Here is a 72089-nt window from a genome sequence, read left to right as displayed (position 1 = left end):
TTGCTCAATGTATCAATCTGTTTCGTGAACCGTGTATCAAAACAACACTTGTGCATGTTTAAAATCAAAACTGTTGTCTCATTGTTCTTGGCAACGGTTGGAACCCATATTCAAGTCCTAGGCGTTCTGTATGTGTTCAAGTCTTGATATCTAAGTCCCTAGAGGATAGGGAGGTTAAAGCCTAGGTATCTCTACAGAAACCTAATTCGCTGAAACCTATAGCTCTGATACCAATCTGTCACACCCCGAAATATCAGAGCTGGCATGACTGGACCGGTATCTTCATTGCACAGCGGAAGCAAATAAGCTAAGACTTCTAAAAAATGAACACCGCTAAGTACTCGAATTCCCATGGGTTCTCCTATTCCAACCGTTCCATAGCTTTGAAAATTCAACCTGAGAAAGAACATGCGAAAAAGTCAACATAAAGTTGAGCGAGTTCATAGTTTGTTTTGAAAAAAAGATTTAAAACAAATCTTTTTGATAACCGGTTTAAAAGTTGTTGAGAAAATATAGAAAAATCATTTTCTCGGCATGATATATGAAAGTTGTGAATCTAGCCCAAAAGAGTATTTGTAAGCAGGACCAACACGTCCTCTTACTTGTACATAAGTTGAAAACATTATCAAAGTTTGTAAATACATGTATTATGAGTTTGCGTCAAATGAATATTAAAAACATTTGAAAGTTATAGTGTTGTAAGTTGGTATGTAAAGCGTCTATGAACATGTTGATCATTAATGTTTCGCGAGGACATTAATATATGCGACGACATAGGAGGTACTCAACCCGCGTAGGCAATTTAAGTGTCGAACTCTCGACGCTGGACACAACAGCACTCTAAGTGGTCACCCATGGACCGTGAGTGGGGCTCGCCCGTACCCATTAGATCTAACCTTTGTTCCTTGGTCCTTAAAAGGATTAATGGCACCTCAGTTACAGCCTATGCTCACATGATCTGAGAGTTCATTCCATAACTTAATCATACCCTAGTTTGACATGTATTTTCCCCCGAAAGTTGTAACCCAAAACGTTGAAAGAAAATAGGGGAACATGGTCTCACTGAGTTGTCTCGTTTTTCGTACGCAGGCCAACCCAGTCCCGTTGTTGCAACTAGGACATTCTCGTCACTAGTCATGAAAATCATGCATGTTTGCGAAAATACGCGTTTGTTTTGTAAAACCGGTATGTTTAGTATAAACCTTTTGTAAACATTTCGAGTTCGTTGAAATTCACTTGCAACATGGTTTATAAAGATGTTTTTTCGTTCATCGAAATAGTGTTTTCTTTTGCAAAAACTTGCATGTCTTTCCACCCCTGAAAACATTTATGAAAATGTAAAACAGTAAAAAGTGGGGGTTATGAACTCACCTTGATATTCCTGTGCAAAGCTAGCTTAACGTGATTCCGTGATGTCATTCCAAGAATGTGAACTCGCTAGCGTGCAACTAAAGCATTCCTAATAGGGAATAACTTATCAGTTTCTAATAAAACAACGTAGTTAAACTACGTGTCCGAGCTCTACCGCGTCGTTAATAAAACGACCCTACGAAGGCGTTCTTATTATTGTTTGAAATAATCAACTATGGTTATTTGATCCCGTTTATATTCAGGATAAAACTAAGTTTCGAGATCGACTTAGTTTTCGAGTGATTTAGAATATATATTTTATATGAAATGTATATATTCAAATATACTTACGAAATCGTGTTAGTCGTCGAGAATAAAAAGTGTAGATAATTATGTATATAGTTCGTTGTTATCGAATCGAGTCGGTTAATGATATCGTTTGTTATGAATCTTACGGCAAGGTGTCATACTTCGATTAAAGACGTTTAAAATAAATATAAATAATTATATTTATTTAATAAAAGTATACGAATTTCGTAAACTAGTAGCTCGTGTTTTCTCGAGATGTTATAACTTTGTTTTGGTAACTCATAAAACGTCGCCAAAAGTATAGATATACTTTATGTTTATTTAGCGAAAATACTTCGATAGGCGTCGCTTATACAATATAGATATGTTTGGTATTTCGGATTTTTAACGAAATTCGGGCAGAGTTTCCTCTGTTTTTGGAATAACCCGACAACTCAAGTGTCGACATAGTTTCAAAATTCAACAACAATGCAATGCAATGTAACAATATAACGCTTTTGTCGTGATATAACTATCGCCTAAATATATAATCTTGTAATAAAAGGTCGGTTCAAGCTCGGTTCACGTAACTATAACACTAGACCAACGTATATATGTGAAAGTTTAACGCGTCATTAAAACATTACCGCGTCTCGTATTGACTGAGTTTGACCGCACCAAATCTGACTTTGACCACGGTTGACCGAACTGTTGACTGATTTTGACTTCCGTTGACTGAGTCAACTCGTTGACCAGCTTTGACCAGTCAACCCGTTGTGTTGACTGGGTTGACCCGAACTCTGATTCTGAACCGAAACACCCGAATCACCAAAAACCGAATCTGAAGTGTGAACCAAGGAACCGAGTCCAAAATATACCCCAAACTTCAAACAAGATAACCATCCCCACTACTGAGCGCCGTTGACTGAACCGAGGCTAACCCGAACCATGCTTGAATCTAAACCCGAAACGGAACATCAGCTTTATCATAACATCACCATCATCATCATCATCATCATCATCGGTCTTCAATTTATAAAAAAAAAGTAAACAGAGGAAGGGAAGGGTTACCGTGGAACCCACTGGACCAAGCACGCCGCCGCCGTCGCGGCTCCGCCGCCAACGGCGGTCCGTCGCCGTTCGCCTCCATTGCCGCGCCGCTCCACCTTCTACTCTTCAGATCTCTCTCTCGCTCTGACTTCTCTTACTTCTGGGTCCAAACGTCGCTCACCACCACCCGATGGTGGTCAGCTCTACAACTGACGGGGGGGTTGGGTGTATTTGTGTGTGTGGGCGATGATTTTAGGGGAAAGAGAGGAGTTAGGGGTGATCGTGGCGTAGCCGGAGGTAACCGGTCGCCGGATAAGCGGCTCCAGTCGCCGGATAAGCGACTCCAGTCGCCGGATAAGCGGCTCCAGTCGCCGGAATCGGAGATCGAGAGGTTGGGGAGTGATGTAAAGGGGTGTTGTGTGGATGGAAGAAAGGAATTTAGGGTTTCTTAAAGAAGAATGCAGTGAAGGAGGTGAAATGAGGGGGATGTCTGCTTGTGTGCGTGTATTTTGTTTTGTGAAGTGAGGGTTTTCTCAAGTTATCATACCTTGTCTGTGTGTATATGTTTGCAAAAGGGTCATGTTGAATGAATAATAATAAAAAAAAAAAGAGTTTGGTAGGAGCAAGTTATTGACTACAAGTTTCATGGTACTCCTTCCCGTATAAAAAAAAAATCAAGATATGGTGCATATCTTTTGAACTATTTGTAAGTAAAGGAATTTAGTCAAAATAGTGGGGCCTACTTGTTCATGCATTTGTGTCTTCTTGTGTGTACAAGTGAACGACCAGAAAAGGAAAGAGTGGGATGATGTTTTCACCTAATTCTATCTATTAGCTATTGCCCATGGCAAGCTCAATTTAAAATCCTTATTAATACTGGCCATCATCATATGAGGGTTTTCTTTGATGAAAAGCATAAGCAAAGTATGACATTTGTTTTGTGATAAAAATAATAATACTCATGTGCCTATATTTGTGAACTTATTTGTCTCTGTTGTTTTTTTTATTGTTTATAAAATGAATTTGTAGGTAATATTTGTGTAGGTGTACATATGTAACTTTATGGGCGTATATATACACACACATTGCTTTTTTTTAGTTTTTTTTTTTTTTTTTTTTGCAAACTATGATCGTTGGTAACGGAAATACGCGTTAAAAATCCAAAATTAGTTTGATTCATATATAAATGCTTAAATACATATATTATACATGAAAATAACATGTGAAATGCTTTCCTAGCATCTTGGTTCTTTTATCACCAATGTTCGCATTCTGTAAAGTTGGATAGACGTTAATAGGCATACTAAAGGTCTGTTTAAGTTAATCCGCGTCTTAAAACACTATTTATTATCGTCTTAATCTTTGCTACTTGCGTAATTAGAAGCCATTAATTACCAGTTGTCACATTATAGGACGTGAATTTTCGAGGTGTTACACGAACGCGCCATGTATGTCATTCGGTATGTGCTCTAAGAACTTTCCAAAGGCTTATCAACAAAGTATTGTGATTGACGAGAATGGATATGCACATTATAAAAGATGGTTGACTGGGAATACTGTCCTCAAAGGTGGCGTTGCTCTTGATAACAAGTATGTTGTCCCATACAACCGCACCCTACTGTTACACTTCCAAGCACACATAAATGTAGAGTACTGCGGGTGGAGCATGTTGATAAAGTACCTCTTTAAGTACATATCAAAGGGCTCTGATCGTATTCGTTTTAACATTAGTAAAGGTCCTTCTTCTTCTGGTGATACTGAAGGCGACACTACACTACAAGAAAACTGGGTTTTTAGTACGCGCAAAAGCGTCCTAAAATGCTATTTTATAGGACCTTTCATTTAATAGGACCAACGGTAAAAGCGTTTCATGTAAAGGGGTCGTAATAAGTCCCGGAACTAAAAAAGCGTCCTAACATCTTAAATAAGATTATGAAACCAATTTTATGGTCGCATAATACGTCTTTGAACAACCAAAATAGTGTCCTAATAAAAACATATTAGGACACTTTTACGATGTTCTAACATGTGCTTACATACTTTTAATCTTTTGATACACTTACAGGCGTCCTTAGAAATTAATTGATAGGACCCTTATGATTTAACATTATAGCTAATTTAGTACCACGAAAAGGGTTCTAATATACCAAATAAGATTATGAAACCAATTTTATGGTCACATAAATGAAGCTAATGCAACTCCGGTAAAATGTTGCATTAAGTCTTTAAGTGGCTGCAATAGGGCTAATACAACCTTTTATTAGGGGCTGCATTAGAAGCAGTTGCATTAGACCTAACGCAACCTTTATTTTATAATCAACCTGTTTTCCTTTTTGTAACATGATTGTTTCAACCGCTAAAATTCTTTTAATACGTAATACCATCTCAATTACATCATAACAATAATAACATAATATATGTTCAAACTTTTGAAAAAACAACCATAAATGTAATGTAGGCAATACAAAGTTGTCAATTACAATCATAAAAACTAATGAAAGCCTCCTTCACTTGTCTTTTCTTTCATGTAAAATGTTTATGAAATCTGATCATCTTTTTTAAAACGTCACTCGTAACACGTTGAGCAATGCCTGTGTTAGGTCGGTCCCCATTTACATTTACTTTCAGATGAGCTTTGCTTGAACTTTGGGAGAGGTAACCTGGAAATATGGTGAAGATTAACCATTTGCAAGGTTGAGAGGAATAAAGCACATCCTAGATGTGGAAGTTTCAACACATTTATGTTGTATCTCAAATACTTTAAATGGGTCAAATAATAAAAAAAAACATCTAAATAAAGAAAGGGTCAAACGAGTTGAATTAGGGCTAGCAATAGATAACCTGTAGGTAACCTGCTAAGACACGATAACAGAAAAGTACACCATGTGAATTTTTACGTTTTTGAAAATAATCAAAATTTGAAAGTTAGGATCCATTATTTCTCCTTCTAGGTGCATAAAATATACATCTGTCTTATGTTTAAAATTGGATATAAAGTAGTAAAACGAGTCGTATTCATGTTTAAAATTTTTGGTGTTCGCGTTATTAGATACCTGTTAAACCGGCTAAGACACGATTTGCCAACCCTAAGTTGAATGTGTCCCAAGCCCCAAAGTCTGTATAATGCATATAACCTCCTAAATGGTTGGTTAACTATTTTACTTTAGTAGCCGTAACTAAGGCATACAGTGTTTTTATAATTGACAAAAAGATATGTACTGGTCAACCAAATGAAGCGACAAAAAAGTATTCTTATATAATTACAGGGTAAGGTTCATGCGAGAACCACCTTTATTACGAGAACCGCGAGAACCAATGTGAACACAACCTAAAATAGCTAAAAAAACCTTAAAAAAAACCCTAAAAAAACCTAATCCCCCCCAAGCTAAATGCTAAAAACTAAAACCCCCAAAAAACCTACCCCCCCCCAACCCCACCCCCAAAAACCTAACCCCCCCGCAATAAAAGGTGGTTCCTAACGGATCTTTGTCCTATAATTATATCAGTTCATGCCATCATATTAAACCAAAATGATCTTCATGTTATGTTTATTATGATGGTAAAATCAATGAGTGGCTAGTGTTTTAACCTGTACTACAGGGTGCATCAGCTTTAGATGGAAGTTGGCCATTAACATGATGGCTTTGATGCTTTGGGGTATGGTGGAACCTCATGTGCAGATCCTCTTTAGAGCTTTCTAAAAGAGTATGCAAAAACTTAATTTAATAAGCTAACTAGCACCTGATGCGTTTACAATGAGCTAACAAGAAATTACATAAACCAAACTTTTATCAGTGCCAGTTATATCATGGAACCTGATGCTTTGGTGTATGGCTTAATCCCATGTGTAAGATCCTTTAGGTCATTAACTAATGACTTCTATAAGATGCTGCAAAAATCAACAAATAAACGTCATATAATTTATAAATAATGTAACCAAAACTTAACCTCAACAAAAAATCAAATAGCTTACACAAACAATAATGTGTTATATTGTAGAGTACACCTGTTAATCCGAGTAGGATGTGCAGTGTGGGCTATCACTACCCCCTACACGGAAAGCATAAAGTTTGTATAGAAAAATATAAAAATAATGAAAATGTCTAAAAAATTGTTAAAATTCCAGAAAACATACCTGATTGTATACAGTGTCAGAAAGCACATCTTGAGAAAGCCACTTTTGAATAAGTTGATTAAAAGTATCGCCATATGAATTTAGGCCTCTACCACATTCCTTTTCTTATGAGACCTGCAATAAAACATATAATGTCATGTCATAAACCATTCCTTCTCAGCTGTTATTAGTAACTAAAGTTTTGATGTCACTTGAAAAGTGGCTTTAAGCTTCAATCAGACCATGATGAGTTCCAGTAACACCCACTAAGCTATGAAAATGACTAAAAGCTCTAGCGAGCATCAAGACCTCCTCTAGTATATGATATAAGACTATGGGGTGTGGAGGGGCTTGGGTTGGGGGCATTGCTCGACACATGGATAGGGTGGGATCCACAAGCTAATACTCAAAAACTAGGGGTGTGGTGGGGCGTCGCTTAGCTAGGCGTGGCCGGCCATGTGGAATTTTAAAAAAAAATATAAAAAACCTGCATTGAACCAGCCAACCACAGCCTGCCATGTCACCCAGCCCCCGCCACACGCCAGGCAAAATCTCCACGCCAAGCGGGCATCGCCAACCAAAACGCCAACCCGGGGTGGAGCACCCAGCGTTGTATATATTAACAGTTTAACACCAGATTGAACATAATGTGTAAACTATTAGGCAATGTTTAAGGGATAAAACGGTTAACTTTGTTGTAAGAATTATTGATTTGAACGATTATCATCACAGATTCTGTGAAAATTCATAACATAATTAGTTTATCATGCACTAATCACTCAAATCAACATGTATCAAGCAAAAATTTACACACATCAAGTCCAAACAGAAACCATAACTACAATATCTACTATATTTATTCTGATCATAACAAATATCCATGGAGACTACACATCAAGCATCAATAATCGAACATCAGGGTCACGATTAACAAAATATCATCTCAACTTTTCGATTGGAACAATAAGGTTATGAATTATGAAACCCTAAATTGCAAAATTGAAAATCCTAGGATATTAATACTGTTAAACAAGACGGATAGAATATGAATAAGAGTTGAAGATTGATCGTACTTACTGTGATTGAATGAAGAACGATGATGATTGTGCAGATGATCGCTGAATTGGCTGAACCGGACTTTGGACTTTTGAAGAGGAGGAGAGGCTGGATTGGATTGATTTCAAAATTTAGGGTTTGGACTTTTGAGAGGGTAGTGATATTTTAGTAATATGGATCGATCCGGATGGATTAATTAATGGATTAATGGATACTTTTTTATGATCCAACAAGTGATTTAAATAGATCAGATTGGATTGGATATGGATCAATATCCAATTCATTGTCAGACCTAGCATGGCCGCGTGGGTTGGGGCGGCGGTTCGGATTCAACGTCGGCTGCTTCACCTCGGGCAAGCGTTGGCATGGCGTTGCCCCTTTGGTGTGGGGATTGAGCCCCGTGGTTTTTCTATTCAAACGCTAATGACCCGTATGACCCGTGCTTTTAATTTAATCAACTCATCTTACCCGTGAATAAAAGTTTTAACTTTTTAAGTGACCCGTTTCAACCCCTTATTTATTTTTTTTAACCCGTGAATTTAACCACCTCTAGTGCCGGCCACCAACACCGCCGGCTACCACCACCACCACCACCACTCACCACCACCACCACCACCGTCGGCCACCACCACTACTCACCACCACTACCCACTACCGGCCACCACCACTACTCACCACCACCACCACCGGCCACCACCACCGCCGCCGGCCACCACCATCGGCCACCACCACCACTGTCGGCCACCACCACCGGCCACCAACACCGCCGGCTACTACTACCACCACCACCACTCACCACCACCGCCGGCCACCACCACTACTCACCACCACCACTCACCGACCACCACCACCTCTCACCACCACCACCAACACCACCACCTCTCACCAGCAGCACCACCACCACTCACCGCCCACCACCACCACTCACCGGCCACCACCACCACTCAAATATCATGTGTCCTATTACAGTGTATTATAATAACACCACAATGATTAAGCGTCCTATAAAGGTTAAATTTACAAGACCCAAGTGTCAAATGTCTTTTTAAGTTATATTATAATAAAACTCTAGCGAATAAGCGTCCGATAAAACTTATGTTTTATGACTCAAAGATCAAGTATCCTATTACGGTCTATTGTAATAACACCACAATAATTAAGCGTCCTATAAAGTTTAAAGTTATAAGACCCAAGTGTCAAGTGTCCTATTAAGTTAAGTTCTAATATGACTTCGACTAGAAAGGGTCCTATAACACTGAACATTTATGACTTAACTACAACGTGTCCTATTAAGTTATTTTATAATAGGACCCTAGATGATCAATTGTCCTAATAGAGTACCACATAATGGGACACTAACAATTAAATGTCCTATAAAGTACTTTATTAGGATCTACATTTTAAGTGTCCTATTAAATTATATGATAATAGGACCCCAAAAAATCATCCATCCTATTAAATAGTTTTTTAGGACACCGGTTTAGTGGAATATATTATAAAAGGACCCCAAAAGTTCATTAGTCCTATTAAATAGTTTTTTATGACCCTCTTTTACAAGCGTCCCACAGAAAAGGTCCTAAAAAGCCATTTTTGTTGTAGTGCTACATTTGAGATCAACGAGATTAAGAACTATGTTGATGGAAGATTCATATGTCCACATGAGTCAGCTTGGAGAATTCTTGATTTCCACATTCATCAAAGGAATCCTGCAGTACAGGTTTTAGCTGTTCACTTGCAAGAAATGCAAGGTGTAACTTTCAGGGACAATGAGCAATTAGAAAACATTGTTAGAAACCCGTTATCAAGGCGTACTACATTCACAGAATGGCTTTACAACAACTGCATTGATGAGAGTGGACGACATCTGAATTACGTAGACTTTTTATCAGCGTATAGATGGGATGCCTCAAGTAAGACGTGGATACGTAGAATAACAAATAGAACACCAGCGATTGGGAGACTTATCTACGTACACCCAGCATGTGGTGAAACTTTCTACCTGCGTCTATTGCTGTCACACCAGAAAGGTTGTCGATCCTTCGAGGACATTCGTACAGTTTCTAGAGAGGTATGCTCAACATACCGTACTGCATGCGAAAGGCTTGGATTACTAGGTGATGACAAGGAATGGTCATATACCTTCGTTGAGGCTGCTGCTTGGGCTACTGCTTCTGAGTTACGACACCTATTCATACATATGCTTTTATATTGTGAGGTGTCAAACCCTAAACAATTGTGGGACATGCATTGGCATAGAATGGCTGATGACGTTGTGCATAGACATCATCTCTTAAATGATGATGATAAGATGCAACATGTTTTGTATGAGCTTGAACTATTATTGCGCACTGGATCGTCTTCCTCATTGTCGGAGTTAGGGTTGCCAATGCCAAATCCAACAGTTGTTGCATCAGTGACAAATAAACTACTCATGGAAGAAAGAAATTACGATAGGCAACAACTTGCAATCGAACATATGTCATCACGGTCTGCTCTCAATCCACAACAAAAGAGCATATACGATTATGTTTTGTCTACATTAGAATGAAAGGAGCAAGTAACGGCCTTTGTTTATGGCTATGGTGGAACAGGCAAGACATTCTTATGGACTACTATCATCTCGGCCTTACGCTATGAAGGTAAAATTGTGTTAGCAGTGGCTGCATCTGGTATTGCGTCTTTGTTACTTCCTGCTGGAAGAACAGCTCATTCGCGATTTAAGATATCGCTCAATCTAACAGATCAGTCAACCTGTTACATAAAGAAAAACACTCATCTAGCTCAGCTGCTAACAGAAACAACACTCATAATATGGGACGAAGCACCTATGAATGATCGCAGATGCTTTGAGTCACTTGACAGAACACTTAGATACTTGCTGAATAGACCTCATCAACCTTTCGGAGGTCAATCCATATTACTTGGGGGTGACTTCCGACAAACTTTACCAGTAATACCAAAGGCTTCAAAAAATGTAATTTTATCATCGTCTCTTCCAAGATCATATCTATGGAGACATTTTAAAGTGTACAAATTGACAGAAAACATGCGCTTGCAAAGTACGAATCTAGACGCAAATCACAGAGCCACGATTGCAACGTTCTCATCATGGTTGCTTGCTGTAGGTGACAGGAAATTGGGAACTCCAGACGTTGACGATCCCCAAAACACTAGAAACATCGAGATCCCGTTAGACTATGTCATACCTTATAGTGATAATGCACTTCAAGAGCTTATTCAGTTTATCTATGATGACGCCACTTTACAGAATCCGACAACTGAAATTCTTCACAACAAAGCAATTGTTTGTCCTAAAAATGAAACTGCACAAGAGATTAATAACATGGTTCTTGCATGCAGCCCTAGGAATAGCAAGACATATCTCAGCACTGACACAATAATACCCAACTTAGGAAGCCATGGTGATATTGAAATGCTTTACCCGACAGAGTATTTGAACTTGCTGAATTTTAGTGAACTGCCGCTGTCACGGCCCTAGCCCCGGTTTGACCCGGTCAAGAGCCGCGGGACAGGAACCCCATGGTATTTAATTTAGGCGACATCGGAAGTCTTTAATACAGGATCTTTTAATACTAAAAATGCCCGTTTACTTTATTACATAATTTAGGGATAAAACCCTGTAATTTACAATAAAGTGATTTCACTGGGAAATCTTTATTTTACAAAACATGTTTCTTTATTTATTTATATTGAGCCACTTCCTTAAGCTTGTAGTGCTTCACGGCACTTTTCCTAGATCACATCAGATCACCTGAAACATGTTTGAAAAAGGTTTTGTCAGCGGGGAAATACTGAATGAATCATTCTTTTTGTCTAAAACGATGCATTGTTATAATTTACAGTATTAAGAGCGATTACAATGTTTATATATATCAACCATATACCCACGGTATTTGTCACTCGACCACCTATTGGCTATCTCGTTGTCCAATGGTGTCTGTGACTATGGTCATATCACCCCTTGACTAACCCATTGTCCAATGGTGACGGTTATCAAGTAATGTATATAAAACCCCACATACCATCTGTAATGGAAGACTACAAAGACTTAATCCCTGTAATTATAACTTTGAAAACAAACATGATTTTGAGAGCAAGTTTGGTAAAAAGAGAATGACTCACATTGCAGATTTATGCGGGCAGAGTTTAGTCTACTGATTAGCCTTTTTAACCTAATTTAAATAACAATGCACACGAACTGGGTTAGTAACTAATACAACATTTACGACAACTCACGAGATTAAACCCTCACAATGAATGACAAAGTGCAATACTTAAACATCCATCGAATTAACGACGAATGACAAAGTATAAACTCAATTTGAGCGGCACTTAAACATTCGTTGGATAGTTTCAATCGATTGGACACTGAATCGTAATAGCGATCGAGTTATTACCCTGTTATCGTGGCAACGTGTAGTGATTTGTGTGTGTTTGTAGTATTTGGACGATATCTCAGCGTATAATTGGAATTCCAACGTCGTTCCAACGCCGAAATGCAAGTCCCAACGCCGAAATGCAAGTCCCTAACTAGCTTAGCTGAGTTGACGAAAATGATAATTTCGATTTCTACAGCAAGTTATGTGGATAATCGTAAGCTAGGGTTTACCCCCCTTGAGTTTTAGGGGCCCTGATCCTGATTCTGATTGTTCTGAAAATTTTAGGGGTTATGCAGGATTACTTGGGTTTCTCAATTAGGGTTTCCTTATTGGACAATTAACATAATAAGTAATAATTTTAGTGAGAGTTGTTACATTCTCCCCACCTTAATAAAAATCTCGTCCTCGAGATTTACTGGAATAGATGAGGATATTTTCGTTTCATTTCTGATTCTAACTCCCAAGTGTATTCTGGTCCTCTCTTTGAATCCCACTTGACTTTGACTAATACTAGTCATTTGTGCTTAAGAAACTTGATCTTTCTATCTTCTATTTGCAGTGGTTTCTCCACAAATTTCAACTTTTCATTTACCTCTATATCTTGAAGAGGTACTACCAGGGATTCGTCAGATAGACATTCTTGAGGTTGGATACATGAAATACGTCATGTACTCCAGCTAATTCTTCTGGTAGTTGTAAACGATAGGCAACTGGGCCTATACGTTGGATCACTGGAAATGGTCCTATGTATCTTGGTCTTAGTTTCCCTTTCTTTCCGAACCGTACTACTCCTTTCCAAGGAGAAAGTTTCAAAAGTACCTTATCTCCAACTTGAAACTCCAGTGGCTTGCGGCGATTGTCTGCATAGTTTTTCTGACGATCTCGAGCCGTCTTTAGTCTTTCTTTGATTTGCATTATCTTGTCGGTGGTCTCTTGCATAATCTCAGGACCTGATAACCGACTTTCTCCTATTTCTGCCCAACAAACTGGAGTTCTACACTTGCGTCCATATAGTGCTTCAAATGGGGCAGCTTCAATGCTTGAATGATAACTATTGTTATAGGAGAATTCAATTAAGGGTAGGTGATCGTCCCAATTTCCACCAAAATCTATCACACATGCTCGGAGCATGTCTTCCAGGGTTTGTATCGTCCTCTCACTTTGTCCGTCTGTTTGAGGACGATATGCAGTACTTAAATTTAGTCGGGTTCCCATTCCTGAAAACTAGTCCAGAAATGGGAAGTGAAACGACTATCCCTATCTGATACAATGGAGAGCGGAACTCCATGTAAGGATACTACTTCGTCTACATACAACTTGACTAACCTTTCCATGCTAAAGGTTTCTTTCATGGGTAGGAAATGAACTGATTTGGTTAATCGGTCTACAATTACCCAAATTGCATCATTACCTTTTCTGGTTTTGGGGAACTTAGTAACAAAATCCATTGTTATGAGTTCCCATTTCCATACAGGCATTTCTAACTGTTGTAGTAGTCTCGAAGGTTTCTGATGTTTTGCCTTTACTTGTGAACAAGTAAGACACTTAGATACATATTCAGCTATATCCTTTTTCATTCCTATTCACCAGAAATTATTCCTTAAATCTTGGTACATTTTATTGTTACCAGGATGCATGGTATACCTGGATTTATGGGCTTCTTCTAAAATTTTATTTCTTAATTCTCCTTGTCTAGGTACCCAAATTCTTTTCTTGTGGAATCTCCAAATTCCATCACTTCCTTGCTCTAATTCTTTTATCCGTCCTTTCATTCCTTCAACATCGTCTTCAATTGCTGTTTCTTGAACTTTCTTTAGTTGTTCCATTAAATCTAACTGTAGATTTAATCTAAGGGCACAGACTCGCTTTTGCTTTTCATGATACTTACGACTTAAAGCATCTGCGACTACATTTGCTTTTCCTTCGTGATATTGAATATCACAGTCGTAGTCACTTAGGATTTCCATCCATCTTCTTTGCCTCATATTCAACTCTTTCTGCTCAAATATATATCTTAAACTCTTATGATCTGTATAAACAGTAAACTTACTTTCATACAGATAATGTCTCCAAATCTTAAGGGCAAATATTATGGCTCCTAACTCTAGATCATGAGTTGTATAGTTTTCCTTGTGCTTTTTCAATTGTCTTGAGGCATACGCAATTACCTTCTTGCGTTGCATTAGCACACATCCTAATCCTAATTTTGAAGCATCACAATATACTTCAAAATCTTCCATCCCTTTTGGCAAGGCTAAAATTGGAGCATTTGTTAACTTTTGCTTTAAAATCCTAAAAGCCTCTTCTTGTTTGGGTCCCCATTCAAACTTAACTGCTTTACAGGTTAGCTTAGTTAATGGTACGGCTATTTTAGAAAAATCCTTAATAAATCGTCTATAGTATCCAGCTAAGCCTAGAAAGCTTCTAATTTCCATAGCTATTTGCGGGACCTTCCATTTGGTGATTGCTTCTATTTTAGAAGGATCTATGTGAATACCTTCATGGTTCACCATATGCCCTAAAAATTGCACTTCTTGCAGCCAGAATTTACACTTCGAGAATTTGGCGTAAAGCTTTTCCTTTCTTAAAAAAGTTAAGAGTGCATGCAAGTGCTCACAATGTTCTTCCTGACTTTTGGAATAAATAAGTATATATGTCAATGAACACAATTACGAATTTATCCAAGTATGGTTTACAAATCCGATTCATCATGTCCATGAATGCTGCAGGAGCATTTGTTAGTCCGAAGGGCATGGCTGTAAACTCATAATGACTATACCTAGTTCTGAAAGCAGTTTTAGGTATGTCTTCCTCTTGTACTTTCAACTGATGGTATCCGGAGCATAAGTCTATCTTAGAAAAATACCTAGCTCCCTGGAGTTGATCAAAAAGATCGTCAATCCTAGGTAATGGGTATCGACTCTTAATTGTAACCTTGTTTAATTCCCTATAGTCGGTACACATTCTCATCGATCCATCCTTCTTCTTTAAAAAACAACACTGGAGCTCCCCATGGAGAGGAACTTGGTTGTATAAATCCTTTACTTAGTAATTCATCTAACTGTTTCTTTAATTCTAGCATTTCAGTGGGTGCTAACCGATAGGGTGCCTTGGCTATCGGTATAGTTCCTGGAATTAGATGAATTCTAAATTCTACCTCTCTATCGGGTGGTAATCCTGGTAGGTCTTCTGGAAAGACATCTGGGTATTCTGATACTACTGGGATTTCCTTAAGTTCCTTACTTTTCATGTTAATGATTACTGAAATCGTATACACTACTTCTTGTTTTCTTGAATAACTGGCCAACTTCATTACTGAAATAAATTTTAGTGGCTTTCGAGATTTATCTCCTGTAATTATTACTAATTCTCCTATGGGGGTATGGATTTCTATGGAATTTTTATCACAGAGAATTCTAGCATGGTTGGCTACTAACCAATCCATTCCTAACACGACATCGAATCCGGCTAAATTCATAGGTAACAGGTTTGCAGAAATTTATGGCCTAAAAGTTCTATCTTTCCTTCTCGTAAAACCTTATCTATGTTAACAAAATTTCCATCTGTCGTTTCGACTGTAAAAATCTGCTTAAGATTGGTTAATGGTAAATTAAGAGCTTGGCAGAATGAAGTATTTATAAAACTTTGGTTCGCACCAGAGTCAAATAATACTTTTGCATACACATTGTGTACTAGGAACGTACAAGCTATCACATCTGGAATGAGTTCTGCTTCTTGAGTGGTTAGCTGGAATGCTCTGGCATTCTTTTTAGTAACTCCATCGGCCGTCTTGGCTTTGTTGTCTGTTGGTTTGGCTAACTTAGGGCATTCTGTTTTGAAATGCCAAGCTTCTCCGCAGTTATAGCAGACCCTTGTTTTCTTTCTGCAGTCCTCTTCACGATGTCCTACAACTTTGCAAAAGTTGCAGGTTACATTGCATCTTCCAAAATGTTTCTTTCTGCAAATCCTGCAGAAAGGCAGATTTGAGGATTGCCCTGTTCCTCTTTTCTTAACATTGCTATTATTGCCCATATGAAATCCTTGGGTAATTTTCTGGGCCAATTCCTTCTTCCGATTTTCTTCTCTTGTACGTACCAGCTCGTCAGTCAAAGTGTTAGCTAATTCTACCGCATCGTCAATAGTGCGAGGTCTCACAGCTTTAACGATATTACGGATTTTGCCAATCAATCCCCAAATATAACGGGAAATAAGCACCGGTTCTGGCGAAGCCAGGGTTGGTACCACTCTCGCATATTCGAAGAATGTTGAAGTATATCCTCGACAGTCTACACCCACCATACGATGGCTCAGGAACTTATTTGCCATTTGTTCCTTTTCATACTCGGGACAGAATTTTCTTTCCATTAGCTGCTTAAATTCTTCCCAATTCATGGCATAGGCCATATTTCTTCCTTTGGCTTGAAGTACCGTATTCCACCATTCTAGCGCCCTTCTTTAAAAAGATGCGAAGCATACATAACCTTGTCTTCTTCAGCACATTTACTTATCATAATTACTGCTTCGGTTTTCTCTAACCAACGCAGTGCCGCAGTCGCCCCTTCATTGCCTGCAAATTCAGCTGGTTTACAAGCAAGAAATTCTTTGTAAGTGCTACCAGGCGTTGCAGCTTTTATTTTCTTAGGGAATGGGGCTTGTCGTGGATCATTATCGTGATTAGTATGGTTGCCGCCTCCGTTTATGCTATTACTGCAGTTATCTTCCTGAGCACGTTTACTAGGAATAATTTCTTGAGGTTCAACAGGTTTCTGAGCAGCAGCCAATATTGCTGGAATAGCATTGGTTATCCCTTGAGCAACGATATTTTCGATATCTTGCCTGGTCATAAATTGATTTTCCTGATTTTGCTCAGATTGATACACTTCATTAACTGGTTCATTACCAGCGTTTTCCATCTAATAATTATTATAGGTATAAATTATTAGTATCAAATAATTGATAAAATATAACAAAACAATTGCACATAAGCACACAAATTTTTACAACACACGTATAGCCAAAATTGTCGATTTCTCGACTTCCATTTTTATAGATTATATTAGGCATCCGTACACACTGTTATTTTACAAAAGTTTTATTTTTAAGCTATTTTACAGAGTTATATTTTTATTACTACTGTTATTATACAAACACAGCCTCCCAACCCCACTATTCCTTTGTCAGCTGGCATTTTAGTAGCGACGTTCCCTCTCGTCGTATTTCCAGGAGTTTTGTTCTCCCATTTCCCGGATCCTATTCCCTGTACCAATCAGCTCGTCGCCAAAATGGCGGAGTTCGGCTAGGTTCTCATTACTCATCGGTGGGTTTGGGATAGGTTTTGGGTCGAACTGAGGGAAAAAGGTATAAGGGTTATTAAGGAGGTTTTGAAACTGCCAGTCGTTAGTCCACCATTCGTCCATTTCTCCTAAAGGTTGGGTGTGGATTAGAGGGTCTGGAATAGCTGGTTCCAAATTCATTGGAAGTTGGGTTTCAGTAGGATAAGGGTAGAGGTTGTTGGTGATAGGTCTAATAATATCACAGCTTGCCAGTAGATGATCTAATTCTTCCTGAAATGGAAAGTCTTCAGTTTGCTTAGAACTTTCCCCAGTTTCTATTCTTGTTTGCCTAACATTTTCCCCGATTTCTATCCCTGCTGGCCTAGAACTTTCTCCGATCTCGATCCCTTTTCCTTTATCCATAGGATTTTCGAATTTTGGGAATTTTCCTAGTTGCTGGTTTCCTCCTACGTACTTTCCTCCATCCTACATATCTTCTTCTTTTCTTAGGCTTTGCTTTCTCCGGAGGTGGAGCTTGAAATTCCATAGGTTCCTCCAAATCAGCAATGTAACCAGTAAAGTCATTGGAAACTTCTATTGGTACAGGATAGAGATTGAGATTTTGAAGGGCTTCAGATAGCTCATTCATACTGTTTAGCATATATGCAAAATGCACACAAAATGCTAGGTTAAAATTTTATAACAAAATTTCATAAATAAACAATTAAATATTATTGCGTACCGTGTGATTATTTTAATACAAAGGACAACCAAAAATTAAAACATACTAGATTTTATTGTAACTTATTTATTTACTGGGTAAACTTTTCTTTAGAGCTTCTGGCTTGCAGGTAATATAGGTGCTAATATTGGTTCAAGGTACTGATAGTTTTAAAGATTGGTATTTACTGCTACAGTGGCTAACATATAAAGATCTGCCCATTTTTCATCTAATTTGTCTTCCCAAGGTGGATTATTGCCTATTTTCTGGGTTTCCTGATTAACCTTCTCTTCCTTTGGTTGTGATTTCTTTCCTTTCTCCTGACTTTTCCTAATAATCAAACTTCTTTTACTGGGAGAAAGTGGCTTCTCAAACTGTACTTTACGGACAAATATTCCTTCCCCAGTATCTATGGAGTGTTTGGAGGATGATGATCCCTTATCTTTTGGTGTACTATCTAATTGAGGATAAATGTCCGAAAGTCTTTGTTTACCCATACTGTACACAAATATTCAAATAATAATAATAAAACATATAATCACAAAATGGCAACTAGTAAAATTAAGTATTTTGCTGAATACTTAATTAGCTTAAATCAGTGGCTCTGATACCACCTTTTCCTGTCACGGCCCTAGTCCCGGTTTGACCCGGTCAAGAGCCGCGGGACAGGAACCCCGTGGTATTTAATTAAGGCGACATCGGAAGTCTTTAATATAGGATCTTTTAATACTAAAAATGCTCGTTTACTTTATTACATAATTTAGGGATAAAACCCTGTAATTTACAATAAAGTGATTTCACTGGGAAATCTTTATTTTACAAAACATGTTTCTTTATTTATTTATATTGAGCCACTTCCTTAAGCTTGTAGTGCTTCACGACACTTTTCCTGGATCACATCAGATCACCTGAAACATGTTTGAAAAAGGTTTTGTCAGCGAGGAAATACTGAGTGAATCATTCTTTTTGTCTAAAACGATGCATTGTTATAATTTACAGTATTAAGAGCGATTACAATGTTTATATATATCAACCATATACCCACGGTATTTGTCACTCGACCACCTATTGGCTATCTCGTTGTCCAATGGTGTCTGTGACTATGGTCATATCACCCCTTAGCTAACCCGTTGTCCAATGGTGACGGTTATCAAGTAATGTATAAAAACCCCACATACCGGCTGTAATGGAAGACTACAAAGACTTAATCCCTGTAATTATAACTTTGAAAACAAACATGATTTTGAAAGCAAGTTTGGTAAAAAGAGAATGACTCACATTGCAGATTTATGCGGGCGGAGTTTAGTCTACTGATTAGCCTGTTTAACCTAATTTAAATAACAATGCACATGAACTGGGTTAGTAACTAATACAGCATTTACGACAACTCACGAGATTAAACCCTCACAATGAATGACAAAGTGCAATACTTAAACATCCATCGAATTAACGACGAATGACAAAGTATAAACTCAATTTGAGCGGCACTTAAACATCCGTTGGATAGTTTCAATCGATCGGACATTGAATCGTAATAGCGATCGAGTTATTACCCTGTTATCGTGGCAGCGTGTAGTGATTTGTGTGTGTTTGTAGTATTTGGACGATATCTCAGCGTATAATTGGAATTTGAACGTCGTTCCAACGCCGAAATGCAAGTCCCAAAGCCCTCTATTTATATTGAAAATTTGACCCCCTCGCGTGACGCGAGGGGTCTACGTGGGGGCGTCGCGTGACGCGAGGGGTCACCCTACACCATAGGGTAGCCACGTCCCTAACTAGCTTAGCTGAGTTGACGAAAATGATAATTTCGATTTCTACAGCAAGTTATGTGGATAATCGTAAGCTAGGTTTTACCCCCCCTGAGTTTTAGGGGCCCTGATACTGATTCTGATTGTTCTGAAAATTTTAGGGGTTATGCAGGATTACTTGGGTTTCTCAATTAGGGTTTCCTTATTGGACAATTAACATAATAAGTAATAATTTTAGTGAGAGTTGTTACAGCCGCCACATCAGTTAGAGCTAAAAGTAAATACACCAGTTATGCTAATACGTAACATCAATCAAACAGCTGGTTTGTGCAATGGCACAAGATTAATAATTACACAATTGCTTCCAAGGGTGATTGAGGCACAGATAATGACTGGTACTGCAATTGGCCATCGTGTGAACATACCACGTATAACTCTGACACACACAGACAACGAACTACCTTTCACTTTCAAGAGAACGCAGTTTCTGATTAAACTATGCTACGCCATGACAATTAACAAAAGCCAAGGCCAATCACTTAACAAGATCGGGGTATACCTTCCTGAGCCAGTGTTCGGCCATGGTCAATTATATGTGGCATTATCAAGGGCAACATCCCCAGACTCTATGAAAATACTAACAACCCCAATGAAGGATATGCCATCCAATGTTACGAAGAACATAGTCTACTCTGATTTTCTACATCAGATTGACATTAACCAATCTTAAGGTTGGTTCAGTCATTTGAGACATTTGTCTCTCTTCATAGTCATTCTAATAAGGACCCTTTCAGGTATAAGTTATGTAGTCCTACATAGCTCTTCTGTTCGTACAATAACTCTTACATTTTACATTATCCTATATATTAATAGACGGATGAAATGAACAGTAGCATGGCAAATGAACAGTAGCATGGCAATTTTGTAATTTTCTTGTCTAACAGTTTAAAAGCTGGAAAAGAAAGAGAATACAGTGAGATTCAGAATCTTGGTTGAGACAGAAAGCTGTGCTAGACAGAGAGAAAGGGGGCGATGATGACGAAGGTGAAAGCTGTGTTAGAGAGAGAGAGGGACCGATGATGACGAAGTTTCCGCTGGTGTCCCAACCTGCTCCTCGTCATTAGCACTACTTGACGACGGAGTGTTGATCATTGTGGTGGCGGTAGTCTTTAGTGGCCCAGAGTAGGGTTTGTGACGGAATTATTGTCGTTGCGGCAGTCTTTCGTGGCGGCAAACATGGTTTGTGCCGGAGAGCGATGAGGCGGTGGTCAAGCGGTTACGGTTTCGATTAACTTTTGGTAAGCCTATTTCTATTGCGTGTTCACTATTTTGTTAGATCGGTTGTCCCTGAACCTTAATCCGACGACTAATGTTGATATGCTGAGTAGGTAACGTCCGGTGAGGTTTCGGTGAACGGGTAGACAAAGATTTCGGTAATTATAGAGATAAATAAAGAGAGGGAGACCATCGGTAATTATAGATAGGGAAATAGGTCTTTCATTGTCATTATCGGTGGCTCTTGCGGACGTACGGTGTGCGGTGCCTCTGTTGTTCTCTGATCCTGCCTTTGAATCATTTCGTTTGCAATGTGGTTCTCAGTCTTTAGAGAGAAAAACAAGTGTTGCCCTGCCGTTGCCGGTGGCTTCGGCCGTCTATGGCGGCGACGGACGTACTATGTGCGACGCCTCTGTTGCTTTCTGCCTCTAGCTTTGAATCTTTTCATTTGCGTCGATGTTGGTAACAATCTGACTGTCATGTGGTTCTAGATTTATTCTCAATGAGGCTATGATGATTTTGAGCCTTATGAGTTTCATTTGTTTTTTTAAGGAACGAAGAATGGATATAGTGGACTATTAGGACCAATATTTGTTGGTTTCCAAGTTATTTTGTTGCATGTGTGTTTAATGAATGAACCCTAGCAATTTGAAACCAAATTGAGGCTCATACGGACTAATAAGGGACTGCTTTAAAAGGGGCTGAAATCCAAAGTTTCACATAAAATTGATGATTATGGTTTTGCAAGGATGGTGGATGGTAGGTGTACACCTGCAACCCGTCTTGCAACCATGTTTTTTTTTCCGGAATTCTGAGCCTTTTAAACGTTGACAAGGGAAGCCACACCCACCAGAGATGAGGCTTTGGATGGCTAGGATCTCAAGGATCACTGTTGAAAAAGTTGTGTTCTTAAAGATAGTATAATATAATATAGTTTGGTCTGGTTTCAAGCTTGATTTGTTTTCATCTCTTCCTTTAGTTTGTGATGTGTTGATGGTTTTCATGTTTTGTGGGTTTAGGGGCGTTATGTTGTTGGATCTGTAACTAAGAGAGTGGTGGTGGTGGTGACAAATCTGTGTTGGGTTATCATTTTGGTTGTTGGCTATGATGAGTTCTTAATATTTCCAAAAGATTCATGAGCATGGCATGGCAAGGATGGTGGATGGTAGGCTTAAACCTACAACCAGCCTTGCAGCTATGTTTTTTTTTTTTTTTTTGGAGCTCTGAGCCTCTCAAAGATCGATTTGATCTTAAATATATTTTTTTGTCAGATTATCATACCTAGGCTGACTTCACTGGTAAATTCGTTCCTTCACAATTTCCAAATTAGGGCTATACAACGGATTCGCATGGATAAACGCACCAACGACTGCGGCAATCGGAGGGTTTAGTTGTATATGGGATCGTCAATAGTAAACGGTTGTTTTCGCTTACTAAAGGCAACTGAACTGGGTCAAATGATAGCAGCAAATAGGGGGTCGTTATCATGGGGTAAGCCTACGGTAACGCGCTGTGAAACAAAACGGTTGTTGTGGGGTGGCGAACGACACAACGGTTCCATTTCCAGTTATAATCTTTATGCCTGCACTGTAAGTCTCGGACTAGGATCTACAAACGTTGTATTTGTTTCAGTTAGTTTTGTTGGGATTTGATTTCGATACCTGAAAGCTGTATATTTGAAGACCCGTTATAGATTTACTCAAATATGTTTCTCATCATATGAAATGCAATATAAAATGCGTATTTCTTTTTTCGATGGGTACATGAATGAGTATATCCCAATACTACGGCCTTTGCAGTTAGGTTAAGAGTTTTTTTTGTTCAGATTTTGAAAACAAGACTAAAATATTATAATTATTTGCTCTCTTTTTTTTGTAGATAACTTGAATGATGCTTTCATGCTCACAGCCACATTAGTCCAAAAGGGTGTGAAACACCGCCCAATGGCCATGAGTGGGGCTTGATGGGCGGGCGTTTAGGGCGGGTCACGAGCGTAGGAATGGAGTAGTTAAAAGTGTCATGTGGTATTGCAAATGTGCAGATATCATTTGCTGAATTTTTGTAGATAACTTGAATGAATGTTTTTAACTCTACCATATGTTTTGTAATATGAGGATAATGCAAAGATGTTGATTGTTAAGGTGGGTTTGGTGCTATAAAATCGAAGGTATGATATATGGTAGTTGGTGACAGTGATCCTTTCCTTGAATGTTTTAAAGGTTTTCTTTATGGGGGATATATTTGTTACTTTTGTGGTTCTGATGCACCTAAATCGACAACTCTTGCATAAGAGGTTAGTTTCCCGCCGCAACGCGCGAGCGGGAAAAACCTAGTTAATTTACATTTACCAAAGAGACGAAAAGTATCATGCTTTTAGTTAACCATCCATTATAGGTAGAATTATTAATGAGAAATCACAAGTGTGACATAAAAGTAAACACAACAGAATGATATATGGCATATCTTTTGTCTTCCCAGTTTTTGTAGTAGTAACTCATCTTCAAATCTCTCAAGCTTTTATTAACGTCTACTACTGTCTAAAATCCAGTATAATAAATGCTATAACTTTCCCTTTTTTGCATTGTATTAGTTACTTATTTTCTTTTTTCTACCCGTAAATTAGCATCCAAGACGCAGTTACTATGCCTCCAAAAAGAGTGTCTCAGGTCAAGCCAGAAGACCCACCAGAACCCCTTGAAGTTAGAGTTCTAAAAAGGTGGATCCCCTAATTTAAAAACAAGGAGAAAATCATCGACCTATGTTACCTATTAGTTGATATACATGTAAGTTACTAAACATCAAAGTAAGGTTCCTTCAATAATGTCAATTAACTTACGTTTTTACTAACCAGAAATTAACATCATCTATTATAGGGAGACACAATTGAAGCAGTGGCAGATGTTACCAAAGCAGAATACTTTGACTCACTTATCAATGTACAACATTGTTACACGGTTGACAAGTATGTCTCGTCTCCACAACGCCAATACATGCCATCGGTACCACACATCGCCTCACTGAAAATTGGGAAAAGGGCTACTTTTACACCTTTACTTGACAAAGACATACCCACTTACTATTTTAACTTTGCAACCTATGATGATCTTGCGCCAAGAATGAAGCCACCAAAGCTACTTACAGGTAAAAATATAAAAAAAAGATATAATTAGTAAAGCAATCAATGTTACTTACTAACAAGTTTATTATGAATAACCAGACTACATAGGGCGTGTCGAGGAGGTATCACCCATCATGTTTAGAAGTGGAAAAAAGCTACGAAAGATCATCATTCAAGATGAAAGGTAAAGTATCAAGTTAAATCTGAAAGTAATATCACAACTTTACCAATAAATAGACATTTGTTGTAGGCGCAATGAAATCGAAGTAACACTCTGGGATGAGAAGGCAGACATGATTGAAACAGAGGACATCATTGGCAAAGTATTTGCAATAACTGCTACCATGGTAACTTATTTCAAAAAACTACAACTCGAGTCCACAACATCAACTACAATTGTTATCAATCCACCAATCCCAGATCTTCAGACATACGTGAACAGGTATACAATGAAAGATTGTGCTATGTTGATAAGACATTCAACTCTTTTGATAAGACATTCAACTCTTAAGACTAAATTATTATTTATAAATAAGAAATTAAGAACTTTTCCATTTATATGTTTTTATAGATTTCAAGAATTAGTGCCACTTGCAGAACAACGTGCATCATTAAACCACATCACCATTGTTGAACTGAAGAAGAAAATTTACAACAAGACTGCGGTAAACTAATCTTTTCCTCATGTACTTTATTTATGAATTATGTCCTTTAAGTTTATATAGAATGAGGAAATAGTTTTATGCTGAACTGATTGTTTTACTCCAACCTTGCTTTTAATACCTCTTAGTCATAATGCAGCAACAAGGACACTACACATGCACTACAAGAATAACAGAAATCGATGAGTTACGCACATGGTTTTATGTGAAATGTCCCAAATGTGGCAAAACAACATTTCTGGAAAAAGACCGATACGTTTGCTTGGACGATGATATAGAAGAAGAAGAACCGATTTTCAAGTAAGTCTCACACATAACACGTAGTATGTCATACAAATGAAAAGGCTAATACTCGCATGTTGTCCTACGTCTACAGGTATTGCCTCAACGCAAAAAATAACAGACAACACAGACTCCACAGAGGCAGTCTTCTACAACGAAGCCCTTAATGATATTGTCAAGCTAAGTTGTCGTGACATGGTAATGAATCTGGGAAACAGAAACCCAAAGGTGTTGCCAGACAAAATAACTTTAACAAAGGGGGAACCAAAGCTACTACACATCACGGTGAAAAAAGATAATAGCATTGCCGTGAAGAAAGCAGAAAATCCAAGAACAATCCAACCAGCAACACCAGACCCCAAGAAGCCAGCAACCAAAAGAGCTTTACCACAATTGTCAGGTAAATTGCCATCACCACGTCAACAAATATTATACATAATATCGTTCAGTTGAACTATACATATGATAAATGCCCTAAAATTAAATTAAATTAAAAAAACTGGTAGCGCACTGGTTGGGCTATAAACAGCAAAAACTATACATGATACCGTTCCAACGAACATAAAAATTCAAATTGAATGTTATATTTGATGATTTATGTTTGTATGTTTTTTTATTGGACCCCTTCAATGTTAATTTGGACCCGAAGTTTACAAATAAGATTTTCAAGGGTTTCAATCTGCATTTACAATATGGGCTCTGTTTTTTTATTTTAGTTTTTATTTTTTGGATTTTTAATTATTATGTTTCAACTAATACTAACCAAAAGGGTTTCATTTCATTAATAGACTCTGACAGGATGGCAAAGCTCCAAGCATAACCAACGCATGTAAAAGAACAACAAGCTTTTGGAACAACCTTTTGGAAAACCGAAGACTAAAAAATGACTTTTGCTAACGTACAAAAATACAGGTCCTAAAGTACAGTAATACAAGACCTGCCTTCTATGGGGAAAACAAGACAAGAAGATTGCCTTTTGTAAAAACTTCAGTGTCAACTAACATATGTAGTATAACCCCAGTTTGTAGCTATTAGGTAGTACCTCCTATGGGGAAAATATGTCACAAAGACGGCCTTTTGTAACAACTTTAACGCCGCCTAATGAATTTAATGTAACCCCAGTATGTAGTTTTATAATTCTCTCACTTAAAATCATATAACTATATATAGTGTATGCATTAAGACCGTAAACAACCTAGAGATTGCCGCCGCAACGCGCGGCATCTGGCACCGTCCTAGTATTTAATATTTTGATAAAGCTTTTTTTTTTTTTTTTGAACGGCTTCTAATCTTTCATAAGAAGGCGACTACAAGAAGCCAGCGAGAGACATACGACATCAAAAATCAAAATTCTAAATGGGGATCTATTTTTCATCCATAGGTATCCGAGAGCTTTGATATCTTCTACCGCTTTAGTGACCATAGCCGATTTACTCGTGAAAATCTTTTCATGTCTACTCTTTCAAATAACCCAACAAGCTGTCATTATTATAACACCTTGTAATGCTTTGTTTTTCCACTTCCCAAGTCTCGCGTTGTGGTGAAAACTAAGAAGACCCCGAACTGAAAAAGCAAAAATCAGAGGGATGCCACACTAATTACTGATGTGATTCCAGACAGTAGAGGCGAATTGGCATGAAATAAAGAGATGTTAGCTGGACTCGTCTTGATCGCCACATAGACCGCACACCACCGAACCCATATTCACATTTTTATTCCTTAGCGTCACTAGAGTCAGTATACGATTCATCTCCATCTTCCACATAAAGATATTAATTTTTTTGGGACCCAACCATTCCATTCAATAATGGTTCGATAGACGCTTTTCTTGTTTAACTCCGATGTTTAGCGGTGGGTAACCCGGGACCGGTGAATGGGTTTGGTAAGTGGGACCCACGGGGCCAACCTACTTGACTTGTCATATATTCGTTTCTAGTTTAATACCGACCGTTGTTAATGTGTTATACTTATTTAATTAATTAATGTATCCACTTACCAATTGTAGATTTCTAATTTTAATAGAATTTTTTTTAATGCGGTGGGATTTTAGACAATAAAAAATCTTATATAAAAAATGTTAGTTATTGGTGAATAATTATTATTCATGAATTCATTCTTTTATTTATGTTATTATATCAGTAAACCAACAATAACGCACACTTTTTTAGAGCTTTATAACCACTATGCTAGCATTCCAAACAAACCCGTAAAGAATTACAGATCTAGGATTTTTTGTTTAGCGGGGTATAAAATGTTAGATATTTTAAAGTAATCGGAGGATTAACTTGGTGAACAAAGGAAATTATAATATGCACCGAACAAGTTAGGAGGTGCGGGAGTGCTCGCTTATTCCAATTGTTATAATTCTGAGTGTATGGGCGGAGCCCCGAATGAGGGTTTCAAGGTTGGCGGGGGTCCGGGGGCAGCACCTCTGAGAGTAGGGTCCAAGGGGCGGCAACACCTAGCTGCGTTGAGCTAAAATATAATTTTAAGATGAAAAATAAAGGTAGTTTGAGGCACTTTATTTTAAAAAATAGGGTCCAAGGGACGGCAGCAATTAGCTGGGGCGACAATGAAGCTGCTCATTTAAGTTGGGGATGTAGCCGTTCTTCAATTTGGGACTTTAAAGTTTGCCTTTAACTTATGGGATTAAACATTTTGTTGGGCCACGGGCCTTTTAGCTTTTGACTTTTGAGAAGAGGCCTTTAATATTTTGAGGGGGGGGGGGGGGGGGCTGCTTCGGATTTTTATAGGGGCCTAATACCTTTTTCTTCAACATTTTAGACTAAAAATAGGACCAGACCGAACCGAATCGAACCGGGACTGAACCGGTACCGTTAATGCTAAATATAAGAACCAGAACCGAATCGTATTTTAACGGTTCTGGTTCGGTTCGGAACCGGGTTAAACGGTTCTCGCGTAGACAGTTCTCGCCGGAACTGGTTATCAATTAAATCCAAAAACTAACAACAAAATAAAAACAATTAAAACAATCAAACCGTTTAAAATATATAATTAAGAGTTGCAACATTCGAAATTCAAACCAATCAAAATAAAAGTAGCAACAATAAAATGTTTAAAACCATGAAATGTAAGTATACAATGTAAAAAAAACAAAATTCAACTAAAAAAAGTTTTAGTTAACCATGAGAAAAACTTCATTCAAACATTATACAAAAACTATTTCTATATTCTTTAATCCTAGAAACATTTTTCTAAATATAATATTTAAAGTTTAAATAAAGTAATAGGTTTTTTGAATATGTTATTTAAAGTTTAAACCCAAACCGGTTTTAGCGGTTCTTTAAACAGACCCCCCGGTTATAACCCCGTTTATTCCCAATTTTAAGAACCGGAACCGGACCTGAAATGCAACAATATGGTTCGGATCTAGCGGTTCCAGATCGGTTCCCCGGTTCTAGCGGTTCGGAACTCTAAATTGCTCAGCCCTAATGGAGATGCACAAAAAACCCGGTTCCAAACCCAACTTGGAATATCTTACCCGGAACCGGTACCTACCCTACTCAATCCGCGGGTACATACCAGTTCCAGACCCAGGTGTAGTAGATAAAGGAACAGAACCGGACCCAACCTGGAACCACCGGACCGGTTCCACCTCTACCCAGTCAAAACCCGAACCCGAACAGGCCAACACCCAGTCAAAAACTCGAACATACCCGGAACTGGTTCCTAACCTACTACCCGGTTCTTGACTTTGTTTCACTGAACCCAAACCCCGATCCTACCCAGTTTTAGGCTCTAAAAAATTCGATTTGTGCTTCTCTAGGTACATGCACAAACCCAAGGTGAGTGTGATTTTTTTTTTTTTTTTATTGGATTGAACTGGTGTTTTGTTTGGTTGATAACTTCATTTTGTTAGATTTATTCATATTATCTAAAACTAACAACTAATAAGTTCACATTTAACAACTAAGTAATAAACTAATAACATACTAATGCAAAACATATAATTGAAGAAAACAATTATATCGCAAATTCAAAATCAATACAAAAGAATATGTAATCAGAAGAAAATATAAATGTTCATAAGAAATATAGTCACAAATATACAATCTTAAAAAAATCATATGTTCAAAAACCAAAGACAAACAAAATTATAATTCACACATGATAATTCATTCTTTCAATGTAACTAATTCGAGTATCCTTCCAAACACTTCAAAATATTATTCGCTTAATTGTTTAAAGCTTTACATAACTGGTATAAAATATCATTAGGAGGTAAATAGTTCTATTACGATCTCCCGATCAAAAAGTTCTCGTTCCGCCACTGCCATTGACCAATCCAAATTTCCAAAATGGCCACCTCCCAAGTCTTGGGAGAGACGTTTCACGGACGATGTCGATGTGCATGAGAAGTGTCATCCAATGCAAACATGACACGTGGCGCCTCCCAGAAGTCTCAGACACCTCCTAGACGTCTTCCAGAAGTCTCAGACGTTTCTCAAATGTGAGGAGTTCAGAAGTCTCAAACACTTCCCACGTGTCATGTTTGTATTGGATGACACTTTCCATGCACATGGATTTATGAAACTTATCTCCCAAGACTTGGGAGGTGGCCAATTTGAAAATAAAGCTTGGTCAATGGCTATTTTCGAGATTTTCTCTGTTAAGTAGCTAGCTAGCTAGATGGGAGCCATTCTTGACTATTTAGATGCAATGTTTATCTTGATTTCCTAACTTGAGGACCAGAACGGTTTTCAAAGGTGTATAATGTGGCGGCTAAGAACAAGTACAAAATAGAGGTGTATTAGTGTAGTTGAGTAATATAAGTGATGCAAGGATGATTGACTTTTAAACTTTGGAAGATCAAATACTAGAATTGTATTGGCTATATGTTTTGTTTTCGTTGAGTTACCAGTAATTTTATCGTCGTGCCTACGGGCGGGCGGGTTACCGGGTTTTCCCTGGAATTCGTGGTGGACCCGGGTTACCCTCGGAGTATTCCGTTTGGTCCAGTGCAGTGGCGGACCCAGAAAAAATTTTCAAGGGGTGCGGATAAGGGGTTTAACCAACTTTTCAAGGGTTCAAGGGGTGCGGATAAGGGGTTTAACCAAATTTTCAAGGGGTGCGGGGAGAATTTTACCTTATAAAATACACTAAATTTTTTTTTTCAGGGGGTGCGCCCGCCCACCCTGGACCCTTACTAGGTCCGCCCTTGGTCCAGTGGGTGCTCCGAGAGTGCTCGGGATTGATTCTGTTGACCGTTCAAAAAAAAGGCTTATAAAGTGAGTGGAGGAAGTAGTTAGTTAGTTTCAGCTAAATACGGAAAGCAACTAGACCTATAATACCACAAACCAACTTGCCAAATTTAGAAAGTGAACGAAACTAAAGATCAACTTTCCCTATCATTTGCAATGTTTCTGCACACACAAATACATCTCTCTATATAATATAATATAATATAATATAATATTTCTGACATATCTAAAGCCTATATTTCAGGGAAAATCACCAAAATAACCACTTTGACCAAAGAAATTATCAAAGTAGACATGAATTTTGTTAACCCGAGTGTGACACGTGGCTAAATGGCGCAAGAGAATATGGTGGCGTAGGAGAAAGGTTTGTAGCTTGATAATGGCACAGGAGAGTGTGGCGTGGCACAGAGCGTGGCGCATGGGAGTGTTTGGCGCAGCACAGTGTGTGGCGCATGATTGAGGAAAACGACATAGGAGAAGTGCACCTGTTGCGCATGCGCCATAAGGTGCAAGAGAGTGGTCAATTGCCATTTTGGTAATTTAAAAAAGTCAAAGTTTAAAATGTTAACTAAGGTGGTGATTTTTCCCTATATTTCTGCCTAAATATAGAGAATACTTTCTCGCTAACTGCATGATCTCTTACACGATTAGGTGCATATATATTCGCAGTAAAAGATTACTTGAAAAAAAAAACTCAATTTGATGGTGCAAACTGACCCTTGGAAATTCATCATTCATAGCATAAGCAGGAGTATGTAGTTCTATCGAGTGCCAAATTAAAACTTATATTTTCACTTGGATCAAAGTTTGTATATGCTAATCATTTTAGAGGGTGTTTGGGGTTGAGTTTTGAAAATACTGTAACAAAACGTGATGTTGAAAGATAGTGTTTGGATTTGATTGGGGGGGGGGGGGTCACTAGTGACCATTTTTCCATCACTCACAATATCCAATCATGTTCCGCCATGTCAGCAACCATTTTTACATCACTCACAACCTTTTTTAGTGAGGGTGGTCATCACTCACCACCACACCCAACAATTTCCCCCCAACCAACAATTACACTCACAAATAAAACCATCACGCGTTGTAAAAATAACGAAATCATGTTTTCGTTAATATATAACGCGTTATATATGGAGGTGGGGGTGGGATTTCGTTATTTCCACGCGTTATTTTGATCTATCACTCGTTATATTATGACCACCCCGCCTGGCCTTATGTTGCTTGATATCACAATAATCAGATAATCAACTATTTGAGTGTTTGGTAAATATATATTTAAAAAAACAAGTGAAAATCCTTTTCTAAACGTAAATAATCAATTTTTGGAAAACTGCGTTTTGTTGCAGTAGGGGGGAGCTGCTTTTGGAAAACTGCGTTTTGTAACTTTCTAAACGCAAATAATCAATTTTTTTAATTTTTTTACCCAAACACTCAAAACTGATTATTTACGATTTCAAAACTCAATAATATAAAAATCTCCTTCAAAACTCAACATCAAACACCCTCCTAATGTTTGTTTTGTGTTTCTACTCTAATGAATAAAATACAGAATTATATATGGTCATCTTTTTATATGTGTTTAATTTGGTCTCATCTCAAACTGCAACTGTTGTCACAATTATAATGTGTTTAATTATTTCTATCGTAGGTCACCAGAATAGGACGATTTAAGCAGATGTAGTAGGGGTCACTGTACATGCCATCAATTTTTAAGGCCTAACTTTTTTTGTTCTTCATTGGCACACATCAACAATACGTTAGATCTTTTTAAGTAGCGTGTGAGTTTGAATCAGTTATGTAAAGATAAATTATACATTATTTTTTAATCACTTACAATAATCTACATAATATTTAGATTTTCTTCATTGGCATAGATCAACTTTTTAATCACTTACAATAATCTACATAATATTTAGATTTTCTTCATTGGCATAGATCAACATGTTAGACTTTTTATAAGATTATTTATTAATACACAATTTTAATTACTTTCAATAAACTTCATAATATTGATAATTTTTTTTTCACATATCACTAAACTTCTCGCATCCAGTATTAAAACAACCTTAGGTCGAAGAAGATTGCATAATAAACATATAATATAGTAGTTTTATATATAAAATTGGTTATACATATAATATACAACTTTTTAAATCCATAAAACACTTAAAAATTAAGCATATACAATTATACACCATATTTCTTTTACTTTCATCATGGATTTCGTACGCCAAATTAACTCTTTTAAATCCAAAACATTTAGAGAATGGAAAACAAAATCTAAATCGAAAGCCATTGTCAAATCAATTCATGTGGAGATTAATAATAGGAAAACTAGTTTGTAAATATTCAATTAACACAATAGGCGACTTTGGAGAGCAGATTTTGAGGTTTTCGGAGAGTTTTAGCTGGCGGGAATCATCCGGTTGAAGCTTGGAGCGTGGAGGTGAAGATTGTTCGGGTTTTATCTCCCGGTTTTCTTTAATTTCGTGTTTTCAATATTTTCCGACGAATTCTTGTTTTGAATTAGATTTGTTTGCTATAGACAACATGTTTCTTGGCTAAACCCTAGATACTACCAAGATAAGATGATAGTTTGATTAAAGTTTGGATCTTTTAACGGTTTTTATTGTTTGATTATGGATTGATATTTGCAAGTAAAGTGTTCTAGTATTTCTGATTTGGTGTGTGTGCGTATTTACTTTTGGTTGTTGATTATTTACTGTTTCACATAGATTTTGGTGAATGTCTTTCACATAATAAATTTGTGTTGATTATTTGCATCTTTGCGAGTTCGGGTGATCTTTGGGTAAATCGGCCGATAGCCTTAGAAACAGTAATTATAATACAATTAGAATTAAATATTCTGCTTAACTTGTCGCTGAGAGGCTCGAGTTAGTTATTAGGTCTCATTGCAATATATAGCTAAGATAGATCTTGAGAGAAGTCGGTTTTAGTTCCCTAATTGCAATATATAGCTAAGATAGATCTTGAGAGGTAGATAGTCGTATTAGGGCCCTTTCAGAGTCGTTAGAGGACTGAGAGGAAATCTAACAATCGGTATTCATAACAGCTTTGTAGGGTTTCCTAGGTTTCTTCCTGAGAAGGGTCGGGAAGTCTTAGCATTGAAATACCTTAAGGTTTAGTACTTTACGATCCCGGCTCCATACAACAATAATACCGTTAGAAGTCCATTCCTAGTCAAACTGGATTCAAGTCTAGGTAGTCGTTAATCTTATTTGAATTAAACCTTAGTCTTCGTTCGTGTCTTAGTTTAATTTCATTTTTATTGCAATTTTAGGATTTTAGTAAAACCCCCCTTAAAACACAACAATCGTTAACTCGTGTCAGTGTCTAGTCTAAGTAGAGTTGTTAACGTAATTCATTAGAGTCCTTGTGGGTTCGACATCCGGACTTACTCTTCTTTGCTAGAGTCGACCGGTTCACTTGCCGGTGAGTAGTTTAGTCAAGTTAGAGAGTCTAGATTATTATTACTTGAGTCTAAATTAGGGTTATTTTAGTTTAATTAGTTGAACTACTTTTTCCACAGCAACTACGGATATCTAAGTAGGGACTTGATACAGAAAAGGCCCTAGAGGTACTAATTATAAGAGTTACCTTTTATGTTTTTTTAGGGATTTTGGTAAATGGATTGTGTTGAATGTTAATCAGACTGCATAACTGCCAAAACTTTCATTTTTTCATCAAACTGAACTTCGTTCGCATGTACCTATGGCTAGAACACTCCAGATATTAATCATTTAATATGGTTTTAAGTTTAAATATTTAGTGTTTAGTTGATTAAAAGTAAATTTTGTTATTTAAACTTCATTGGATTTTAACACTATCCTTCAATCTATGTGGTCTTTTATTCAATCCGATTGATTTAGCAATAGTATATCTGTAGGCATTTTATTTTTAGTGAAATGCTAAACTTTTTTAAATGTGCCCATTGAACATCCTTCTATAAATATAAACATACATACATATATACAAGAAAAAATGAAGTGTCGCTTTAAAGAACGGTCTTCCAATTTATTTTTGTTAGGCAGTAAGATAATTAAGTGTTGTTTATCTAGGTGATGTTTTAGAGTCAAAGGAATATGATTTATTCTTTGTGCTTTTAACTTGATAGGTTAACTTTATTAAAGAATTGGTTAGTAAAACAGCTGATAGCTTTTAAAATAAGTATCAAGATATGGTAGATAATAAGTTGTGTTATATAAGAACAGCCTCTTTATAAAGTCCTGCTTTTGTATGAACTGACCTGATTGTGAGTAGATGTATGTGAATAGCAGATTGTGTATCTACATTCTATTAACAGGCCTGATTGTGTATCTACATTCCATTAACTGACCTGATTGTCAATAGCTCATGTAACTCCCTATCCGTCCATTTGAAGTTCAGGTGACATACATTCCATCTGAGATCCTTCGATAACAGGTACGAATAAAAAAACTTACCAAAACAATCATATTTTAGGTTGTCATATCTTATCTATCGCGCTAAATTAAATTACGAGGGTTTTAATTGGTTTCTTGTGTTACAGGTTTCATGAGAATTTTGCAACAAGATTCAGAAGAAAGGTCTGGTTTTAAGAAAGAAGGCAAGCATATAAAAAGGGTGAATATGGGTGGGTTGGCTGGTTGCGCTGGCCGGTTTGACCTGTTTGGCAGCTTCACGCTTTGGTTTTGGCGCACCCAAAAAAAGGCTTTCAAAACCACCACTGACAACATGATACCTACTCTTACCTCTAGCTACACAAGCATGAAAACCAAGCAATCTTAATAAAAGTTGCCAATTTATGGGGTGAAACAATGTTCTTGAATGACAATCATGGGGAACTTATGTCTTCGGTCGGGTATGTGTTTGGACAACAAAGAACATTTTCAAGATGTTTCAAAGTGTGGTTTGGAACGAAAATTACAAGTTCAAGCAAATGAAATCGGGTATGATTACTTTCTTGGGGAATTTTATGTTGGTTAATGAATGCTTGGGAAAATCTTTCCACTGCAGCTAGATATTTTAATAATTTTATTATTATAGCTGGCCGTTTTTTTCCACTACAGCTACATATTTTAATAATTTTATTATTATAGCTGGCCGTTTTTCTGAAATTCTTTTAATGTCCACTTAGAAGTTACTAACAACCATTTGGGATTGACATCCACCTTTTATATTGTACAAACAACCATGTTAAGGTCGGCAAGGGCTGCCAAACAGATTGACATCCACCTTTTATATTGTTTATTTTAAAAAACATCTTGTGTTTTAAACGGAACTGTTCATAAGCATTGGTATGTATTTAGTTTCTATTTTTGTTACTTTTTTAGGTACCACAGTTAAAGTAGTAGTTTCTACATTCTGTCATGTTCTATTTCACAGTGAAGGGCGTAGGCGAGGACTCGACATAGGCGCAAAGACAGGAAGCACGACAACGGAGTAGTGATGATGAAGATGATCTGAGGAGGACATAAGCTTTACTTCACAAAGCATTATCAGTTTGCATATTTTGAAATTGCAGGCCAGTAGGCTAAGATAGTGTACAACCACTCCATGAAGGTATTGTTTGGATTCTCTAATAGTTGTCTTAGTATGGATAGGAGGGATGAACTGAATCACTTTTCTTTTTTTTTTTTTGCAAAGAGAAGATGAGACTAAATTCCATTATTTTTTTTTGTATTATTAAAACTAAAGTTCTTTTATTTGTTTTTCATTTGTCACCTTCGGGTTAAACACAATTCAGGGAAGACACCGATTTAAAAGGGAGTTTGGGAAGTATAATGGTATTCCAGCAATGCCCATGATTTTGTAGAATATACCAATTCCAAGGGGTATCAGCTACATTCATGGGAATATGGATTTTATATACAAATAAACCAAGATTTTTTTTGTACCGTGTATGGTTGTCGTAATATATGTGTATTCTTATGCGATCTTGCGTACATTGGTTGTAGGTAACGCGTTGAGTGGCAAGAGCATTGGTACTATGGTCCATGCTGAGCAATATGGGAGTGACTTAGTTGAACTCAGGGTATAATCGACAATTTATACCACAACGTCAAGCCAAAACCGTTGATTGTAGCATTGTTGGGTTCTTTGATAAAGAGTGGCTTTCAAAGCTTCTTAAGGTTTCGGGTTCAGACATTGTTGATGTAATGACACTTCATTTGTATAATTTGGACCAGGTTTGAGCTATTTAATATTTCTCATATTTATCCAAATTTTTCTAGAGGAAGAATTATGGGGCGTTGGACGGGTTGAAACGGGGTCAGTTTGACAACTCGAGTTTCTAAGATTCCTTATTCGCATTTATTGCACGTTGACTGTTTAGTTGCTTGATTGATTTCCTTGTAACTGTACACTTGATTATAATTCGAGATGATTGTTTGATATGCTATGTGTTTTGTATAAAGTGTTTGGTTTGTGAACTTGTAAACTGTTTAAGACTTGAACAACCCGACGAAACACAAGTGTGTTTCGCCATAACTCACACGACAAAACAAGTAGTGTTTCGCCATAAGCTCCTCCGACGAAACAAGTGTGTGTTTCGTCACACACATCTCGACGAAACAAGTGTTTCGCCGGCCCAACGATTCGCCGAGGCCCAGTAACGGCCCAGTACGTTATACCGAGTATTTAAGTAGTTCTACGGGTTATTTGTTACAACTTTAGCAAACAAGAAACCCTAGAGTCTCCTTTTCTCTGTTGACGGCAATCTTGTGTTCCCGAAGCCCCGAATCGATCAAGTTACTATTCCGTTCATCGTGGTTAGTGTTTAACCTTTGTGTGATTGTTTGATTCTACCAACGTTAACTGTTTTTGCTTGAATTCATTAGGATCGATGCTAGATAATGTTGTGTTCATGATTGATTGATGAATTAGTTAAAATGGAATCTATTGGCGGTTACGGTTCTGTGTGTCGGGTTGGATTGTTTGTGGTTGAATCAGTATATAGATTAGAGTTTATGCTAATGACTTCACTTGTCTATGCCATTGTTCATGAACGGTACGAACATGTTTCTGAATGATGAAATTGTGATGTGATATTCGTATGCTAGATTGTCTAAGGTTAACAGATGAATATGCTATGATTGGTAATCCATGATATCGATTAATTTCTGTATGATTATATGATTTCTGTATGATGGAGGATGTTGATGACGGCAGTTAGGGTTTAGGTATTTTATAAAACTGTTATGTGACGTAACTGACAATTATGACGGAACGTATGACGGCGAAACTGACACGACGGAACAGTGTGTTTCGCCGAGACCAATTGCGACGAAACAAACATGACGAATCAAGAGTGTTTCGTCGAGGGATATCACGACGAAACTAAGGGCGTTTCGTCGAAGAGGGTTCACGGCGAAAACAGAGGGTGTTTCGCCGAATGGGTAATCTGCACAGTAACGTAGTTTGAATCTGTTAAGTGCTAACTGGATTAATTAACTGCTGTTAAATGATGAGTATGACTTGTATGAGCTTGATTACGTGCCTTGTGTCATTCGTGATTGCTGATTTAATACCACTGTGGTTGTATATGCATAAGTGGACTTTGTGAATATAAACTGATTATGTATACGTGCGTACATTAGGACTTGACTGATTGTTTGTGAGCACATACTTTAGCATACCGAGCAAACCAAGGTGAGTTCACACTCTTATCAAGGCATGGGACTCCCGGGGTTGGGCATGGGATTGAATGATTACTTGTACTTACATTGTTATTGGAATTACGTACCACTGACCTCGTTAGGGGAAGGTCACTTATAGATACTGCTAGACTAGTAATACATGGGAAGCCCCCACTACTCTTCGCACACATGCCTGGAGTGGCCACGATACAAATACTAAACTTCGCACACATGCCTGGAATGGCCGCTATACAAATACTAACTTCGCACACATGCCTGGAGGGCCGCGATACAAATATAAATAGTCTAGAATACATGGGAAACTCCCACTAATCTTCGCAAACATGCCTGGAGGGCCGCGATACAAGCATATACGATACATGGTTTACTAAACAACTAAACGGTTTACGAAATGAATACTTTAACCAAACCATCCACTGTGAACTCGCTCAACTTTGTTGTTGACTCGTTGTTACATGCCTTGCAGGTCAATAGGTACAAATGGAACTTGCACTGGGAGGCGCGGTCATTGTGGACAAGGATCGTGGATGCTTTGTTAAAACATTTATAACATTCCAAACTTATTACTTATGTTGGGTTTTACTTTTATGCTTCCGCTAAACATTGAAACTATACTTATGTTTTGAACACCTTTCATATTGTTGGGTTGAATTACATTTACTATTTACATTGTTCAATATGATTGGTGGCTTGATCCTGGTCATGTCACGCCTCCGTGCGGTGGTACTCCGCGTATGGATTTTGGGGGTGTGACAGATTGGTATCAGAGCCATTGGTTATAGAGAACTCGGTTTTAATAAGGGGAAAATGTTTTTATTAAAACCAGACTATAACCTGTACAGTGCTCAACGATCCACAACGACGCTTCGCTCCACGTGCAAGACTCAACACACTAGGTACTACTATTCATGTTTACATTACCTACTTGCTACACGGTATGCTTAGATAAACGTAACACTTATTGCCTAAGAACACTTGTGTGCTTACTCTCTTCTGTCATCGCATTTTTCGCGAACCTCTCTCACTTATGTTACCTTTGCTATGAAGATCATGGCTGGACGCATTAACATGACTCAAGCCCAGTTGACGGCTTTCATTAACGAACAAGTTGCTGCGGCACTTGCAGCCGCACAAGCAGGAGGTATACCCTGCAGTCGCAACCCACTCTAGGATCTTTAGATCCTACACTTCTAAACCAACTCTTACGTTTAACCTTGTCCTATTCTATACACAACAGGTCAACCCGCTCAGCAACCTGTTTGCACTTTCAAGAATTTTATGGACTGTCATCCTAACACATTCAGTGGCACTGAAGGAGCAGTTGGACTCCTCCATTGGTTTGAAAAGCTCGAGTCCGTCTTTGAAATGTGTGAATGCCCTGAGGCTCGCAGGGTGAAGTACGCCACTGGTACTCTAGAAGGCATTGCGCTGACTTGGTGGAACGCGCAAGTTCAGATGTTAGGGTTGGCAGCTGCTAACGCCACCCCTTGGAATGATTTTAAGGAACTAATCAAGCTAGAATACTGCACACGAGACGACATCCACAAGTTAGAAGTGGTTATACGAAAAGGTCAAACGAGCTAGCCATCTTGTCTCCAACTATGGTGGACCCTCCTATCAAGCGTATTGAGTTGTATCTCAAAGGGCTAGCACCAGAAATTCAAATTCATGTGACATCGGCCAACCTTGATAATAACCAGGATATTACACATCTTGCTCATCGCCTCACAGACCAGGCAGTGGAACAGAACAGGCTGCCTAAGCGTATCAGTGCTACTACCACTACTACTACTTCCGCTACTCCCGGTGACAACAAGCGGAAATGGGATGGGGATTCCAGCAAGGGTTCAGCTACAGCTCAGTCTCAGGCACAGCAGCGAAAGATGGATAACTATCAGAGCCCTGGTCAGCAATTTTCTGGCAGTCAGAGACAGGGTGGATATTGAGGAAACCTTCCAAAGTGCAACACTTGCAACAAGCACCATAATGGCCAGTGCAACAAGGGTCGTTGTCAGCGGTGCCTCAAGATGGGTCATGAAGCTAAAGATTGCAGGAGCTCCCGACCTGCAAATCAGAATCAACAACAACAACCACCTGCTCCACGAAACCAGCAGCAGCAACAGTAGCAAGACAACAGGGGATGCTATCAATGTGGTGCTGAAGGCCACTTCAAGCGAGACTGCCCCCAGTTAAACCAGAACCAGAACAACAACAACAATAATCAAGGCAATGGGAACAACAACAGGGGAAACAATGATAACAACGGCGCTAGGGGTCGTGCATTTGTGCTGGGTCAGGGTGATGCAAGGAATGATCCTAACGTGGTAATGGGTAAGTTTCTTCTCGACGACTTTTATGTTACTGTATTATTTGATTCGGGTGCGGACACCAGTTATATGTCTCTGAAAGTTAGTCGAAGGCTCAAGCGCGCACCAACACTTTTGAACACTAAACATGTCGTAGAATTAGCTAACGGTAAAAGTCTAGACGCCACACACATAGTTCAGGGTTATAATCTTATCCTCGCTGGTCAGATTTTCTCTATCGATCTCATTCCCATAGCTCTGGGTAGTTTCGACATCGTCATTGGTATGGATTGGTTATCCCAACAACAAGCAGAGATTTTATGCAAGGAGAAGATTGTCCGTATTCCCCGTTCTGGTAAAGAACCTCTCGAAGTTCAAGGCAACAAGAGTGGTGCCGTGGTTGGCATCATCTCCTTCCTGAAGGCCCAGAAGTGTTTGCGAAAGGGCCACACTGCCATTTTGGCACTTGTTATTGATGCAACAACGAAAGATAAGAGGTTAGAGGATATCCTAGTGGTACGCGATTTTCCTCAAGTGTTTCCTGAAGATTTACCTGGGCTACCGCCTCATCGCCAGGTCGAGTTCCAGATCGAGCTAGCTCCAGGAGCAGCACCAATAGCTCGTGCACCGTATCGCTTAGCCCCATTAGAATTAGAAGAACTGTCCAAACAACTACAAGAGCTCTTGGATAAGGGCTTTATTCGTCCTAGCTCTTCGCCTTGGGGAGCTCCTGTATTATTTGTGAAAAAGAAAGACGGTACCTTCCGTATGTGCATAGACTACCGCGAACTAAACAAGGTGACTGTGAAGAATCGCTATCCCCTTCCTCGTATTGATGATTTATTCGACCAGCTACAAGGGTCGAGCTATTACTCAAAGATAGATCTGAGGTCAGGCTACCATCAACTGAGAGTCCGGGATGAGGACGTCTCCAAAACAGCATTCAGAACTCGCTGCGGGCACTACGAGTTTCTAGTTATGCCATTCGGATTAACAAACACGCCTGCAGTCTTGATGGATCTTATGAACAGAGTGTGCAAACCCTACCTAGACAAGTTTGTCATAGTCTTCATCGATGACATCCTGATCTACTCTAAGAGTCATGAGGAACACGAGCATCATTTACGACTTATTTTGAAGCTCCTTCGAACAGAACAGTTATACGCCAAGTTTTCGAAATGCGACTTCTGGCTTCGTGAAGTCCACTTTCTAGGCCACGTGGTAAACAAGGATGGGATTCATGTTGATCCATCCAAGGTAGATTCGATCAGGAACTGGCCTGCACCACGTACTCCAACAGAATTTCACCAATTCTTGGGTTTGGCAGGTTATTACAAGAGGTTTATCAAAGATTTCTGAAAGATTGCACAGCCGCTTACACTACTGACACAGAAAGGTGTTACTAATCGTTGGGGTAATACACAGGAAACAGCTTTTCAGCACTTAAAGGATAGACTCTGCAGCGCACCTATTCTTTCATTGCCCGAGGGCACAGACGATTTTGTGGTCTACTGCGACGCGTCAATTCAGGGTCTTGGTTGTGTATTGATGCAACGGGATAAAGTCATTGCTTACGCTTCGCGCCAACTTAAGATTCACGAACGGAATTACACTACACATGACTTGGAGCTGGGAGTTGTCGTTTTCGCGCTTAAGATATGGCGACATTACCTGTACGGTACCAAGTGCACCATCTACACCGATCACAGGAGTCTCGAGCATATCTTCAAGCAGAAGGAATTGAATATGGTCAACGCCGATGGGTTGAACTACTGAATGATTACGAATGTGCCATCAAGTACCATCCGGGCAAAGCCAATGTTGTGGCCGACGCCCTCAGTCGAAAGGATACTACGCCTAGGCGCGTACGAGCATTACAACTTACTATTCAGTCTAGTCTTCCTGCACAGATACGAGATGCTCAGGTAGAAGCATTGAAACCAGAAAACATCAGGGCTGAAGCCTTACGTGGTTCACGGCAACGGTTAGAACGAAAGGAAGACGGCGCCTAATACGTAACAGGACGCATCTGGGTCCCACTTTATGGCAACTTACGCGAGCTTGTAATGGATGAAGCACATAAGTCTCGCTACTCGGTACATCCAGGTTCGGATAAAATGTACCACGATCTCAGAACTACGTATTGGTGGCCCAGCATGAAAGCCCACATAGCAACTTACGTCAGCAAGTGTTTAACTTGTGCGAGAGTCAAGGTCGAATATCAGAAACCATCAGGCCTACTTCAACAACCAAAGATACCACAATGGAAATGGGAAGAAATTTCCATGGATTTTGTTACTGGCCTGCCTAGATATCAGCGTGGTAACGATACTATTTGGTACTATTAGGGTGATCGTGGATCGACTCACAAAGTCTGCTCACTTCTTGGCTATCAAAGAAACAGACAAGTTCTCTACCTTAGCAGACATTTACTTGAAAGAAGTTGTTTCGAGGCACGGGGTGCCGACCTCTATTATCTCTGATCGTGATGCACGTTTTACTTCGGAACTGTGGCAAGCAATGCACAAAGATTTTGGCTCACGATTAGACATGAGCACGGCTTATCACCCTCAGACGGATGGGCAGTCTGAGGGCGCTATCCAGACTCTAGAAGACATGCTTCGGGCATGTGTTATCGATTTCGACAACAGCTGGGAAAAACATCTCCCGTTAGTGGAGTTTTCGTATAACAACAGTTACCACACCAGCATTCAAGCCGCTCCATTTGAGGCATTATACGAGCGTAAATGCCGATCACCTCTCTGTTGGGCAGAGGTGGGCGATAGTCAGATCACAGGTCCAGAACTTGTAGTTGATGCTACTGAAAGGATTGCACAGATACGACAACGCATGGCGGCAGCTCGTGACCGTCAGAAAAGCTACGCTGATAAGCGCAGGAAGCCACTCGAGTTCCAGGTTGGGGATCGAGTGCTACTCAAGGTCTCGCCTTAGAAGGGTGTATTTCGTTTTGGCAAACGAGGCAAGCTCAATCCACGTTACGTCGGACCATTCGAAATCATAGAAAGAATAGGCAAAGTGGTCTACAAACTGAACCTACCAGCAGAACTCGGTGCAGTTCACGACGTTTTCCACGTGTCGAATCTGAAGAAGTGTCTGTCAGATGAGACCCTCATAGTTCCTTTGAAGGAACTCACTATCGACGAACGGCTACATTTCATCGAGGAAGTGTTGAAATCACGGACTGGGATGTTAAGGTCCACAAAAACACCAGAATACCTCTTGTTCGAGTTTGATGGAACTCCCGTCGTGGCCCAAAGTTCACCTGGGAACGCGAAGATCAAATGGAACTCAAATATCCCCAGTTATTCAAGAACAATGCAACTACTACTAAGGCTGAAGCTACCACAGAATTTCGGGACGAAATTACAAATCAAAGGGGGGATGATGTGACACCCCAGGAAAACCAGTGAACTATACAACACAACTAGCTTCCTCAGTAACCGCATGCTAAATTTCGGGACGAAATTTCTTTCAAGTTGGGGATAATGTGACAACTTGAGTTTCCAAGATTCCTTATTCGCATTTATTGCACGTTGACTGTTTAGTTGCTTGATTGATTTCCTTGTAACTGTACACTGGATTATAATTCGAGATGATTGTTTGATATGCTATGTATTTTGTATAAAGTGTTTGGTTTGTGAACTTGTAAACTGTTTAAGACTTGAACAACCCGACGAAACACAAGTGTGTTTCGCCATAACTCACACAACGAAACAAGTAGTGTTTCGCCATAAGCTCCTCCGACGAAACAAGTGTGTGTTTCGTCACACACATCTCGACGAAACAAGTGTTTCGCCAGCCCAATGATTCGCCGAGGCCCAGTACGTTACACCGAGTATTTAAGTAGTTCTACGGGTTATTTGTTACAACTTTAGCAAACAAGAAACCCTAGAGTCTCCTTTTCTCTGTTGACGGCAAACTTGTGTTCCCGAAGCCCCGAATCGATCAAGTTACTATTCCGTTCATCGTGGTTAGTGTTTAACCTTTGTGTGATTGTTTGATTCTACTAACGTTAACTGTTTTTGCTTGAATTCATTAGGATCGATGCTAGATAATGTTGTGTTCATGATTGATTGATGAATTAGTTAAAATGGAATCTATTAGCGGTTACGGTTCTGTGTGTCGGGTTGGATTGTTTGTGGTTGAATCAGTATATAGATTAGAGTTTATGCTAATGACTTCACTTGTCTATGCCATTGTTCATGAACGGTATGAACATGTTTCTGAATGATGAAATTGTGATGTGATATTCGTATGCTAGATTGTCTAAGGTTAACAGATGAATATGCTATGATTGGTAATCCATGATATCGATTAATTTCTGTATGATTATATAATTTCTGTATGATGGAGGATGTTGATGACGGCAGTTAGGGTTTAGGTATTTTACAAAACTGTTATGTGACGTAACTGACAATTATGATGGAACGTATGACGGCGAAACTGACACGACGGAACAGTGTGTTTCGCCGAGACCAATTGCGACGAAACAAACATGACGAATCAAGAGTGTTTCGTCGAGGGATATCACGACGAAACTAAGGGCGTTTCGTCGAAGAGGGTTCACGGCGAAACAGAGGGTGTTTCGCCGAATGGGTAATTTGCACAGTAACATAGTTTGAATCTGTTAAGTGCTAACTGGATTAATTAACTGCTGTTAAATGATGAGTATGACTTGTATGAGCTTGATTACGTGCCTTATGTCATTCGTGATTGCTGATTTAATACCACTGTGGTTGTATATGCATAAGTGGACTTTGTGAATATAAACTGATTATGTATACGTGCGTACATTAGGACTTGACTGATTGTTTGTGAGCACATACTTTAGCATACCGAGCAAACCAAGGTGAGTTCACACTCTTATCAAGGCCTGGGACTCCCGGGGTTGGGAATGGGATTGAATGATTACTTGTACTTACATTGTTATTGGAATTACGTACCACTGACCTCGTTGGGGGAAGGTCACTTATAGATACTGCTAGACTAGTAATACATGGGAAGCCCCGACTACTCTTCGCACACATGCCTGGAATGGTCGCGATACAAATACTAAACTTCGCACACATGCCTGGAATGGCCGCGATACAAATACTAAACTTCGCACACATGCCTGGAGGGTTCGCGATACAAATATAACTAGTCTAGAATACATGGGAAACTCCCACTAATCTTCACAAACATGCCTGGAGGGCCGTGATACAAGCATATACGATATATGGTTTACTAAACAACTAAACGGTTTACGAAATGAATACTTTAACCAAACCATCCACTGTGAACTCGCTCAACTTTGTTGTTGACTCGTTGTTACATGCCTTGCAAGTCAATAGGTACAAATGGAGCTTGCACTGGGAGGCGCGGTCGTTGTGGACAAGGATCGTGGATGCTTTGTTAAAACATTTATAACATTCCAAACTTATTACTTATGTTGGGTTTTACTTTTATGCTTCCGCTAAACATTGAAACTATACTTATGTTTTGAACACCTTTCATATTGTTGGGTTGAATTACATTTACTATTTACATTGTTCAATATGATTGGTGGCTTGATCCTGGTCATGTCACGCCTCCATGCGGTGGTACTCCGCGTGTGGATTTTGGGGGTGTGATAGTCAGATTTAGTTGAGTCAAATTTCGGGTTGATTTGATCTGCATGGTTTTTTTTAAATATATTTAATGGGTTATTATCGTTACAAAAACAATGTCATTGCTGGTGGAAATGAAGTTTAGAACTAGGCCTCTCTGGAGGTCGCCAGTTCGAAACTGAGCTGAACCGGGTTTTACCGCAGTAGGCCTTCGGGCGGGCGGGTTTTCCCCAGAACTGGTGGCTCGGGTATGCATCCAACTCTGACTGTTAGGAAGGAGGGGATGCATTTGCTCGATTGAGGGCATCCCAAGATGCTTATCCGGCGATTTAGTTGGCCATTCAAAAAAATGCAATCGTATCCGAATATATAACTCGATCATTAGCTAATGATTATACACAGACTTTATCAGTTGGTGCACAAAAAATTATCATAGGAAACGTTAGTAAAAAGATGCATTCCTTATCAGAGGGCTATTAATCAACTGAATGAGAACGAGCGTGTTGTGTTTGCCTAATAAACTCGCGCTTTAATACATTGCTAAATGACAGGATTTGGGTGCGATATTGAATGATAATCTCCCAGGAGCTACTGTTGTTCATGCTTACGTGACTTAGTCATGGAGCTCATCATGAACTATCACCAATCCAGTGAGATCGAAATCGATCCATTATATTTACATGATTGTTTTCCTTTTTTATTTCCGTAGAACATCTAACTCATACACCCTCTAAATATACTCTTAAATATACAACCATATGTCTCACAATGGCAATTCGTTCTCATTGTTAATCTTAGTAGGTTGGTTGAAAATTATTTGTGCTTGTGTTGTATCATGAGCTTTTCTTGTCAGCAAAATCCAAATGTATGTGCCCTTTTCTATAATGAAACCTTTATCTTTGCAGAAATTTGATTGAAGGGTGCATGTTGATATGGTTGTGTGGATGGCTTCACGAGCCTTTAGGTTGGAACAAGTCGCCATAGATTCTGCCATAGTAGGGATGTTGTGTGACCCAATGGAACCCAAAGGAGGTTCAAAATCTACCGACCAATGTGGATTGATCGCATTCCCAATGTCGTTAAAGCAGGTAGTTGATCTTGAATTCTTGATTCAATTTTTTTTTGTTATTCATTGCTAGCATATTGAAAATTTACATTTCTTTCTTTTAGCTTGGAACAAGAAATGAACAAATTTAATGCTTTAGAAGGGTGGAATGGAGCTACCTCAACGTTTTGGCTATATCTTCACTTGAGCCCAGGTGAAAGAAAGCTACTTTTCTACATGTTGGTGTCAATTCAAAAATAAAGTTATGTGATTTGATGATTTCTTTATTTAAAAATTTTAATTGCCCCTAAATATTAAATGCATTATTGCGATTATAACAGTTGATGGGGGTGTAAATAAGTTATTGTATTGTTGGCAGCAATGAAGGCCGGAAAGGCCACAAGAGCAGAGTTTAATCCTTAACTGCTGATGGATTTTTTCATGGTAGCAATACATACACTAGGAAACTAAGGTCATTCTTTATTTACTTCAACTAGAATTGACAATTTTGACCTGATTATTATGATGGGTTAACCATGTTATATTTATTTCAACTAGAACTGACAATTTTGACCAGAGTTTAGTCAGTAATGTGTGTTTAATTGTTTACTTATGCATGTGAGGTTTATTTTGGAAGAGCATCAACCTTGAGTCACAGTTGTAAAGTTGGCACAAACTCATGTTCTAAAGGAAGACATGTATTTATTTGTTTATTATAACTTTTTCACCACTTTCATACTAATACTAATACAGCCCAATTCGGGTTATTTATAATGATGATGGGTCAAACGGGTAATTTAAAACGAGTAGACTTCCTGAATGTTTTTAGTTTGAAAAAAGAGTAAATTACTCGAAAAATGCTCTTTTTAGTAGTTAATTAGTTGCGCCAAATATTAGCGCACGAAATATAACGTCTAATAAATATTATAAGTCTTTGGTTTAAATATCTAGCATGTTTTATACGTTAAAAATATACTATGGTTGACTTTTCACTCATCTCCTTTTAAGCTACTCATTTACCGGTTTGACCCGTAAACTCTGGATTGGCCCCTTCATAAGTTCATGGGTCGAAATTGTTACCTCTATTATTCTCCTACGATAATTTATGTCAGGTTCATGTTGATAAAAGAGTTCCACCCGGAGCGGGGGTTGCGTTATCAAGTCCAGTTTTTGTTTTGTTTTTGTTTTTTTTTTTTTTTGCAGGATTTTATTGTACTCATCAAGATAAATATTCACCATATATGCAAGAATACTTTTGGTAATTATTTATTTCAGTAGTTGTTTGATGATTTCTATGCATTTGTTATATACACTATGGGCGATTTTTTCATTTTCTTTCTTATAAACCAATTTATTTGATTTGACATGTTTGACCCGCTAAAAGCATAACCAAAGTGACCAATTTGTGTTGAGAGTAATGTAGAATCAAGAATGGTGTACTGAATTTTGATTTGCTTGAGTCAAGAAGTAAAGAAAATTAATTGTGGAAGCAAGCCGCAACTTTGTTTCTCCAATGACAACGAAATCTCTGGTTTTAGCCTGGAAGCTGCTGAAAATTAACAACATTTATTCCTTATTACTAAGTGTTCCCTGTTTTAGGTTTGTGAGTGGAGTTTTATTTTTATTTTTTAAGTCAAGTATTTGAAGATCAATGAAACGAAACATGGTATGATTAAGATGTGTGTGGTAGTTGTTGAATGTTTAATGTAAGAAGTGTTATTTTAGGTATCCGATTGGAAAGTCAGCTGCAGTTAATGTATATATAAGGGCTTGAAGATAATTTTTGATTCAAGAAATATTATTTTTTATAGTGTTGTTTAGCTGTAAGTGATTTGGGATATGAATTATTGTAGCAGTGTATTGTTAGGTTAAAATGTCATTGTTGACCTTGTCAAGAAGTCGAGGTTGACTTTGTTTAGAAGTCAACTCCACTCAAATGGGCTGAAGTGAGGTTACCATGTAGACTCAAGAATCTCATTATCTCAAGACAAAAATTTAAATGATATATTATAATCTGTTTTTTAGTATGTGATTTTGATCGTTATTAGACCTACCCGTGTGGTTACACGGGTCCTACAACTAGTATATATTATGGACGGCATATATTGTAACTGCTCGCAAGTGGAATATCAGCCGTTAGATCAATTCAAGATTAAATCTCAGCCGTGTAAACTTATATAAATAACTGAAAAAGCAGCAGTTAGTGGCGGTTCTACACTCTCTCTCTTATTTAGATGCAGTTAGCGAAAAAATCTGCACAATAACCGCAGACTACATTCAAATAACCGTTCCTGAAATAATGCAATATTTGAATAACTTCCACGTTAGTCCTAACAAATTGCAAATTGCAGTTTACAAAAAAAAAAAAAAGTGGGATATCTCAAAATTTAAATCCAAATTTTACGTGAAGGAAGTTGCTTTTAAAGTGGGGTTAGTTTATTTATTTCTTTATACATCAACCTTTTTCCATTTAGTTTTGCCAAGCAAAGTTCTTCTGAACCTTATGAAAGTTGAAAAGGTTCCCGACTTTACATATGATATGCTTGGTGGGGTTCACAAGCAAATTAAAGAGATTAAGGAGGTTCTCTACTGTTCTTATATATTTTTTTTCCATTTGACCTTGAAAATATTATACGTTGGTGTTATACACTTATAATACATCATTAATTTTTTAGGGAGTTCTTTTATATGGGCCACCAGGTACAGGGAAGACATTGTTGGCGATAGCGGATGCTCATGATACTGACTGTATTTTCATTAGGGATTCTGGTTCTGAGTTAGTACAGAAATATATCGGAGAAGGTTCCAGAATGGTTAGAGAGCTTTTTGTTATCGCCAGGTTTGTACTCTCAATTTGAAGTTTCTTTTTTGCCTTTCTTACCAATTCTGAGACTATTTTTTTTTTAATCTTTTTGGTGCAGGGAATAGGGATCATGCACCATCGATAATATTTATGGATGACAATATGACATTGACTGTATTGGACCTGCTAGAATGGAGTCTGGAAGCGGGAATGGTGATAGTGAAGTCCAAAGAACAATGTTGGAGCTTCTTAATCAACTGGATGGATTCGAAGCATCTAAAAAGATCAAGGTACTTTCAGCACATTATCATCTCAAATATATTGACTGAATTTTACTTATAAAGATGCATTTATTTATCTTTTATTAATCTTCCCAGGTTTGGATGGCTACAAATCGAATTAATATCCTGGATCAGGCCCTTCTTAGGCCAAGAAGAATCGATTGGAAAATTGAATTTCCAAATCCCAGTGAAGACCTAATTATTCGTGATTTAATAACTTTTGAAAATAATGTTTATGAATGTCCTCTATCTACAAACCTTTCGGGCCATTTGAAACTTGTGCCTCGGGCGCATCACGAGTTGGCCAGCCCAATAGCCGGCTAAAACCACATTATCATTTTAATTATGAAGTTAATAATCAATTGCTTAAATGATATATTTGTTTAAACAAAAATAAATAACACTTTTTATCTATTTATTGTTATGTTATACACGAGTTAGGATCCTGTAAAAAAGGCCCAAAGTGTGAGAAATGTAAGAAAGAATCTCAGCCATTAGATCTTTTGATCTAATGGTTGAGATCAATAGGGACCAAATTGTAAAATATTTTTGTTAATTTGGACTGAATTGAAATATCTAGGGGCAATTGTGTCTTTTTATCTTCATTTTGTAAATCAAATCCCTGCAATTTCGTTCTCTCTCATACGCTCACAATTTCTCTCTCTCTCTCTCTCTTTCTTCTTCCATATTCAATCAATCGAAAACCCTAAGTTAACGAGACTAACTTCCCAGCGAGATTAACTTCCGCAACAAGTTATGTAACAGTCAACAAGTACAGAACTCCGATTGAACAACTTGTGAATCGCAGTTAGTTGAATCAAACATCGAGAATTGAGAATTGAAGTATTAATCACCTGTAGATCACTGGAGACTGAAGATCAGTATGAAGATGAAGATGTTTTCTTTGTTGAATTCAATCACCTACCAAAACCTTGAAACACGACAGCGGCGGCGAAGCGGCAGTGCTGGTGCCGGAAGTGGAGAAGATGATACAAAGGTGTTATATTCTTTACTGAATGGTGTTTATTTTCTTTTCTGAATGGTGTTTTTTTTTCTTTTCATTAATGGTGTTATTTTCTTTTCTGAATGGTGTTATTTTGTTTCTGAATGGTGTTATTTTCTTTTTCTGAATGGTGTTATATTTATTTACTGAATGGTGTTATATTCTTGTACTGAATGGTGTTATATTATTTACTGAATGGTGTTATTTTGTTTACTGAATGATGTTATTTTTTGTTTACTGGATGGTGTTTTTTGTTTCTGAATGGTGTTATTTTGTTTCTGAGTGGTGTTATTTTTGTTTACTGAATGGTGTTATATCTTGTACTAAATGGTGTTATTTTGTGTACTGAATGGTGTTATATTTTTGTTTACTGAATGGTGTTATATTTTTTTGTAAAAACACCATGAATTGAACTATGAATTTATTTAAAACACCATGTCATGAACATGCTCTGATTCTGTGAATGATGCAAAAAAAAAATGAATGATGTTATGGACGGTTATAAGTCCTTAAATCAAGGATTTTCTCTCTCCAAATCCTTAAATCAAGGATTACTATATTTGAATTTGTTAATGCATTTACAATTATACCCTTTTCAATTAACTTAGATCTAATGGTTGAGATTCTTTCTTACCTTTCTCACACTTTTGGTCTTTTTTACAATAACTCCACCCTGTTATACACTTATACTTATACTACAATTCAGGTGGTTGTTGCTAATTAATACCAAACCCAATGCACGGAGTGCATTTGAGTGACATGGCAAGGAGTGAAGCATTTGCTGCATTGGAGGAGCCTCACATATGAAGAAGCGTTTTTGGCCAAGCTTGTAGGACCTAGTAGATTAAAAGCATTTATTTTCTTTTTCACCTTTTTCAAATGCAATAACAAGTTGTACTTCATTTGCTTTAACAACATGTACAGTGTACATTAGATTTAAATCATTTAACAACACTAATTCATTTGCCAACAAGGTTATTTTTATTATAACTAGTATTAGGCACCCCCCGCGTTGCGGCGGGGACGAGCACTAATGCTACACTATTGTCAGTGACCACCGACAATGAAGTTGCGGTGTTAACGCAAAGAAATTAAACCGAAATGCAAAACATAGAATAAAGTAACTAAGTTGATCCAGGACTCGCGTGTTACGATGAACCCGCGTCTAGTTTTTCCTGTTTGACGGGTTCATCGTAATCTATATATAATATATATCATTACCACTATACAAACCATAATGCATACATTACAACAACCATTGCGTCAATATGTTGCAAATCTATCTAATCTATAAAAGGAGACTAAAGGCTGACCTCATTTTGCTGATGTGTCAACCAACTAGATATGCCACATAGGATTGGATTACATCATAATTCCGATTTTAATATATAATCTAATGTTATTAATTAATCTGTTTTTTTTTGTTTTTAAAAATCAAAAATAATCATTTTTTTGGAGGTAAATTTTGAAAATGCATGGGGAGTTGTATCCCAATTAATGCACATCATATCATCAGTCTTTCTTTCTTCTTCTCACTTCTCTCTTTCTTCTCCATTGTTACTAAAGGCGATTTTCTTCTCTCTTTCTTCTCACTTCTCTCTTTTGCCGATTTTAGGGTTTCCTTTTACAGAGATTCCACACGAAGAATGTCACCCGAGAAGAAATCCGCTGCTGAATCATCATCTTTGTCACTCAGTTTCATAGATGATTTGAATCCGTCGAAAGATATGTGGACTCTCAAATGTCGAATTATCCGCAAATGGCTTCAGTCCTTTCGGATGGACCTCATCCTGCTCGATGAGAAGGTATTATACTTTGTACAGTCCTAGGGTTCTTGTTCACCGGTTGTTGTCTAATCAGCCTGATTTTGGCTTTGTGTTTTCTTTCTCATAGTCGGTTGTGTAATAGAGATTCGTGTTTTGTTTTTTGTGTAATTTAGGTTTGTGTTTTTTGTTATCGTCTTAGATATTTTGTAAAAGAAATGTGCTTTATGGTTAGATGGTTAGATATAAAGGAACAGAGATGAATATTGTTTGGTTGGTTATTTATCATTGATAAATGTTTGTTGTGACTTGGTATTTGTTTGTTTGTTTGTTTTAGTGTTAGATGAATTTAGAGTTACTGTTATAAAGAAAAAAAGATGAATATTGTTTGTTTGGTTATTGATCATTGATCATTGATAGATGTTTCGTGTTTTGTGTAATTTAGTTTTGTGTATATTTTCTGTTTTGAAAGGGTTATTTATATTTTCTGGTGAGTATGTTTTATATTTTCTGTATATTTTATGTTTGTTTCTAAACTATCTTATTTCACTTATTTTGTTCAGGGTTGTAAGATTCAGGCAATTGTTAAGGCTCCATTGATACCTGTGTTTATCTCACAACTTCATGAGGATGAGGATGAGGTTGTTATTCTATCAAGATTTGGTGTTGGAGAAAACACTGATACCTATAAAGTTGTTAATCATGGTTACAAGATTAATTTTTACCGTTGTACGGTTGTTACACGTGCGAATGGTTGGGAAGGCGTTGATTACGGATTTAACTTTGTGCCACATTCACAAATTCTTAATGGAGAAGGAAATAATCTGCTCACTGTTGGTAGGACTGTTTCTCGTTGTTTGGAATATATTATGCTTACATTTCGATTCTGATTAGTGTTGCTGTATTTGTCAATTTAGATGTTGCTGGAACTGTTGTTTGGTGTGGAGATATGGAAATCTTTCCTAATGAAAAAAAAAGGATGAACTTGGATCTTCAAGATGTGCAGTAAATTCTACTTTGTTGCTTATATATATTTGTTTGTGTGTTATTATTGTATTTAATTTAATGTAGTGAAGATGCATTAATTGATTTTCTCATTTATGTTGTTTTATAACTGATTGTGTCTTATTATTCATTGCATTTAATACAAAGAAAGAGTAAATCATTGCCATTATTTATTGTCAATGATTAGTGTTCTTTAATATACATAGTATAGATAGATTTTAGTTGAACTTTTAATGTTTTTTTTATCTGTTTGATGTAGGGGAGATGTAGTTCGTTGTACTTTGTGGAATGGATATGCACAACAATTTAATGATTTTTTGTCTCAAAACAATCCGAATGAGATTGTTATGGCTGTAATGCAGCATGCGAAGATTAAGAAGTGGCAGGGTAATTTACAACATATTTGACTTTCATTTAGCATGTGTGCATTTGTTACATTTTTTAATAGCATTTTCTTATTTCTTCGGACACTTGTAATGAATTGTTGAATATGTATATTGTTATGTGCAGAACAATTTACCGTTCAGAATGATAAGTTTGGAACTCGACTGTTTCTCAATGAAGAAATTGATGAGGTTAATGAACTTCGTAGGAGGTACTATCACTGAATTATATTGTATATTTTTAATATTTTTATTAGCAAAAAGGTGAGTATGTTTTGAAAGGGTTATTTATATTTTCTTGTGAGTATGTTTTATATTTCGTTTCTCATTGTTGGTTGTGTAATAGAGACTTTGGGTTTGTGTTTTCTTTCTCATAATTGGTTGTGTAATAGAGATTTTTGTTTTGTGTTTTGTGTTTTGTGTTTTGTGTAATACAGGTTTGTGTTTTTTGATATATTGTTAGATATTTTGTAAAAGAAATGTACTTTATGGTTAGATAGTTGGTGGTGTAATAGAGATTTTGGGTTTATGTTTTCTTTCTCATAGTTGGTTGTGTAATAGAGTTTTGTGTTTTGTATAATAGAGGTTTCTGTTTTTTGATATATTCTTAGATATTTTGTAAAAGAAATGTTCTTTATGGTTAGATAGTACAGGAACAAATATCAATGTGGTTTGTTGTGACTTGCTGTTTCTTTGTTTATTTTAGATGACATGAAATAAATTCGAATATATCTTTACTTTGAATGTGTTTCGTGTTTTGTGTAATTTAGTTTTGTGTATATTTTCTGTTTTGAAAGGCTTATTTATATTAACACGAATGTTTTTTTTTGTAGTCTTTTAGTGAAACAATTTGAAGCAGGTGCTTCTTCTTCTCAAACCATACTTTCATCTCAGAGTGTATTTCCAGTTCGTCAAGAATTCCTAATTGATACTCCTAAGAGACATGTTGATGAAATTATTGAGATTGAAAGCGTATGAATTTTTCCTATTTACTCAACACCATACTTTCAAGAATTTCCTTTATTGTTTTATCTGTTTTATAGTTTTATTATGTTAATAAAGTTTTATATTTGATATTATAGGTAATGTCATGTGTGGTAGTTGGAACGATCAATATTGTTCAAGAAAACTATGGATGGTTTTATCCGACATGTTGAAACTGTAACAAGAAGGTGTTGACTAAAACTGAATACTTACAATACGCAAAAATCATTTCTGATGACGTCATGAATCTGTCACCTACTTCATTGGTTTGTCCGAAATGCGATAAAGAATGCACATCGATAACCATTAAGTAAGCTAAAAAACCTTTTTATGTTTATTACTTAATATAATTGGACTGTAATTTAATTACTATTTATTACAGGTTCAAGGTACATTTGAGAGTTCAAGATGAAACCGGTAGTGTGTCTTTTGTGATGTTTGATAAAGATGTGATGAAGCTTATTGGTTCAACTGCGAATGATATAAGGGAGCGGCAAGTGAAGGTCAATGATACTGAGAGTTTTCCACATGAAATATCTCGGTTGGTTGAAAAGAAGTTAGCTTTTAAAATTGAAGTTTCTGATTACAACCTTAATCATGATTACCATGTTTACACTATCCAAAAAATATTTGATGATCCGGACATAATTGCTGAATTGGTTGCTGGTAATGGTAATGCTCTTGAGGTTGCTGATGAGGTAAGAGTTTTTGGATATGTTATACTGATGTGTTTTTGGTTTCCAATTTTTGTAGTTTAAATAACATACCTGAATTTCTTTTGTAATATTTTGATATTAGGTGTTTAGCCAAGAAGGTTTAGAAATCAAAGCTGTCCAATTATCTGAATCTTCACAGATGGCCGGTGCTGCTATTTCAAAGGTGAATATGGATTCTATAGTTTTGTTTTTGCTTGTCTGTAGAGTATATTACCTTATTTGATACCTTAGTAGTTGTTTTGTGATTTAATTCAAGGATGTTGTATCTGTTACCGCCGACTCTTCCGTTGTCGAAGCCGAGAAGGATTCGGGCACCAGTCCCAATGGTAAACGTTCGTTGCAGGAGGTGGAAGGTCAAAGTGTTGGGGAACTATCTTCTAACAACAAAACTAATCGGAAGAGGTCCTCTAGGCTTAACACCTAGCACCTTTCATGTCTGGTTATCTTTTGATGTTTAGACGAATTTATGTTTTTTGTATACACTTAAGTATGTCTCTGGTTGAAGTTAGGTTATTCTTAGTAAGTGTTAACTACTGAAACAGTTCTTATGTATGTGTTAGATATTGGTAACTTTTGAACTTGGATTTTTGTGGTAAACCATAATGTGGTTTACTTTTGGGTATTATAAACTATGTTTTATGCTGCCAAGTGTAATCTTTGCTTATAATGTGTGTTTTGATTTGTGCGCTATAGTATATGAGATGTTTAGAATGGTTTGTCGTAATAATCTTTGCTTATAATGGCTGTTTTGATTTGTACACTATAGTATATGAGATGTTTAGAATGGTTTGTCGTAGTATAAATTCTGCTTTGTTTAGTTGCAAGTTTCAATGTATGTGCACTTTATAACCACATCATAAAGAAATTGTTAATATCCAAAAATTTTGTCAAAGAATTTATATAATTAAAGGACCTTAAGCCAATTTTCATTATGATAGGATATAACTCATACATATTAAGCAACTCTTTTATAAACTAATGTAGGAACCAGTATATTTGATAAGACAAAGTCAAAGACGGTTAGAAAATATGTAGAATTTAAATCCATATAATTTTATCCATGCACATAAGTTACGTGAAAATGTGACTCCGTAAAAATGTATCACTAAACTTCAATTCCAAATATAAATTCGCTGAATTGTGTTATAGCAACCTAATTGCAGGAACTAATAAATTGTAAAGCCCAGACAAGCATTATTAACAAAATATGTAGTATTTAAATCCATATAAATTACGGAAAGTTTCAATTTAAATTACTTATATGTTAAGGATCCAAAAAACAGTTTGTAAAGAAACAAACAAATAACTCAGTACAAAATAAAATCCACCAAAGGTCCGCAAATTGTGCTGCATTTTGCAACTAAATGGTGTAAACAATCCAATAATTTGTGGTCTATAAGTTGTGATCCATAAAACCATGTCAAAGGCCCACAACTTGAATCACGTTTCTTAACTCCTAGTGCTATCTTCATTACCTCCGCTATGAGTACCATCTCATTACCTCGGTCTCAATCAATGTCAAAATCAAAAATTCGCGAGAAAATCTCAATGCACAATTGAATACCTTCTCTCTTTGGAAGCAATCGATGAATTCTTAATGGTAGGTTTTTCTATTCTATTTATTTAAATCATCTCCGCAGATTTGTCTGGGTTGATGTTTTTATTTAGGGGGGTTTTATTGGAATGTTGAATCACCACTATCTGTTTCAAAAAATTGATTTTTTGCTTGGTTATTACAATAATCACCTGTAGCTAGCCGTAAATCACCCATATTCTCTGAATTCTTATGTACAGTTATGGAGAGTAACAAGAATCTTTTTACCAAGAGATAGAAAGTGCTTTCCAGAGTGTAACACCCAAACGCCCAAAGAGTCAAGGAAGATAAGAAAGTCTATCCTGGATAAGCGTAGAAACAGTGGTGTGTTTCACTCTGAACAGACACGTCCTATTATTGATACACTTTCGGGCAATGTTCCTATTACTACGAACGATAACAGAGGTATGTTTTTCATGGTCATTCTTCATAATACATATATATATGTAATGTTATATTAGCTGAAACCTATTTGTTTATTTATAACAACCAGTATCATCAAGAGGTGTCTATGAACCCTCAAGTCTACATTACACGCCATCCCCCATAAATCAGAATCAAACTCTAATGTCGCTCGAATCTTCTTCTACAAATACGGGTAAACAACTCTACTGCTACTCTACAAATAATCTTACTTACTGATTGTAAAAAATGTCAAAATTGTAATTGTTTGTAGCTGGAATTAACCAAATCTTGTCATGTACAGCATGTCACACGCCCGCCAACTTAGATCGAACATATGTTAGTGTGATTCCCCTGACTTCATCCAGTTTTGGTAAGTTTATAAATCGTATTTTTTTAATGTATGATATCAGGTTTGACTTTGTCAATTTGTTTCAATTTTTAGGACAATCCGAAAATGTTAATTATGGTGTTCATGACTCTAGAAAGAGGAAACAAAGATTCAAAACAAGGGATATAAGTAAATTTGATTTATCTATTGTAGCTGATGAAAGGAAGACATCTTCAATGGTCACGCCGGTTGCATCATTGAATCATCACATTGAGAGCCAACCTCTAATGAATATTACAAATTGTATGCTCTATAGAGCTTTGTTATTACTGTTAGTCATTGATTGTTTGTTGCTCGAATTTTTATAACATTTGTAAATTTTGTATTGCAAGTGGATCGCGTTACAGTAAGGTCCCACCAAAGTCATATTCCAACTACTCTGAATATTGATATTAGAACTTCTCGACGGTTGCCAAACTGTTCCGAAGTAGTCATTAATGGTATGTTGTCTAATTTTAATGCAAAACTAAATATAGGTTTCCGATTCATCAAACCGTTCGAGTAATGTATTGCATATCCTCCTACCTGTTGGAACTGATGTTAAGGGTTATTTCTAAAATGAAATTGCAGGAAAAGAAAACTCCTATCCTGGTCAAATGTCTAACTTTGATGATTCCAATTCCTCTGATTGTTTACCATCTTCTATCTTAAAAAAGATTTCCGGAATTGCAAGAGGTACATACCCTCCTTTAATATATTAAAGTATTTTTCCAGATAACAATTTATTCTCCTAATATTTCTCTTATATAATCATCTTTTCTATGTGCCGTCTTAATTTTGTAGAATACGTTGATCATGGAGATGCTACTTTTGTATGTTCTTACTATCATGCAATGCTTTGGAAAGATGGAATGCTTAGGGGTAATTTGGATTCTAAGAAATCTGCTTTTTCTCTTTGTTGTTCGAACGGAGACATTGAATTGCCTCCCTCACCTACTCATCCTCCGTTGCTCGAAAGGTTTTATAAAAGACTGACTCCTGAAAGCCACAATTTCATGAATAATATTCGAGCATATAACATGATGTTTTCCTTCACATCCCTTGGTGGCAAGGTTTCTAAAAGTTTTCAAAAAAGCAAAGGTCCTTATGTTTTCGGATTACAAGGACAAAATTACCATCGCATTGGTAGTCTACTACCAAACGAAGGTGAAGAGCCCAAATTTTCACAACTTTATATTTATGATTCCCAAAACGAGGATTTTAATCGTCAAAAGGCTGTAAGGTAAATTAAGCATTTACTAAATACTGGTTGTATTATCTGTTTTACATATATCTTCTATATATAATAATGTAATTTTCTACACAATATCGAGGAAGGTTCCAAAAAAACGACTAAACAAGACCTTGATCTTCACATCATATCCAGTCTTAAAAAAATGTTGGATTCTATTAATCCACTTGTGAAGTCATATAGAATGGTACGAGATTGTTTTAAAGAAAATGATTGGCAAAATGTAAGACTCAAGCTCATTGGAACAAGGGATAAGGATGGTAGAATATTTAACTTGCCCACGACTGAAGAAATTGCTGCATCAATAATTGGTGATTTTGATGTAGCATTTGATAAAAGGGGTATCATAGTTCAAAGCAAATCAGCCGGTCTTCAGAGAATTAGTGAGCTTCATCCCTCTTATCTTGCATTGCAATATCCTCTTATCTTCCTGTATGCAGAATCTGGATTTAGACTTGGTATTAAACATCGAGGTGTTTCAGTTGATTGTGATATATTTAGAACCAGCACCACAATGAGAGAATTTTTTAGTTACATAATACAAGACCGGCCCAACCAATTTTCGTTGTTACTCAATGCCCAAAAGCTATTCCAACAGTTTCTGGTTGATGCGTATACAATGATAGAATCTGCACGGTTAGCTTACATAAAGTCACAAAAACCCAAACTTAGAACTCAAACCTTTAAAAATTTAAATCAAAGTGTTGAAAGTGGAGAAAGCGATGAGTCAAATTGTGGGAAACGAATTTTGTTGCCTTCATCATTTACTGGCGGATCTAGATATATGATGCAAAAGTACCTAGATGCTATGGCAATCTGCAAAGCTGTAGGATATCCAGATCTCTTCATAACAGTCACTTGTAATCCCAATTGGCCTGAGATTTATAGGTGTTTAAAAGACAAACGGTTGGACCCTCAAGATAGACCGGATATTATCTCACGGTTATTTAAAATTAAAATCAATCATCTAATTCAAGATTTCAAGAAACATAAATTCTTTGGTGAGATACAAGCAAGTAAGTGATTATAAATTTTTTTAATTAATTTGTCAAATAATACCCTTACTAACAGTTTTTCACTTACTATTTCAGGTATTTATACAATCGAATTTCAGAAACGTGGTCTACCTCATGCTCATATATGTTTGTTCTTAAGTGCCGATAGCAAGTTTCCAACTGCTAAAGAAATTGATTTGGTTATTAGTGCTGAAATACCTGACAAAGAGACGGATGCTGAACTGTATGAACTTGTCAAACAGTTTATGATCCACGGTCCTTGTGGTACAGACAATCCTCATTGTCCATGCATGGCTAAGAACAAATGTTCAAAGAAGTTTCCGAAAAAGTATGTAGATGAGACTTGTGTTGATTCTGAAGGATATCCTATCTACCGTTGACGTCAAACATGTAACACTGTAGAAAAAAATGGTGTGTTGCTTGACAATAGGTTTGTAGTTCCGTACAATCCTATGCTACTCAAAAAGTATCAGTGCCACATAAATGTTGAGTGGTGTAACCAAACAGGATCCATCAAATATTTGTTCAAATACATTAATAAGGGTCCGGATAGAGTCACAGCTTCTGTTTACCAAACTACCACAACTGGTAATGTGAACAAGGAAAATGAGGAAATGACAAATAAACAAAAGCTGTCAAACAAAAAAGAAGTAGATGAAGTTAAAGAATATCTTGATTGTAGATATATTTCAGCGTGTGAAGCTGCTTGGAGAATCTTCAAGTTTGACATACACTATCGAGTTCCATCTGTTGAAATATTGCCTTTTCATTACGAAGATGGTCAGGCTATTGTTTATGATGATAATTCAAACTTGTGTGACGTGGTCAGTAACCCAACTGTGAAAATGACTATGTTCACAGAATGGATGAAATGTAACCAAATGGATCCATTTGCTAGAACATTGAAGTATATAGAGTTTCCCAGATACTTTGTATGGATACGCAAAGAACGAAAGTGGATGCGTAGAAAACAACCTTTTGGTGCAGTTGGTAGGATACATTATGTACCTCCATCCCTTGGTGATTGTTATTTCTTGAGAATTTTATTGAATCACGTTATAGGACCAGTGAGTTTTGATGATATAAGAACAGTTGATGGAAAAATTTACGATACCTTTAAAGATGCATGTTTCGCTCGCGGTCTGTTGGACGATGATAATGAGTATATAGTTGCCGTCACGGAAGCATGCGCATGGTCCACTTCTGATTTCTTACGTACATTTTTTGTAATGCTATTGATGTCAAACACCATTTCTAGGCCTGGTCATTTCTGGACACAAACAAAATCTCTATTGTGTGAAGACATATTATATCAGCAACGGAGAATTACTGGTATTCCTGGTAATTTTCAAACCTTAAATAAATACTCAGATTCCAACTTACTCTAATGAAATATTTATGAAATCTAATTACTGTATTTCTTTTATTTTTTAGATCTGGTTCTTCCAGAGGAAGAGATTGAAAACATTTGCTTATCACATATCGAAAAATTGTTACTTGCTTATGGAAGTACGTTAGGCAACTTTTCTGACATGCCAAATGTTCCTGACAACTACATTTCAGCATTGAACAACCAAATGATAATGAAAGAACTTTCGTATGATCGGGCTACCTTAAAAAAGGAACTTGCATCTTACTTAAAATCTTTAACTGATGAACAACTTAAAGTGTATGAAACCGTCATGAATGCAGTTGCTAAAGGAAATGGAGGTGTTTTCTTTGTATATGGTTACGGTGGAACTGGTAAAACATTTCTCTGGAAAACATTTGCAGCTGCCTTACGTTCCAAAGGTGAAGTTGTCTTAAATGTTGCATCCAGTGGTATTGCATCATTTCTATTAGATGGCGGTAGAACGGCTCATTCCAGGTTTGTAATTCCGATAAACGTTAACGAGGATTCCATATGTTCTATAGAACCGAACAGTGAGCTACGAGGATTAATAAAAGAAACTAATATGATAATCTGGGATGAAGCACCAATGACACATAAGCATTGTTTTGAAGCTCTGGATAGAACAATGAGAGATATAGCACGTTCCAATAATCCATCCTTGCAAAGCAAGCCTTTTGGTGGAAAGATAGTTCTTTTTGGCGGTGATTTTAGACAAATCCTTCCTGTCATTCCAAAAGGTAGCAGAAGCATGATTGTAAATTCTTCATTGAATTCTTCTTATATATGGTAGGATTGTCAATTACTCAAGCTAACTGAAAACATGAGGTTAAAAGTTGGTAAAAAACCAAGTAATCTTCATGAGATCAAGGAATTTGCTGAATGGATTTTACAGCTTGGTGATGGTCTACTTGGTGGTCCAAATGATGGAGAGGTGAAAATTGAAATTTCAGATGATCTACTTATACTCGATCAAGTCAATCCTATATCTTCATTGATCTCATTCACATATCCGGATATGCAAAAGTTTTTGTGGGATTCAAATTACTTCCAACAAAGAGCCATTCTTGCTCCCACAAATGAAGTTGTTGATTCAATAAATACAGAATTGTTAAATAGTATGGCTGGTGAAGAGAAGATATATCTTAGTTCGGATAGTTTAAGTGAGTGTGAGCAACAAATCGACCTTAACATGGCATTGTTTCCTTCGGATGTGTTAAACAAATTGCATTTGTCAGGATTACCTAACCATAAATTGGTTCTCAAAGTTGGAGCTCCAGTAATGTTACTTAGAAACATTGATCAAACAAATGGTCTGTGTAATGGTACACGGCTTCAAGTAACAAAACTTGGAAAACGTGTAATTGAAGCAAAGATTATTACCGGAAATAATACAGGTCATCATACTTTAATTTCAAGATTGAAAATGACACCATCCGATAAAAGATTACCGGTGAAAATTGCACGAAGACAGTTCCCACTATCTCTATGCTTTGCAATGACCATCAACAAGAGCCAGGGACAATCACTTGAACGTGTTGGCCTATATCTTCCACGTCCGGTTTTTAGTCACGGACAACTATATGTTGCTGTTTCTCGAGTAAAGAGTAGGAATGGTTTGAAAATCTTGATATGTGACGACAAAAAACAAGTGTGTAATGCCACAACTAACGTGGTCTACAAAGAAGTTCTTCAAAACCTATAGTCGTCGTAGAAATAATATTTTTGACAAAACTCTTTTTTATGTATGAAGTAATGTGGTATGATCTTTTGAACATTCTATGAACAGGTTTCTTTTATCTAATAATGATGGATATTATTTTAGTATATTTTTTTAGAAAATAGTATACATGTTTCAAGATTAATATCTTTAACAATTATAAAATAATTAAAGGCAAATAAGACCGACATATATGTAAAACACAAGCAATAACTAATGAAAATAAGACCGACATATGCATAAAACACATAGTTTGTAGTGTTTCAGTAAGATATGTAACCAAAAAATTTATAGGTACATACATCCGTCTTACCATAGGGTTAAAACCGCACTATCAACTATTACAAAAGACTTTTCAACAAACCAACCACCACAAACAAAAAACATTGTTTCCATACATCATATCATTATCCGCAGAAGTCGTACAACCATTCAGTCATCAAACAAGAAAATACCTTTACCCATGACGAAGTTAAGGGTAAAGTCTTCATGAGGAACCATCTTTTTATCCTTCACAAACTGTTTCATGTCTTTGATGTAAGACCGACCATCAGAATACTCGATACCAACTTGAACATTCCAAACATTACCAACAGCATCTACAATCTTTAAACTCCTCTTCCAATGCAAACCAATTTTTTAGCAAGAGCTTTTTTAATGCGCTGTAACAAACAACAAACTATGTTAACAAATATAGCATTATAATATGGTTAATACATCCTAAGGTCCTGTTAGTAGTTTATGGTTACAAAAACTTACAAAATGATTGTCCACATGGAAAACTATTGGAATAGTTTCTTTGTTCGTGGTTACAGGGAAAATATCAGCTTCATTGCCCTTAGTTACATTATCCACGTCTTCATCAGAGGAAATACTGATAACTTCTTCTACAACTTCTTCCTTAATACCAGCATATAATTCCGGCGGCAAAACTAAATCAGCATACTTGGAACAATTGAAAACATACATATCAAAAGTATGAAGATCAATCATTTCAAACATAAGCAAGTGCTCATCAGTTATTGACAACTTCTTCTTCATCCGATCCCATCCAGTTATTATGTAAAGCTGATTGTCAATCACATCCATTCGAATAAACATTTTATGCTTCCCAGTACCTCTAATAACAACTGGATAGTTCGGAATGGTATTGTCCATCTTGTGATATACGAATAAACGATTGATATGCTACAACAATGAAAAAATAAATATTAGTAATTTCATATACTAATAACCAATAAATAAGAAACCATAATAAATATAATGAATCCAGATTGTGAACTACATACCATAGCATCAGACTTATCAAAATCACCATTAGGTCTGTAGTAAAAATAATCAGATGGAGCAAACGCAATATTGTCATAAAAATAAAATATCCAGAAACTTTGTAATGCCTCTTCATACTGAAATACGAGCCATGATCCAGATTGTAGTTTCAAAGTTTCAACTACCGAATACCACCCATTGTAGAGATAACAGGAGTTTCCTAATTGATATACCTTGACTTCAAACACCTGACCATTAGTTGTCCGGACTTTGACAAAGCCCATTGGATAGTTAAAGTCTTTAATCCATTGTTTATATTTTGGGGGCAGAACCTATGTATAAATAAATTAAAATCAGAAACTGTCTAATATGATATTATAAAGAAAACTAAATTCACCAAAACCGAGTTTAAAATACTAACCAGACATTTCCTTTTGTTGTCATCCATGTAATAAGCAAACCCATACATCCTTCTAACATACAACTATTAGATAAAATATAATGAATATCATTAATAAATAAAAGAATAAAATGTTAAAAAGTTATTCTATATCATCTCTACCATGATACACTTGATATGATTTGAATTTGAATGAAATCGAGATTCATTAAAAATGCTCAACTTGTATTAAGGCTCAGTGAGTTCAGTTCATTAATTCAATTATCAACCCAAACACCTGTTGCTAACCCAATCAAATGTTGCTAAGCCACATTCAATCTACTCTTGACTCCAAAAGTACCTGCTGTTGACTCCAATCTACTGTTGACTAATGCCATGTTGCTAACCAATTATTCAATCTATTGTTCCAACATATAACCCAATCCACTGTTGACTGACCAATTATATTTATCCGTATCAAGTGCAAATCACAACAAATACTTTCACATCCGAATTTATAATAATTTGTTAAGTCAGTTGCAATAACACTTAATATTATCAACAAGAATATGAAAGACAAAATTGATCAATAATTATTGTAACATAACTAATCAAAATATCAACATATATAACTAAGCAAACACCAAAAATATTATAACTCAATCTGTTGAAGACTAAAATTATCTATCTAATCTTTGTCAATGTCAAGAACACCAAGTGAAACTATACTAAACATCATAATCTTACAAATTCTTTATATAAAGTATCATAAATAGTTGTTTTTAACTTTAATCGATCAACTGTCGTTTTTAACTTTGCCCTAAACGAGATGATATAAAATAATTAGACAAATACCAAAAGTATAAATCTCAATCGATCATCAATACAAAGTTACATATGAAAATCAAAAGTATTATACATGGAACAAAAACACAAGAACGGAACACAGAGGAATGATTGATCAAACAACAAAAACATACATTAATCGTATAATAAGTTACCAGAAGAAAAGATTTTAGAAGAAGAAACTGTTGGAAACACATATAGATTACCTGTAGATGATGTCGCAAAGAGCTTGAAGAAATTCGGTCTTTTCTTCCTCGCAATTTCACTTAGAGACTCAAGGTTTTAGAACTATCTTCCTCGCAATATTGATTACCTGTAGATTACCTGTAAACATCCGAGACTCAAGGTTTTAGGGCTATGTTCTGTATTTCAAAGAAGTGTTCTAATGGGCTTGAACACACGCGGCCCATTTTGAGTACAGATTGGATCAAATGTATGCCCTTTTAATTATTTAACAATGGTTCTTTACTGAATTGTACACTAACATTGTGTCAAAAAAAATTAAAGTCATATATAATAAGTGATTAGACAACATAAAATTAGTTCATGTTTTCATTTTAGACAACATATTACCAAGTACTTAGCTTATTTGTATATCAACCATGTTCACTAACACATAATTTCATTAACACTATTTTATAAAGATATGTAACTAAATGCAAAGAATTTAAATCATATATTATAATCTGTTTTTTAGTAATTGTTTTCGATCGTTATTAAACATACCCGTGTGTTCACACGGGTGTTGCAACTAGTTATATTTATACAAGATTTTGGCTAAATTAATTAGACTACTATAAATAATAATTTACAAATAAAACAACACAACTTTGAATAGATCAAACCGATTGAATATGGTAAGATAATGAAACCATTATTTGGTTATGGTACAACCGCTTAAGCACAATTTACAACCATACATGCATACAAAACGTATTGAATTTGGTAAGGTAATGAAACCATTATTATTTGATTAAGGTACAACCACTTAAGCACAACTTAGAACCTATATTTGATTAAGGTACAAGTATTTAAGCACAACTTACAACCAAACATGCACACAAATATTTCAAATTAATAGTATATAAATTAATAGTATATAAATAGGGCAATCAAATTAAGTGGTGTACAAGCCAGTAATGAACAACGTACAAGTATTTACTGCTACTTTAAAAAAAGTTTATGAAGTTTATATATGTATATGTATATAACGGCTAGAGTAAAAATATATCTTTTTAAATTTATTTATATCTATTTAAAATTTGAAAGTAATGTAAATGAATTTGATTATTAAAAACAATATAAAATATGATTAAGAGGTGGAAATGTAATTATTGGTAAGGATATTTGTAGGGTTAGAGAGAAAACAATTGTTTTTAGTGCATTTGTAGTAATCTAATATTGCAGCTGATTATGCGTGTTTATAAGTGCATTTAGCACCTTGACCTAGGAGATCAAGTCGAACGCCACAAAACAATATAATGAGTAGATTTCATATGTGTTTCATGAAACATTCCACACATTCAGACTTTTGTTTATCATGCATGACTATTACTTGAAGTTTTGATTTCAACTGATTATATTTGTTTTTTTAGTAGTTAATGGTCCACTCAATGCAATCTGAGTTGTTTAAATTGTCTTCAACATTACTTTTTTCGTTTTTAAACATTTATAATCTCAATGTGAACTCATTTGATGAGTTGATATAATACTCGTATATCACTACTAGAAAACTGTCTTCTTTGTGACAGCCAAATTTGTAGCAAATTTGTAGGTAATTGGTCTTACTCACAGATTTGCTACAAAAAAATTCGTGCAAAATAAAATTGTCGAAAATCACGTTAGCTACAAAACTATGACAAAATTTCCCACAAATTTTTGACAAATATATATCGTCACAAATGTTTCCACAAAATACCTACAAACTGTTTTTTTATGTTTTTCCTACAATTCTTCCACAATTATGCCTATTTTTGTATTTTATTTTATGATATTTTACTTTTAAAATTAATAACACTAATGACAAAAATTATCCATAATTATGAATAATTATTTTATTTTGCGACAAAATTTCTACAAAAATATAAAACTTTCTCTTAACATTTTGCTACAAATTCCTACAAATAAAAAATATATTTTTTAATGTTGCTACAAATTTCCTACAACTTAAAAAATAGCTTTTTTTAAGTTTTGTGACAAAATTCCTACAAACTAAAAAAACAAAATTTAAAGCTTACGACAAAATTCCTACAAACAAAAAAAAATAAAATTTAAAGGTTACGACAAAATTCCTACAAACCAAGAAAAAACAAAATTTAAAGGTTACGACAAAATTTCTACAAACCAAGAAAAACAAAATTTAAAGGTTACGACAAAATTCCTACAAACCAAAAAAAAAATATTTTTTGAAGGTTGCCACAAATTTCCTACAACTCAGGAAAACAATCCTGCATCTGTTTGCTACAAATTTGTGACAAACTGTAACAAATTAAAGAAATTAAATAAAACCATTTTTTATGAAAAAAAAGCAGCAAAATTACTATTATAATTCCAAAAATAATTGTAGCAATATTCTAAAACGTTCCAAAAATATTAAAGCAACATTTGAGACATTCCAAACATTCCAAAAACTTTAAAACATTCCAAAACGCACAAAAAATCCTAATTAAAAGCAATCAAAACTAATCCGTTGTTTAACATTACAATACTTAACTAGACGAGAGTTTTTACTTATTTCCGATGCTTTTCAGCTTTTCTTCCATAAGTTTTTGCCATGCCGCTTGGTCGGCCGCTCTTTCTCGCGCTCTTGTTGAAATTTTTCGAACTGGGATTCTATGTTTTGTCGGGCCTCCCGTTCTTTTTCTAATTCCTCTTGAACCTTCTGAAGCTAAAAGTTGTACAAAAAGATATAATTAATACGTATTAACAAAAACATATAGTCAAAATTCACATATCATTTAACAATAATACGATATTCGAGTCATGGTAAATCATTTAGTCATCTAGACCATTAAGTACACACGAATATGAAGTACATATATGTTAAAATCAGCCAAAACACCTTTTGCCAAGAAACTGACATTTGAGAGTTAGAGAATGAAAATTAAAAAATATTGACCCACCAGTTTTATCGTAGGTTTATTTCAAGCAACTTGCCAAACACTAGAAGCAAACCTAAAACACGACCCAAAAATAATTCACCATGAAAGAGTTGAGAATTCAAGATACAATTATCTAGTTACACCTGTTCAATTGCATAGCCAAAGTTTAATTAGATGTTGGTCTTTCATACACACTACTTAAAAACCCATCTATTTTTTCAAAACCAAATGCATAGCATTAGACCAAGAGAATAGTTTCCGGTTCTTTTAAGTTAGCACAACAGATTCAAATATATCAACACATTCAGAATGCAAAACACCAGGAATCTCAATAGTCCTTCTGAAAATTTTATTATAGTTACAAAAGCATGCAAGTCATTTGGCATTTGAACACCATATTACACTATATTTTTTAGCTGATAATTTTATATATACCCTTAAAATCAATTTAAAAAGTAATGATCTCTATATCAAGGTTCTCAGCAAACTCATTCTTCCTAATATCTTAAATTTTTTTACAATATCAAAATAACATGAGTAAATAATGATACCTCCTGCGAGTGTCGGGCGTCATCTAACGACCCGCAAATTCTGGATGATCTTTTCCCGGTCACCAAATAATCAGGATCAGAAGATCCTATCCCAAACGTCTTGCGACCCTTGCGTTCAGGATGCAGACTCTTCCATAAAGCTAAATCATCACATTCTATGTCCCCATACAAGTCTTCAAGTTGTTTCGCGTACGCGACCTAAAATTTTATCAAATGAATGTCTTCAGCTCGTAAAAGTGTCAGAATAATTATAAATAGAGTGAATTGCAAGTTTTGTCCTTTATTTGTATATCAAATTTCAGGTTGGGCCCAGTCAATTTTAACTGTTAAGTGGAAGGTAAATTGGTCTTTTAACTGTTTTGTCCTTTATTTGTATATCAAGATTTACAACTTACCTCGTCAGATTTGATAGTGGTCCACACACATCTCAGTCAACAAGAACAAATCCGAGATGTGGGGTTGGTATACTACTAGTTCATTCAAGATTGGAAGTATAATCTATTTCCTTACAAATGGGTCGCCAAGTTGGTCAGTTTATGATCATATCTTTTTTGTTATTTTTTCTATCTATTTAGTGGTCAAAACTTCTTGAATAGTAGTGGATGATATACGTTTGCTTTAGTTGAATACAACTTATGCAACATATTAGGATATTTGGAAGTCAATTTGCAGAAGTGTAACATCTTTGTATATAACTTGATTAATCTAAATAGGTGGTTTTCTAACCTGAGGTTTTCTATTACGGGTCAAAATAGGTTGGGTCAAGCACCAACACTTTTTGTTAATGTCGATCAAATTTTATTAATGTAGATTAAATTTCCAGCAATGAAGGTAGGGTCAAGTTCAACTCACCAAGACTTTTTGTTAAATAGTTTACTTATGAGGTCAGTATTGATACCGAAAATGTTCGGTACGGTACCAGTACCATGACGGTGTTCGGTACGGTACCGGCCCCTTTGGCTATTTATTCACCATGGCGTATCTTCTTAGGCGTATGGGTTTCGAAAACATTCTTATACAGAGATCTCATTATGAACTAAAAGGGAATTAGCTTTACATAGAAACTTTGAATACATATGGAGGCAAAGTTGGGATACTTATGAAACCAAACTAAAAATTTGTGGTAGAGAAGGGAAAGATGATACTTTAGAGGTTCAAAGTGTTATTTATGTACTTTTGTTTATTGTAAATTAAATTTTCCTAGCTTCGGAAGTTTCCGGGTGATAGCCTAATTTGTATAATCGTCTTATGATATTTGCTAAAGATTACTTGCAAATCTTAATCATGTTGACCTTAAAAATAAAAAAAAGTCTCCATATATTGACCATATATCAAAAAGTCTCCCTATACCATATATCAAAAAGTCAATAGTCTTCATCATATCTATCTTTGGAATACCAATATTCTCACAATAAATACAAGTATGTGTGCGCACGTGTTAGGCTTTTTGACAATTCGAAGGTATGTTTCTTCAACTAGTGCGTATACTATGGCAAAAATCAACGCAATAACTTTCGTTATTATAAGGGGACCCGGGACGGTCCGTGATAAGCCCCCATCACTCGTGAAATTATAACGCACATCGCCGTCACCATACTCCATCATGCGTGAACTTTATAACGCATCATAATTATCACGCGTGAAGAATGATGAAGATGCGCGATGATGATGAACACTGTGATGAGTGATGATGATGAACAAGTGATGAGCATTTCCACTAAAATCCATCACTAGTGATGTAATAATGCTTGATGACATGACGGAACTTGATTGAAAGTTGTGAGTGAGTGATGAGTAATGAGCGCCCCTACCCCCAAACAAATATTCTTCTCATACAATTATTCTTTGAGCTTGATGGATGTATGTTAATTGATATTTTAAATAATCATGATAAATTTTCACTCACATCTCAATCATCTTCCAAGCCTTCTCCCTTTTCATCATTATACACCACTTCAATTCATATTGTAATTTAACCACGGTACGGTAAGCACTACACCACAAATATCAAATATATAAACCTTTAATATATATGTATACTAAAAATTTGTCTTTAGAAATCTAGAAACTCAAAA

At 36.5% G+C, this 72089-nt stretch overlaps 4 protein-coding genes and 2 long non-coding RNA genes across 7 annotated transcripts in view; 4 read left to right on the top strand and 2 right to left on the bottom strand.

The window, feature by feature from the left end:
* Positions 1–1391: 1391 nt before the first annotated feature.
* On the bottom strand, positions 1392–3302 carry LOC118485631. Its single transcript, XR_004877193.1, has 3 exons — positions 2710–3302; positions 2286–2596; positions 1392–1459 (listed from the first exon to the last, which is right to left on the bottom strand). It is a non-coding gene; the product is annotated as an uncharacterized LOC118485631 (long non-coding RNA).
* Positions 3303–10402: 7100 nt separating this feature from the next.
* Positions 10403–11357, top strand: LOC110901016. Its single transcript, XM_022147871.1, has 2 exons — positions 10403–10415; positions 10498–11357. The coding sequence occupies exons 1-2, from the start codon at positions 10403–10405 to the stop codon at positions 11355–11357; spliced, it is 873 nt and encodes a 290-aa protein (XP_022003563.1).
* Positions 11358–34793: 23436 nt separating this feature from the next.
* LOC110902785 lies at positions 34794–48216 on the top strand. Of its 2 annotated transcripts, none has more exons than XR_004877192.1 (7): positions 34794–35011; positions 35118–35517; positions 35954–36130; positions 36526–36756; positions 47047–47229; positions 47312–47400; positions 47566–48216. It is a non-coding gene; the product is annotated as an uncharacterized LOC110902785 (long non-coding RNA). The 2 variants fall into 2 exon arrangements; XR_002571417.2 differs by having other exon boundaries at positions 35902–36130.
* Positions 48217–59926: 11710 nt separating this feature from the next.
* Positions 59927–62941, top strand: LOC110901018. Its single transcript, XM_022147873.1, has 4 exons — positions 59927–60758; positions 60834–61086; positions 61189–62099; positions 62193–62941. Exons 1-4 carry the CDS (start codon positions 59927–59929, stop codon positions 62939–62941), a joined length of 2745 nt encoding a protein of 914 aa, XP_022003565.1.
* A 30-nt stretch (positions 62942–62971) lies between these two features.
* On the top strand, positions 62972–63853 carry LOC110901020 (ATP-dependent DNA helicase PIF1-like). Its single transcript, XM_022147874.1, has one exon. The coding sequence runs from the start codon at positions 62972–62974 to the stop codon at positions 63851–63853; it is 882 nt and encodes a 293-aa protein (XP_022003566.1).
* A 7518-nt stretch (positions 63854–71371) lies between these two features.
* LOC110902786 (NAC domain-containing protein 90) overlaps positions 71372–72089 on the bottom strand; it is a 2164-nt gene continuing 1446 nt past the window's right edge. The window contains exon 4 of the mRNA XM_022149185.2: positions 71372–72007. Coding sequence (XP_022004877.2) covers positions 71917–72007 — 91 coding nt within the window. The 3' untranslated portion in view covers positions 71372–71916. The remainder of the gene's footprint in view (positions 72008–72089) is intronic.

The sequence above is a fragment of the Helianthus annuus genome, chromosome 13, assembly GCF_002127325.2.
Source record: "Helianthus annuus cultivar XRQ/B chromosome 13, HanXRQr2.0-SUNRISE, whole genome shotgun sequence".
In the NCBI taxonomy this organism is placed as follows: domain Eukaryota; kingdom Viridiplantae; phylum Streptophyta; class Magnoliopsida; order Asterales; family Asteraceae; genus Helianthus; species Helianthus annuus.
The sequence above is the reverse complement of the archived record's forward strand: the minus strand, read 5'-3'. Positions and strand labels throughout refer to the sequence as shown.

Coding starts and splice junctions, on each gene's coding strand:
- LOC110901018 (XM_022147873.1), top strand. CDS start 59,927: ATGGTACGAGATTGTTTTAAAGAAAATGATTGGCAAAATGTAAGACTC. Junction 60,759..60,833: donor CTTTGGTGAGATACAAGCAA/GTAAGTGATTAT, acceptor TTACTATTTCAG/GTATTTATACAATCGAATTT. Junction 61,087..61,188: donor TCAAAGAAGTTTCCGAAAAA/GTATGTAGATGA, acceptor GCTTGACAATAG/GTTTGTAGTTCCGTACAATC.
- LOC110901020 (XM_022147874.1), top strand. CDS start 62,972: ATGAGGTTAAAAGTTGGTAAAAAACCAAGTAATCTTCATGAGATCAAG.